The sequence below is a fragment of the Dermacentor variabilis genome, chromosome 5 (assembly GCF_050947875.1).
Source record: "Dermacentor variabilis isolate Ectoservices chromosome 5, ASM5094787v1, whole genome shotgun sequence".
Classification (NCBI taxonomy): Eukaryota; Metazoa; Arthropoda; class Arachnida; order Ixodida; family Ixodidae; genus Dermacentor; species Dermacentor variabilis.
The window spans coordinates 175,842,572-175,914,660 of record NC_134572.1 but is presented as its reverse complement, the minus strand read 5'-3'; the positions used below and the strand labels follow the sequence as shown (position 1 = coordinate 175,914,660).

Below are 72,089 nucleotides of genomic sequence, written 5' to 3'. Positions count from 1 at the left end.
CACCCTTCAAGGGATTCTTCGTGAAGGCCTTCGACGAGAAGAACCAGGAGATCGGACAGTTCGAGGCCAGTCCCGAAGCCAAGGCCGTCACCAAGTGCTCCGGCGTCACTCACACGGGCAATGCACCAAAGACCGCCGTCAAGGTCCTCTGGAAGGCGCCTGCGGGAGCCACCGGCAAGGTGCACTTCAGGCAAGTAAAGTGCGCTGCATGCTGCCCTGTATTATTAGCATTTGCCTTGTGTAAGCGACGTTATACATCTAATCAAATGTGATTTGGGCTCAAGCATTTTGCGGATACAAACAACCGTAATGCTGCGACGTCACGTCAGACAGGAGGGAGAGAGCGAAAAGAAGGAAGATAAGCTAGGGAGGCCAACCAGACGCACGTCCGGTTTGGTACCCTGTACGAAATGGGTTTAAAGAATATGTACGAAGTAATTCGCGTGATGCACCACTCGGCGTAACGATGTTGCGTTAGTTCGTGCAGAGCGATCGATGTTTCTAGCTCAAATGATAAGTGGACGAAATAGAGCAAGCTGACAAACTGAACGCCAACCCCGCATCTAACTTTATCTGCCAGAACTTGAAAAATCTTCTAGATATAACTTTGCGATAGCCGGCACGGGCTGCTTAGTTTCCTGCTCTCGCTGGATCTACGCGTCCAAATTGTTTACACCTGAGCACGCGGTTACAAAAAACGAACGTTTACCCCTGTAATACAAAACGTCCCTCTACAAACATTCCACTTCGGCCCAATAGAGTAAATGGTAGCGTCATTCTGTGACAAAAGCGGTCACTGTGCTCCGTTGACACTGCATGGCAGTTCTTGAAAAGCGACGCGTGTTCTTAAGTAGAGGGGCGGCTCTCCTTAACTTGCGTATGCTACAAACACTGGCAGGTTGCATAAGGCGGTCGTTCATATCATTACTCTGTATTGTGCAAAGCAATGAGGGATCATCTGGCCCCGTAATCACAAAACTTGTCTTTCGTAAGGGCCGTCTGCAATTGGTTATCGGCGTGCGAATTGTTTCAGAAACACGACGACCAATAGTGGCTTGCATCAGAGCGCCGATCAACGAAGAGTAGCTGTTTAAGTTTAGTAAACCTGGGAACATGTGCGTAATAAGCTTACAATTTATAAAGTTGCTGGGAAGTGCCATTACGCGCAATAAAATATAGCGGCTCTAAATCTGTGGTAGCAATAGCTTTTGGCGATTTCGTTGCTCTGAGTGAAGCACGGGAGTTTTTGACAAGGGTGACAGCCGCATGGTTTACAGCAGTATTTCTATATTGAGTAGTTTACTAAAACCAGAACTAACACAACCAGAACACCACATGGCAGTTTTCACTAACTGCACACTTTCTGCTTGGTTTGACGCAGGCATACAACACTCAATTCTATTATTGCAAGTTAAAAAAATTGTATTATGGCGTTTTACGTGCCGAAACCACTTTCAGATTATGAGGCACGCCGTAGTGAAGTACTCCGGAAATTTTGACCACCTGGGGCTCTTTGACGTGCACCTAAATCTAAGCACACGGGTGTTTTCGCATTTCGCCCCCCTCGAAATGCGGCCGCCATGACCGGGATTCGATCCCGCGACCTTGTGCTCGGCAGCCCGACACCATAGCGACTGAGCAACCCCGGCAGGTGTTTATTCTTACTAGTTGTGTCATGGTATTGTTTTAGGATACAGCAGCTTCGCAAGAACTTACGTCAAACACATTGTTCCGATATCCTGCCGTGGACAGTATTCGCTTATTTTCTAGCTACGTGCAAAATAATGAATATTCAACGCTAACAAGCTAAGTGGTAATTCACTGAATTATATAATAATGGTCCTGCCAACCATTACTGCCGAGCTGGCTTCACTTGAGAGAGTTCACCGAACAAGGAGGAAACGCTGTCAGCTAGACCTCCGTGCGGATTCTACGTGCGACTTCGCGAATCGGTTATAGATATTCTGCCAAATACAATATGAACAACCGACGCAGCTGCTAGAAAATTAGAGCTGCTGAATTTGGCACGAATACGACAGACGAGAGAATAATAAAAGAAGAACAGATGTTCGAAGAATGCGGTTATAAAACATTGTTCTTTTCATCACTTCAATAGTAATATACTTATGAAAGGGCTCTAATCTTTCTTCTTTGTGAACATCATGGTTTCCACTAAAACACGCTAAGGCAAGCTTTGAATGCACTTTGCGAAATCACGGCATGGCTTGTGCTGCGCCGTAGTCTTTCAGTATCACTACACCGCGGTTTCATGAAAGCCTTTCACTTCTTATCGTAAGCTTATAGATCCCTAAGAAAATAAATTTCGCATAGTCTCGAGTATAATGACAGCGAGCGCACCGCAGTAATCACGATGTGAAGAAAAATATAGGATCGCTAAACTTCTGACAGGCAAAAGTGTCCCCCGCGTTTGCTTCTCCGTGAACGAAAATCTGTGAATGCACAATGCTAAGCGAATAGCCAAGTGCAGCATAAAAGCACATAATCTCATAAAGGTAAGGACTTGAAACATTTCATATATACTGCTTTTCTTGTAGCCTTATTGCGTCTGTTTGAACAGCCTTTCATTTTGTTTCTATTTGTACTTTTCAGGGCGACTGTCGTCATCGACTACCACAAGCACGTCAGCGGTCTTCAGAGTACCGTGGCTTGAGGTTCATCCCAACAGTCATTTCAACCGCACCGTGCCATCGCGCTGACTCGTCATTAATAAGTGGACTCTTCGTGCGTCTCGTTATACACATAGCTTCTGCTGAGACACTATTGGTGAAATTGCAATAAAGTGAGATGTGACTGCACCGTGTCGTTGAATGACTCAGTTTGGGAGAGAGAAAAACCTCTCACTGCACTGGCACACTTTAAATGTGAACAAAGACGATGAATGCTCGCATTTAATTTGGCACATTGCTGGCTGCGTATGCTAGCGGCACAAAAACTATATGTCTTTGGAAGTGTTTCTGTTTTTCTTTACGAAACTAGATGAACGTACTGTTCCAGGGAGGCTTGCTATTACTTAGGTTTGCACGAGGTGTCTTGTTAAATAATTCATGATGATGCGCTTGGGTTCACACGAGATGCCTTTTTTGAATAATTCATTTCGACATGCATGTAGTCTCTTCTCGTTGGGACTTGACCAAGTGGTTTCAGAGACTTCTTTGGAAAGGGTGTACTTATGTACTTCAATTGCATTTAGCAGCCCGCTGTGTGCGTGCTTCGCTATGCGCAACCATTGTCGTTTCGTCACGCTGCAAACTCGCCCTAACCAAGTTATCACTGTCAGCGTCACTCTCACCATTTGATGCAGGACGAAGCTTTGCCTCCAGTGGGAACAGAACTAAGGAGATGGCAATCAATCTAAGCAACAGAACTAAGCAGAACGTAGGTGCTCTACTGAGCTTGGGTTACAGCATTCGCGATGCAGATTCGATTGATAGTGGCGTCGGTGCATTCATTTCGGAGGAAATAGAGGGTGGCATAAGCTCACGCAGTATAGCTGGTCCGCGATGCTGCCGTCATTAGGCTCCCCAATGATAATTCTCTGCAATTCTCAGCACTCTCCTTGCGAATATACGGGTCCACACTTTCTTAGATGTCAGTCGACGAAGTACCGTTGCCATGCCGAAGCCTTAGTCGTCGTTAACATCGTGTCATTACTATCTCAGTTGTCATCCTTGTTGCCATGCCACCGTCCGGTCGTTGTGGTTCTATATATCGATGGGGCATTGCACGTGAATCTTCACAGGGTCTGTAGCGCTAGGACATAATTCCTGGAAATAACAGCTGTTGTCATAAAGCAGTACAAAACTGAAGGAATCCGCTGAATTTGTCTTGTGATCAACACTTGCTCGTAGTCATTTTTACACCTATGGTTCTGAATAAATCATGTCGATTTATGGCTGTACTGAGAGTCTAGCTGGTCAAAAACCGTTGCGTTTTCCACGGTAGGCTCCAAATAAAAAACTATGGATGTGGATGTTCCACAACGCAAATGCTAAGCTCGTGTTGATCATTTAGCCCCACTTGACAATGATATATACTGCGTCAATGCTGCTAATAGCTCGAAGGAAACTACTACAACAGACCTGGGACCAAGAAGCCAGCCAACGTACATTACCGAAGCAGCAACGGCTCCTAGAGACAGTACCGCTTCATAAATCGTCAACGATACTAGACGGAGAGAGTGGTGCCGTGAGCACACGAGCTACATATTACTGACTTATATGCAGCAGCGAACGTATCATATCTCTGTGAGCATTACTTATGTTTTCGTATGGCTTGTCAAACCCCCGCCATCTAGCTGCACAGCATTAGGGTGCCAGAATAGCAGCGCTTCTCTCCGTCAGCAGAACTACTAACGAGGCACCTATAACCCATATGTATGCTACAGGGGGAAATCTACAGAAAACTCTGCACATCCTAACAGAGTGCGACAGTATTCAGCCAGTGAGACCCGTAGACAATGCCCACCTTCGGGTAGCGTCGGGATTAAAACCGGATAGACGCAACAGTCAAAATAAGCAATTAAGAGACGCTTAAAGTATTGGTGGGAAAAAAGCGGCTGATATCACCAGATCTGTTACAGGCACAGGCAACTGTATACAACAACAACAACAACAACAACAACAATAATAATAATAATAATAATAATAATAATAATAATAATAATAATAATACTTTATTGCACAAAGTTGCAAAGAACTCAGGGTACAAATCAGGCCTGCCAAAGCCAGATAGGGCTTGACCTGCAGTGCCTGGCGGGCAGCAGGAACCATTAGGAATTGTAAATGGCATACTTTTCACATTTTAAGATAGCCCACAGGAGCAGAAAGAAAGAAAGGAAAGAAGGACACAAAGGCAGAACTGTATCGAAAGTAAAGTACTGAAGGAAAAAGAAAAACGAGTAGTTCCCTGAGCCGACTAATTATCAATTTGCCTGAGTGTATTTTTAACTTCTATTTAGTTCTTCTGGCTTTAAACGGCTTTGTGACTTTGCAATGTGATAATATATAAGGAAGTACTGCGTTCATCATCATCATCACCATCATCATCATCGTCAGCCTATTTTATGTCCACTGCGGGACGAACGCCTCTCCCTGCGATCTCCACTTACCCCTGTCCTGCGCCAACCGATTCCAACTAGCATCCATGAGTTTCCTAATTTCATCACCCCACCTAGTCTTCTGCCATCCTCTACTGCCCTTCCCTTCTCTTGGTACCCATTCTGTAACCCTAATGGTCCAACAGTTATCTAACTTGCGCTTCACATGACTTACCCAGCGCCATTTTTTTCTCCTAATGTCAGTTAGAATATCGGCTATACCCGTTTGCTCTCTGATCCAAACCGCTCTCTTTCTGCGTTATAAATAATCAAAGAGACATTATTAAAATTGTCCGGCGGCAGGCTTCAAAAACAGGTCCTGTAGCACAGAATCCCGATATTGAAACTATTACAGCACGGATGCAAGGACAAGCAGAAGAACTGCAATTAGCAGCCATTTTGTGTGCTTACAGACTCTTATTACAATCTGTATTAAAATCAATATAGATTGCTTGGAAATTTAGCCCAATTTAGGCAAGATAAAGCCTTATACTCGGAACCAGAATAAATCCTGAAACCCATAGCAAGAAGACCAGACCACGGTAGCTGAACGATCACAGTGCCAGAGTCCTCTCTAGTAATTGTAGGATCCTCTATGTTTGGTGCTACCTAATAGATTTTATCAAAGTAATGCACAATTTAGATGAGCAGTGCAGGAGAGGATGTAGTTATCTTTTACAAATACTCGTGCAGTTTTCGCCCCAGCGATTTTCCTTCTTTCGAGTAATCGTGAGCCCAAAAGCTTGTTTAGCTCTGAGCGCAAGAGCGCATTGACAAACACTGCATATGTGCAGTATCCATGATCAGCTGTCGAAAGCCACGTCTTTCTCTGCTTTTCAAGTACAGCAACGCGCTTTGGCCTTGTGATGAATTGAACAGTGATGATCGATTGCTCAGAAAGTTTGATGGGCACCCTGTGGCACACTTAAACTTCGGTTTTGGAAACTGGTTCATTGATCGTTTGGCCATTGTGCTCTAGAATCTTGAACAAGCTTTCTTCTCATTAAACAGGGGCCCCATTCATTTCAATGTTCCTATTTCGAGAATACTGCTCCAACTGTATTTCATTTTCTTCATTTTTAAGTACGGCTCTTGATTTCTCTGCATTCAGCAGACCAGCGCAAAATTTCCCACTCCAATTTCTGCATTTTCTTTCTTGGTGGAACTCAGTTCGGACATAATGCCATCAAAGCCCTTGCTCAATAAGTATCAGCAATTTCGGACATCTCAGTTTTATTTTTGGAATTCTCTTTTAAGATATGCTCACATTTTTCTTAGTCCGTGGCCTATATATTTCAGCTCTTTCGCAACGTCTGTGCTCACGACAACAGGGCAAAAAGAGCAAAACGGCACTTCCAAAGTCAGCTGGGGTAGAATGCGCGATCGCTCCTTGTCAAACAGTTAACATTTCACAAAGCATATCGCTTACTAAAAGGCTACAGGTGTTTTTGACTTATCACCTTATTATCAGAAGGCATATCGATCGATGATGTTGAGAGTATCAAGGGTCGCTACGAACATTTTTTTCCTTTAACAGATTCGAGGTGGATGCCGGTTAAGACTACTTGATAGGGGGCTATCTGACTGATCTTTCTGTGATTACGGTCAGCTCGCGAAGACAATGGAGGAAGGACCTCAATATGAGCGGTAACAATGCAGCATTGTCCTAATCAATTTGGCTTCCTTTGTCTCTGCAGTCTGCCGACCCTACTCGTAGTGAGCGAAAGGTGTATTTTTTGCCCTACCAAGGTTACGTTCTTGGTATATCACCCTTCAATTCAGCACTACAAAAATAAAGCTAGATCAGTAAGGCTAGAATAACAAAAACATCAATTTCACACAATGGACACAATGCGAGGTCACAGTGCACAACGTTATCAGGTACAATCACTTTAGGCCTTGATAGTGCGATCACATCCCAGTCGTAGTCGCATGTGCTTTGGACGCAGAAGGATGAAGTAGAGCCCCTCTTCAATGGAACACCTACGACCGCATAACGAGTTTTTTGCAATACGAAATGGCAGCACGTTATGAAGCCAAGCAGTACTAGATTTTTGGTGGTAGCCGGCGTGAGAATACGCATCAAATTCATACATTTAGAAGATTCGTTAACTTGGTGTGTACCACAATTATCATAGTATTGGCACGTCGTGGTGACGTTCAAGAACACAGTAGCAATACTGTGAAAGGCAAAACTAACGTTTATTGGGGCAAACATGTGCCCGCAAAAACAGGCTACACTTATAGCACTACGATAGCGGCGAACACGGTCGGCGATCGTCGAAAAATCTGATCAACCGGTCAAGCGCGTCGGCTTTTATACAGCAGTCGTCGAATGTTCCAGACTAATCGCTGGGACCCGCGTGCCTTCCACAAAGTTCTACACCATTCGCGTCACGCGATGAAATCTGATAACAAAAGGTTCGGCGACAACAGAAATCCTGATGGAAGCATCGATGACTTTCCAGAAATTTCGGATACATGCAGGCGCGTCCCGCGCTGTGCGATAACATTTGTTAGGCGGCGAAACGTGGTCGCCCGATAAAGATAAGTACACGTGTCAATCCCCCCCTCCCTCTTAAATATCATCGACCCGATGTTGCATACAAACGAAAGTAATAAAGAAAAACACCCGTAGCAAAGAAAACAACACAATAAGGAAGTTCGTCAGCGTCCGTAAAAGGGTTTCAGACGCACCACGTGGACCACTTCAGATCGTGCACGGCGCCGCTGTGAATGCGAAATTCCGCCTGGCACGACCTCATAGTCCAGTGCGCCAATACGTCGAATGACCTTGTAGGTTCCGAAATAGCGGTGCAATAGTTTCTCACTCAGTCCTCGTCGGCGTATCGGGGTCAAAACCCAAACACGGTCGCCGGGCTGGTACTCGACGAAGCGTCGTCGGAGGTTGTAGTGTCAGCTGTCGGTCCCCTGTTGGTTCTTGATCCGTAGGCGGGCGAGCTGTCGGGCTTCTTCGGCGCGCTGGAGATAGCTAGCGACGTCAACATTCTCTTCGTCAGTTACGTGCGGCAGCATAGCGTCAAGCGTCGTCGTCGGGTTCCTGCCGTAAACCAGCTTAAACGGCGTGATCTGTGTTGTTTCTTGCACCGCCGTGTTGTACGCAAAGGTTACGTACGGCAGGACCGCGTCCCATGTCTTGTGTTCGACGTTGACGTAAATTGCTAGCATGTCGGCGAGGGTCTTGTTCAGGCGCTCCGTGAGACCATTCGTCTGCGGATGGTAGGCAGTTGTCCTCCTGTGGCTTGTCTGGCTGTACTGCAGAATGGCTTGGATGAGCTCTGCTGTAAAAGCTGTTCCTCTGTCGGTGATGGGGACTTTTGGAGCACCATGTTGCAGCAGGATGTTCTCGACGAAAAATTTCGCCACTTCGGCTGCGCTGCCTTTTGGTAGAGCTTTAGTTTCAGCAAAGCGGGAGAGATAGTGCGCCTCCACGACTATCCACTTATTCCCGGATGTTGACATCGGAAACGGCCCCAACAAATTCATCCCAATCTGCTGGAATGGTCGGCGCGGAGGTTCGATCGGCTGTAGTAATCCTGCTGGCCTTGTCGGGGGTGTCTTGCGTCTCTGACGTCTCGGCATGTCTTGACGTAACGGGCGACGTCGGCGTAATCTGCGTAACCAGATTGATTCAGGCATTCATCCTCAGTAAAGGGGTCTACGTAGCACTATTCCTGTCGCTCAAGAGCGACGAAAGAACGCAGACCAACAACATGGTTACAAAGCTATACAAACACGCTCCTAGGTGTACCCATAACAACACCTAGGCGCAAGGGGTGCACGAAAGGGGCGCAAGGGATGCAAATTCTAGGCGCAAGGCGTGCAAATACACTAGTCAAGCTAATCGGAGCCCTACGGGTCTCCCACTTGGAACGACTCACGAAAATCCAGACAGGAAGACACGTACTGAGATCCCTAAACATCAACACGAGGATAAAGTTGAACTCCTCCCGAAACACGAACGCACATGCACCTTTTCCCTTTACACAGGAACATGCACCCAGTTCATAACCAAGAGCGCAGACAATAAAGAGTCAAAGTCATCTACAAACGCTTTGCAAACGCCAAAGGTGCGATATACGTCGACGCCGCTGACTACTGGGACCGCACAGCCATGGCAGCAACGGCGATTAATCGATCCTGGTTTTACGTACAAAGACCACGATCTGATTACGAGGTACGCCACAGTAATTTTTACCACCTGGGGTTCCTTAACACGCGCCTAAATCTAAGTACACGGGTGTTTTCGCATTTCGCCCTCATCTAAATGCGGCCGCCGTGGCCGGTATTTGATCCCGCGACCTCGTGCATAGCAGCCCAACACCATAGCCGCTAAGCAACCACTGCGGGTCTCCACTGCTGTCCTGCGCGTTATTTTGCGCTTTACCTCAAGCAGTGCAGTACAATGTCCGCCGCAACAGCCAGCACGTTGTAAACTGTCATGTCGAACGGCGTCATTCCAGTGGCATCTGTGGCGTCATACAATCGTCATCCCCGTAGTCGTCGTGTTGTCGTCATGTTGTCGTCACACATGTGCTCATGTCAGACACACAACTGTTCGCCTTATACAAACACGTTGCTTCACAATGTAACGTTTTACAGAACCCGAATAATTCTAGGATAGCCCGCTAGACGTAAAATGCCTACTATACCATCGATTCCCACAGTGCGTGGGATCTGCATGTTTTATTTTATTTTCTGTTCTTTTCCCCCTTATTTACAGGCTGAAGGGCACCAACCTGGGAGGTTCACTGCCTGCGGCGTTTCGCTTTAAGAAAGAGGCCGCGAGTTACAACTGGGGCCGCATTGTTGCATTTCCGTGAAATCAGAATGCAGAAATTGTCCGCCTGAATGCCTGCGGAGACACCCGAGAACACTTTGTAAACACGACGAAGTTACATGTGTATCTATAACGCAAAAGCACTTACGTAACACACATTGGGCGTACGTTGAAGAACTCCTGGCTGTAAAAAATTATGCTGGACTCCGTCACTACGACGTGTCTGTTAATCATATTATGCTTTTGACACCTAAATACCACACTTTATTTATCACACACACCCATGCACGCACACGCACGCACACGCACGCACACGCACGCACACGCACAGAGTCAGGCGCACGTCTACTGCATTTATTATTCACATTTTCTACGCGGCTATAGTGTTACCCTTTACATACGGGTCCCATGCAATGTTGACATATTTTGGGACGCGACGCTTAAGTGACGTGTCCACGACCAACTTAGTTTTGCTCATGGCATGCTTCAGTCCGTGCTTTCAAATAACAGAATGTTTCTGATCTTACTAAATTTCTGCAACACCCACAAATTTGTGTTATCTATAGAGTGTACGGAATGTAGAATACGAGCGTCTGAGTTAAATGAGACGGAAGGTCAAGACGAAATGTTGAAGTTACATCCACAAGTAGACAATGGAAATTTCATGTGTCTGAATGTTGTCCATCGACACCTTTTGTTGCACCAATGCAACAAAAGATGCGCAGCAAAGCAGACAGAAGCGGAACCACTTATCCATACGAGGTACTTATCGGGCGGTTGCACATTGGACACCACATTTTTCACAGTGTTTAATTAAAAGAAACCTAACTAATGTATTAATTATGTCTAATCCATGTGACACACATTAACAATGTCTAATAATGCTTAAGTTCTGGCACGCTAGCGCTGGTTTTCGCTCGTCATGGCTTCGGCGTTAGTTGCGCCGTCATCGACCCGCAGCCCCCGCACGAGCCGCGGTGACAGCGACTGGAGTCGGGAATAAATGGGCTCGATATAAACGCGGCTGCGAAAGGAAAATATTCCGGTTTCGTATTTACAAAGAACTTTTAAGCTATATTGTTTCTAAGAGGAATTTTCAGCCAATTCTGATGCTGGCCATATCATTAGCGAAGATTGCCGACCAATGGCAAAAAGTGACCAACGCTTCTCCTACCGGAAAGTGGGGGTAAGCGAAGCTTCTCCTGTCCCACCCGTTTTCCGAGACTGAACTGAACGGAAACGAAGCCGGCGCAGCGCGCGCGAGACCCTTTTCTGCCCTTTGGCGGAAGCTAAACGGCTCTGTTTCGTTGCGTGCGCGGCATGAGCGCGCGCCTACGCAGGTGGAGTCCTTGCTAACGACGAAACCTTGCTAACGCCGGCGCAGCTATCAACTCAACAAACCGCCCTTCCCCGCAGCAACTCTGCTCTGGGAGCAACTGGATTTTCGTGTAACCACGACAACGGCACTTGTGAGCCAATACAAGCTTCGTTTGAAAGTCACTTACGAACGAAAAGCTATGAATTCGGCCCTTGGTTTATGCGTCGACAGCGTGCATCGTCATCTCGAATCCCTACTGTCGGCAATAAGGTAGCACCATTTGCAGAGCTATCATGAGGCATGCATAATGATAGGATCTACTATCGGCATTAGGAATGTCGTCATTTGCAGAGCTATAATGAGGCATGCACCATGATACTCGATCAAGTAAACAATATTCTTTTCTTTTGCAATAATGTTGGCGCTGCGCGAATATTGATTTCTGCTTGTTGACAAAAATGCTTCTAATATTTTTCGTTCTGCGTGTGCCCTTATGACTCGAAAGGTGCGTGCATTTGGGAAAGACGGAATATACAAACACTTAATTGTATGGGGGTAAAAAGATACAACAGTACTCGGGCCGTCCAAGTTTCATTACTTGCACTGCTGAATATACTCCTGTTGCTTTTGAGAAAGAAGCTCTAAGGCAGCGGTGCGGAGATCTTATTGTAAATAAAAGAGGTTGTAATTGTGGCACTAATCCGATTATCCACGCAAACAAACGCATATGATACGGACAGTGTCGTCCACAAGAAAGGCGTGAGACAACCCGCCGAGTTCAATGACCGCTTCGCGACAGACTGTATAATCGACTGCAGTCAGCAATGAACCCCCACTGATTACGGCATATAAGACAATATCTCGAAGTGCTACGTTGCTTAACAGTTCGTAACATTACTTAATGACGTATTCTTGCCTGAAACATCGACCGAAATTGTGTGTTCGACAATATTCTGTAATATTGCATAATGTGGCCCAGATTATATGCCCTATAAGATGCTGAAGGTTAAACCCATCTAAGCGCGGATATATATGAACTGTGTAACAATATCAAAGTGCCGCGTGTGGATGCAGCAGGAAAGCTCCGGCCTCTTGAACGCGAGCATACATTGGCCCAACGGTATCCGACAAACTTCAAAACCAGCGGCTTCGTTCCCGGAATGCCCATCTAAAGCTCTGCCTTCTGCACGGCTCACCACTACCTGTTGCAACTCTCATTCGCCATCTGGCTTGGAGTAGCGTTCACTACTGGTACCTCGTCGGAATGACCAGAAATCTCAAATGTTAGTTTTTCTTTTGTGTGTGTGTGTGTGTGTGTGTGTGTGTGCGTGCGTGCGTGCGTGCGTGTGCGTGTGTGCGTGTGTGCGTGTGTGCGTGTGTGTGTGTGTGCGTGTGTGCGTGCGTGTGTGTGTGTGTGTGTGTGTGTGTGTGTGTGTGTGTGTGTGTGTGTGTGTGTGTGTGTGTGTGTGTGTGTGTGTGTGTGTGTGTGTGTGTGTGTGTGTGTGTGTTTGTGTGTGTGTGTGTGTGTGCGTGCGTGTGTGTGTGTGTGCAAGGAGACAATCGTGCACCTTCCGCGTGCGTGTTCTGTTTTTTTAGGGAAATAAGAATTGTGCTCTCCACGACGCTCAACAAGCTTGAAAAGCACCCCCCCTCCCGCCCTTCCCCCGCGGAAAATAAAATTCTTGGGCCGTCGTCCCTCCTAACGTCAGCCTGAGTAGCTCTAAAAATCATAGTGTGCGTTTTAAAGCATATGGGCTGCTGGAAAAACAAAAAAGAACTTTAGTAGTTCGCTGCCTTCTTCGTTTGTGTAGGGACTGATTCTTTTAAAGCCTTCGTTTCTTTTCTGCTCACCTTTCCGTGACTTACACCGTTCCCGAGGGCAGAGTAGCCGTCTGGACAGTAAATCTGCTTAAGCTCCCTGTCTTGTAAGAGCGGAGCTGCTTAAGCTTTTAGTTTCACCGTGAAGCGTTACCTGAAAACTCAGCCCAGCTATGCGGCGCCTCGCGTTGCTTAGCAACCACATGCGAGAGCACAGAGCCACGTAAGCTCCTCGAACCCCACTCGCGGCGTTGTGATGTCACAGGCGAGTAAACGCTCGGAACAGCAGGCGCAGCGACACACCTTTCGCCTCGTCTACTCCGTGCGTACGTGCTGCTGCCATGGGAAGACCGAAGAAAGTCCGGACGCCGGAAGAAGAGGCGGCCTACCAGGAAGAGCGCCGTACTGCCAAGCGAGAAGCGATGCGTAGCCGCCGAGCTGATACGGAACACCGCACCGAAGCTGCGGCTGAGAAGAGGCGACGCCGAGTCGAGGACCCCGAGTTTCAGTCCAGGGAATGCGAGAGGTGGCGCCCGAACACGCGACGTCGCCGAGAAAGCGATCCCAGCCTGCGACTGCTCGAAAACTTCAGCATCAAGCCCGCCGACACAACATAGGAAAACCTAGTATAACCTCGCAACACCTAGAAATAACTTAGCCCCCCCCCAAGCCTACCATAATAACCTCGCAAAACCTAGAAACGACTTGGCCAAGCCTACCAAAAACTCAGCAAAGCCTCGCAACACCTGCAAAGAACTTAGAGAAGCCCCGTAAAAGCTAGGTGATCACAAGCTTCGTTGTTGACTCCAGCCTCGCACCACTAGTGCAAGCTGCGCACGTTTTTAATCTTTCGTTTTCTCTCTCTCCTCTTTAAGGTAACGCATGCGCCTGTTATACGCCTCTGTGCACAAGCGAATTTCAAGGATTTCGTAAACTGGCGCCAATCGGTCAGTGAGGTCTGTTGCTGAATTTTACTTGTATTGCGTATCCTCCGTTCCAGGGCGTTTTCTTTTCTTTTTTTCGTTGCTTCGTCATGAAAGGGAAACGCGCTAAGTAGCCCTATACCCCGTTTCCCCTTTGAGATTCTGCAGTAAAAATTATTCAAATTTCTATTATCACGCCCTCTGCAGAGTGGTCAGATAAAGTAGAATTTTATCATGTGAACAAACATGTGCCTTGCGTACTCGTGAAAACCGGTCTGCAGGTAATTTTCGATGCTCTGTGATAACGCTGGTGGCAGATATTCGCTCGTGTATTAAGGGAAGGTGCGGGACTAAAATCGTGATTTTCGCCAGAAGAACGCACTGTCTAATCTCGTTCATTTTGGATTCCAAGACGTATAGAGAAGCTCATCATCAAGTTTGGTTGCAATGTGCGCCGTAGAAAAGAAGAAAATGTATTCTCGTGACGGCGACGCGCCCTCGCCGTCAAGACCGACCGCGAGTCCGAGACTGAAGACGAGGCCGAAGAGCGGGCCAGAAACCGGACACCAAGGGAAGGCCCGCGTTGGAAAGGTTATTTTTCGCGTCTTTCAGAGACCTTCCATCCAGAATTGAGCAACTCGCAAAAAAAAAACTAAAAGAGAAAAGCATAATTCTGTTTTAAAACTTTGCGTGCGCGAACAAACAGGGCCGAAGAATAGGAGCAACACAAGTAGGAGCACCTTCTAACCTTTTAATAATAATATTTGGGGTTTTACGTGCCAAAACCACTTTCTGATTATGAGGCACGCCGTAGTGGAGGACTCCGGAAATTTTGACCACCTGGGGGTTCTTTAACGTGCACCTAAATCTAAGCACACGGGTGTTTTCGCATTTCGCCCCCATCGAAATGCGGCCGCCGTGGCCGGGATTCGATCCCGCGACCTCGTGCTCAGCAGCCCAACACCATAGCCACTGAGCAACCACGGCGGGTTTCTAACCTTTTAGATGAATCTGTTCCAACTATGCCGAGTCGCAGTTATGCTTCAGTGCATAATTCTGGCTGTTCTGGCCTTGTCTACGAGAGCCGACATGCATGTAGGACCATTAAAAAGCTGAAAAAGAAGCGAAGGCGACTTGGAACAATTGCTGCAGAGCAGGTTTGAATTGAAGAGGAGGGTCAAAGCTATGGAGCAGGGCACTTTGAATAACTATTTTTATTCTTAAAATAAATGTGCTCTTCTGAAATATTTGGGCTCATTTTTTCTCAGTTTGCACATTTTAGTTGAAAAAAACATTTAGGAAAACTATCATTCACAAAATCCTTCAACAAAAACTACTGTCAAAGTTTTGTGGCTGAAATTTTGTGAAGAACAAGATGACCTGCTTTTTATATTTATAAACCTTTATTAACATAAAAATATACATACCTGACATATTGTATGCCATACTGACCGCAAATAAAGATGGTGACAGCGGAAGAGAACATATAATTGACACGGGAGGTTATTTTTATGTCTTCTCTTCCGCTTTCCCCGTCTTTATTTGCGGTCAATATGATATGCAGGAAACACCAACTAGGCCAAACTGAAGTTCTGACATATTGTGACAACAAAAAGATTGCGCTTAGCCTCAGAGTGATGGCACTGTTACATAAATGTAAGGGGAAATAGGCGACTGACATTATCATTCACTATGACCGCCCTAGAAGGTATATCTAACAATAACAACCGATGTGCCTTCATTTTTTCTGAAAGGACAACTTCCCTAAAGTGACGTTAAATTGGTCCGTCTGAAAGACATATAGCTTCTGTTCTATTGGATGTGTATTAAAGAAACTAAGATTATGTGCTTAAACCAAGAACATACATAAACTTGCAAATTTGCATAAATATCCGTGCAACGGCTCTAAAGTTAACTTTCAGCTCGGCATCACCCCTGAAGAATGAAGCCACTTCAATATCCGGCGTTTCTCCCGTGTGCATGTTGTAATGGCGTCTTCGAGTTTAGCTTAGGGAAATCATGTGTCCCAATGCTACCCCAAGAAATCAAGGTCAACAATTTCGCCATGCATGCTTAGCTGTCTAAGCTTGACAGAGATTCGCCATGGACTCCGAAAATGGAAGGTTTCAAAGTCGAACGGCGCCTATAGCCGGTGATCACTAGAAAGTATGGCTTGTCGTCACGCCCGAGAAGATATGCGGAATGATATCTGTGGAACTGATAAAGTAACAAGCGTTCGCGTATGTGTCCGTTTGCTAAACCTAATCGCGTGCTTGGCGCACTTAGCGGAGATAAGACGTCCGATAGTGTTCAGTTGGCCACTCGTCCTCAGAGGCAAGCACTGAGATATATGCGACTGGATATATAGCAGCGATGTGTTGCACCTAAAGGCTTCCGTACGTGAAGGACGAAGTGAAACACGGATCTCATCGCCTGGAAAAGGAGCTACGAAACTGCGCCTCCGTCGAGATCTAACGCCAACTTAACACGGGTGAGTAACCTCGAGCGGTACGCGATCCTATCCCATCCTGACTCTTGTAAAGTTCCCAAATTCTAAATAATGCAATCTGATAGGTTTTGCAAAAGATAGTTGAGCAGTTAACTCAACGGCATTCTACTGCGTAAAACTGGAAAACTGAGAAACCTTATAACGCAAGGAGAGACAGGCAAACGAAAATAAATGGCAGTGGCTTAGCTCGGCTATGCCAGGACATACGTAGCGAAAGCTATAGGCATAGCATGGTTAGCCTTGGTTAATCTTAATTGCAAGTCCAGGTTAGTCTGGTTGTCTAGCTATGTTGCGGCGTTTAGCCAGTCGTTCGGCGCGCTGTTCGTGTGTTTCCTGGGCGATTCGTTTCCTCTTCATCTCATTCCGATGTCGATTCCAGGCCTGCTCCTGCTTATCAGAATTCTCGCCCTCCATACTGCCGTCTCAGCTGTGGTTGCGGCGCACGCGAGCTCTCCTTTTCAATCCTCCGACATGTTATCAAGCATGTGACGCAGCTGGCGAATCGAGCGGAGGCGAAAACAACGACGAGGAACGCGGTGTGACGTCATGTGCCTCCTCGGAGCACAGCCACGGCGAAATCGCAAGTTCGCGGCCAGTAAAGCTTTCGCTTTAAAATATATACAGTACAATTTCTGTGTTGCCGTTACTATGTCTGTCCCTATCCCCTGGGAGCCACTCGGTTTCCTGGCATAAGAGACCTAGCCGCCCGAATTACTACTCTGTAGGTGTAAGCTGTAAAAAAAAAGACGAAAAAGAACAGAAAATAGAGAAGAAAAGAAAAATATAAGATACAAAAAGACGTTCATGGTTGTTTCATTCAAGAAAAGATGAAACAATAAAAACATGTTATATTATCATATGGTACTACGATATCGATATAAAAAAACGCACCTGCCTTCCGCCATGCATGCACGCTATTCCTTGCAAAATCATTTGCTTTTAGATGCTTGAACCACCGTTAAGGTTCAACGCGCTGGATAAGGTTTTAGCAAGGTGTAAAACTGCGCGAATCGGGCGCTCCTAGTCGCCAACTATATTCGCAGCTGTCTTGCTTTGCATAGCAGCTTCACTTGATATGACATCTACAAACAAGAAAGGAAGAAAAATACAAACGCATGTTGCTGGGTAGGCAGGTTGCGCTTTGGAAGCTATCAGCAGGTTGAGCTTCCCGAGATTGAAATGAGAATGGAGTAGCGTATGAGCTGGAAATATTCGTGACTTATAGCGCTAAAATACGCACACGAGATAGAGGTAGGAACGACCCAGGGGGTTTCTCTGTCGTCCTCCACTACGGCTCCCTCCCCTTGGCGCCCATTGAGTAACTCAGCAAATCACCGCTTATCTGCCCTGCGTCCGACGTGGCTTTCCCATGTCAATTTCTTTCTCTTAAATTAACCTCTAATATCGATTATTCCCGTTTGCTCTCTAATCTACAGCGCTGTCTTCCTGTTCCTTATCATGATGTCTACTATTTAAGGCGAAAGCCTTAGATGGCTCATGGGTCGAAAAATCCGATGTCCGGCGTTATGGCGCCGAAATTGTGTCCCACCAAAATGTGGCACCAAAACTCGCGAGCATTGTCGGGAGTCGAACCCACGACTTTTCGTGTTAATAAATGCCAACGTAATTAAGGCACAGTTATTAGGGTTAATTCAGAGATTCGAAACCGCAGCCTGGGAATTGAATTCAAAACCATTGCTGTTAATCAGAACGCAGCTAGTTAAGGCACAAATAATTGCGTAGAGTTAATTTAAGCTCTCGTTCTTCGAAATTCAATGGCATCAAAATTCAATGGCACCAAAAGTGATTGAAGTCGAACTCACGGCTTTTGGTTGGAGTGTAACCCACGACAATAGGCGTTAAGTTATTTGTGGCAGTGTTAATTAAGACAGAGTTAATTAAGATTCTAATTATCAATAGGGGAGACGCTAAAGTACTGCGAAATAACAGGCCCATTAGCTTACTTTAAATAGTGTATTAGATATTCACCAAGATAATTTCCAATAGAATAAAGGCAACACTTCAGTCAAACAAGAGAACAGACTGGCTTCAGGAAGGGACACTCTCCAATGAATCACATTCATCTCATCAATCAGGTAATCGAGAAATTTGCAGAGTGCAGTCATCCTCTCTATATGGGTTTTATAAATTATGAATATGCATCCGATTCCGTAGAACTACCATCAGTCATAGAGACATTACGTAATCAAGGAGTACAGGAGGCATATGTTTATGCACATATGTTTATATACGTGGTCATTTACACATGAGGCTTGGTAGCTTGCCACTGAGCAAGAAATAATAAGTTTTCTCCACTTGAGGACTTTGTCGTTGTGAAAGTCACGAGTTTTCGTCCTCTAAAAAAATCTGACAATTTCGGCTTTTCACTTTTTGCATTGAATGAAGTTCGTCGGCCTAGGAACGATGAAAAATACCAGCAAACATTAGAGCGTGCAAGAGAATTTACTGCCCTAGCTGTTCTATCACGGTGTTCCGCATTTCCTGACCTGTAGGTGTCGTGATATAACGTCACCGAAATTGGTCTCGTGGGAGTAGCACCTCACGAGGTTTCCGAGTTCGCCCAGCTTGCTCGGTAGTCGAAATGTCGCGATGTCTTGCTAACACGTAATTCTTATGTGAAACGAAACAGAAACGGGCTCGTAGAGGAGAAGGCGGACGAGGAAAGACAGGGAGACGAGAGGAATTTAACCAGAAATGCGTTTGGTTGGAGAACCTACGCTGTGGGATGGGAGAGGGGAATGTGAAATTGAGAGAGAGCGAGAAAGGGAGGAAAGAATGACGCGGTGAGTTTGCACATGCACGCGGAGGGCACACCGAGGTCAAAGCAGTTCACAAAGGGAAGCCGCCCTCAAGCAACACAAGTGTTTTCACAGCCTCGTAGGCCGACGAACGAAGGAGGTGGCGTTCGATACGAGTAGCGCCTGCATGGACATCGGCCGATAGCCCAGGCGTCACAATGCGACCACAGATGGTGCTTGTCTTTGCGGCTGAAATCGAAGAGAGTAGCACAATGAATGCCCAAAGTTCTTTAAGTAAAGCTCTTATGGAAAATTACCTTGGATGGCTTGAAACTTGCCAGTATATTATGCAGGGTTTCTAGGTCGAATATTTTCCTTCAACAGATAAAATGAACTGTAGAAAATGTGTTAGTACTCCTTCAAAGACAGTCGAACTCACAAAGCAGCTTCTAAAGTCGAGTGTTCGGTGGCAGCTCGTTCAATCAGGACTAATTAACTCAAAGCTAAAAAAGAAAAACGACGACAACAAAAAACAGAAAATACAACAGGTTCGGCCTCTCATTCGGGAGCTTTGCTAACAAATGTGAAGCATGTATTTTTTGTTATTTGTGGTTAGTTTCTTCCCTTGTACATACGACTGCGAAGCAGCTGCCTATTAAATATTGGAAGAAGCGTGCTTGGAAGATGCATGCAAGCTATTAAACTGGGAAGGTTCAGGAGTAAGGATCAACGGCGCTTACATCAGCACCCTTCGGTTTGCCGACGACATTGTTATATTCAGCAACACTGCAGACGAGTTACAACAAATGATTGAGCACCTTAACAGGGAGAGTGTAAGAGTGGGGTTGAAGATTAATATGCAGAAAACAAAGATAATGAGGAACAACCGGGCAAGAGTACAAGATTGCAAGTCAGCCTCTAGAGTCCGTGAAGGAGTACGTTTACCTAGGTCAACTAACCACAGGGAACCCGGACCATGAGAAGGAAATTCACAGAAGAATAAAAATGGGTTGGATCGCCTACGGCAGACATCGTGAGCTCCTGACTGAAAGTTTAGTGTTATCATTGAAAAGGAAGGTATACAGTCGGTGCATTTTAGCTGTGCTGACATACGGGGCAGAGACTTGGAGACTGACAAAGAAGCTTTAGAACAAGTTAAGGACCGCGCAAGGAGCGATGGAGCAAAGAAGTCTAGGCATAATTTAAGAGACAGAAAGAGAGCAATTTGGATCAGAGAGCGAACGGGTATAGATGATATTCTGACATTAAGAGAAGGAAATGGCGCTGGGCAGGTAATGTAATGCGCAGATTAGATAACCGTTGGACCATTAGGGTGACAGAATGGGTACCAAGAGAAGGGAAGTGCGGTAGAGGACGGCAGAAGACTAGGTGGTGTGACGAAATTAGGAAATTTGCGGGTGATAGTTGGGATCGGTTGGCGCGGGACAGGGGTAATTGCAGATCGCAGGGAGAGGCCTTCGTCCTGCAGTGGACATAAAATAGGATGCTGATGATGATTATGATGATGATTATGATGATGATGATAGTGTTATAAATGGACTCAAACAAGAAAATATTTGCACGTAGTAATAGGACCGCCGTATTCAAAACCAATAATACCGCAATGCTAATTGTCTGCCATCGTCCAATTAATGGCACATCAATAAGGGTGGAATATTGAACTTCAAACAATAGTTCGGTGATTTAGTTTCCTAAGTTGCATTCTGACGGTGCGTACGATCGACTTTACCCGGTTACCCTGGAATGAAATGACTTACCGTATCGTGTGAAGCATATACTATCGTGTGTTCATATCGATTACCCTTATCTTGCTATCTTTCGACGTTGAAATATCAGCACATGACACTTTACAGGGCACCAACCTTTTTTCCATGAAAGCAGATAACAAATGGAAGCACATGATAAAACCGTAGCGGGCGATTGCCGCTCTGTAAGCACCGCCGAGCAATGCGAGATAATGGCGACATCGTAGGCATTCCTGAAGGCCATTTGCACCGAAGTCTGTCCGAATGCTTTGGACGAACTCATTTGCTAGCGGTGCGCGTAAAAAATATTGTCGGCAAATCTATGAATAACCTCCATGCTCTCAGCAGCCATGCTACCAATTAAATCAAATATTATTGAACTCTTTAAGCGCAATTAGAACTCACAAATAAGAACAGTTCCTTGCTACTCTTAGTCCTAACAACCATTAGCATAATGTAGAATATTTGGGCTGACTTTCTTGTTTGCTTTGGTACTGTCTATATTGTGAGCGTGCACGACGAATGGTCAGACTAAACAAAGAAACGAGCATTTAAACGAACAAAATTGTGAATTCTTAGTGTTTTTGTTTGGTTTGGACAACTGGTGCTCAAGAATATTGATATCAAATGCATTTTAATTTCATGTCAGCGACTGTGCGAAGCCACAGTGGGAGAGCATTGGAGTTCGCCTCATATGATGGCTTAATCAAATAAACATCAATCTTTAGAATTCGCCAGTATATTTGTGTTGGCCAAGTAACAACCTGCCGAAAAGGTTGCAACAAACGTAATTGGAATTTCGTATGTTTGAGCACCTCTCCATGCTGTTTGTCTGCTTCAAGAAGTGAGTGCCCAACTTTAAGTAAAAGTTTGTTCATGATCAAAATAATTCCCCTGAATGCCTATGTTATGAATAGTTTAGTATAATTCATCTAAACAGAAAAGCGGCGTCCCAAAAAGGACGACATATGTGGTCATTACATATACCTTGAATGTTTACTCGAATTGATTTTTGCAACCTCAGGCCGTAAGACAGAAGATATTTCCCTCCCCAAAAAGGTATAAATTCATAAAGGAACTTCTAATCTCTGCATTTCCCCGCAAGGGCGTCTGCGTCAGCTGGCGTTTGGTGTGTTGCGACACCACGTATCCGAGAACACGAGGGTACGTGGTGCACAAGGGCACGAGCCATGTCTTGGGAAAGGGGCATAATGGGGGTTGAGCCGATGCCGGGTGTCTGGACCTTTGAGGCAACACACCTCTTCGGCCTCCACTTCACATAGGCGGCACCTCCAGACTGACCCACCTGTCGAAAATCGGCAGTCACCTTTTCCTGTCCCACTCTCAAATATTTATCTTTCCCTCACATTATTCTCTTTCCTGTCTCCTATTTACTTTATTTCATTTCCAAGTTTCCAGGCGGCTAGGGTTAACCATGTGGGCATGGAGTTCCTTGGCCATGGTCATATGGTTATAGCAGTTACGTATGGCTAGTGGTTTTTAATGAACTCCCGTGTTGGGCTCAGTGGTGAGCGGCCAGCTTAGCTGCCTAACCTGTACGCATTTTCATGAATAAAGCCCTCTGTTCAGCAAAACCTGATCGGAGGCCGAAAAGGCACCGGACCAAGGCAATAAACTTCACTAAACCCAGTGATAGCTTTACAAAGTTTTTTGTCATCACATCTGAAACTTAACAAAAAATTCGAGTTTGTTCCGCTTCCTCATTGCCAAAGAACTAAACGAGTGTATTAATCAGACTTACAAAGCAAAAACAATTCATTCTGGAGGCATCCTGCTCGAAGTTATGACGGCTGAGCATAGCAGACAGATTACGAAACTTGAGAAAATCGGCGACAACATTGTGTATGTCTCCCCACATCGTAAACTGAACTACGCTAAGGGTGTAATCTCAGATACAGAACTCCTAAAATGCCCACAGCCATAATACATTGATAATACAATCTCACTATGGTGATGGTTTTGCACGGAACGAAACATTGATACGCTTCCCCTAACATCGACTGCACGCGCATATGATACAGTCTCGACCAGTCCTCGATCGCATATAGTTGCCGCACAGCTTCAATCTTCCGAAGTGCGCCCGCATGCAAGCCAACTGACGAAGCAAGTTTTGTGGTATGCGCATACACGCGTAGACTCGTCATTGCCATAAAGCAGGACATGCGTGTACGACTGTATTAAGCGTTTACAAACAAGGCCGGAATGAGCATAAGAGCACGACGCCTCAGCAACCAATCGTGACGTCTTCCCTTCTTCATTTCTGACTCACAATGCAAGTCCTCTAGCATCGATCCTTCATGAGGTTACAATTCATCGAATACCTGGGGTTTGATGTCACCTCATGCCTTCATAAACGTGTGCATGAGCTAATATGCGTCGCCTCGGCGACGCGTATGTTGCAGTACCAATCTAATCGCAACCGCCATATTGACGCCCCGTCAGTGCTATCTGCTAATCAGTCGTGCAAACAGCAATACTGACGGTGTCGGAAGGCTGCACGCAGGCATCCTATCGTTGCAAAGAGCATTGCTGTCGGTGACAGAAGGGAGGAAACAGGAATGCTGTTGTTGCAAACAGCACTGCTATCGGTGTCGGAAGGCTGCAAACAGGAATTCTAACGTTGCAAACAAGAATCTTGTCGTTGCACATAGAAATGCTGTCGTCCCGTCATAAACGTATTGACGGATTTTTTGACTGGGCAGGGTGTTCTTGCTGAAAGAAGAAAAAGATTTAGAAAAAAACAGGACAATGAAATTTCAGCCAAGCACGTTGTGCTGACCTTAAACGCTATAACGCTTCTAAATGCCGTTAAGGACGCTTTACCTGTACCTTAGAGTGAGACCGATATTTACCCGATCCCCACAGGTGCTCTCGGCGTCAAAAATACGGGCACGCATCCCAATCATGTCGCGGAAGAGCAACTTGTGCTAAATGCGGACAAACAGACTACGGTGATGAAACGTGCGCAAACGAGTTTTGCTGCGCAAACTGCGGGGTGTCAGCATGCGGCTTTTTTTCAGATCTTGTCCTGAGTGGAAGAAAGAAAAAGATCTGATTGCATTGAAGGTACGGGAGAACATATCATGCAGAGAAGCCAAAAGAGAGTCGCGTTTGTCGATAGAGGCACTTACGCACAGGCTGCCCGCAGAGGGCGCGCGCTGCCGAAGGTGTCAGTTCGAACCCAGGTGGAGCTGCTGGACCAGGTGTCAGCGCTCCGGCCTTCACCCAGACAAAAAACCAGATGCTCGTCGCACCCCTCTCCAAAGAGGCCCAGAGGCTAATTCTGGGGCTGGCGGCAGCCAGCACGCGGTAGAGGCCACAAAGGTCTCAACGTCGGTGCCGAAGGACCGTTTCTCTTTAAGGAAACGGCACCTTCACCGAGCACCAGCAACGATGAATGCCCGAAGGGCGATGATATGATGGAAGTGTCCGCAGGAGACGGATAAAAAGAAGAGCCTACATCTGGTAGGCAAACTAAAGATTCGGTCATTCCCCCTGGAAAACAGAAAGGGGGTAGACTTCCTGTCAATGCTCCTCCAAAGGGGACCTGGCCTGAAAGGGATTTTCGCAAGCTTTTCGCTCATTTACCATGTCATATTTGTGACTTTACATAGCATTTCTTCGTGAAGTACTTAATATTCCACATCATCAAATATGGCTACTATTGTGCAGTGGAACTGCCGTGGTTTAACAACTAATATTGATGACATTTATGATCTTTTCGAGGATGCTGAGGCTCCTGTTACGTGTTTGCAAGAAAGTGATTTGAAAGGTTCCCATAAACAACCTCTGCGTCCATATGACATCTTTCGCAAAGATAGGGAGCAGTCTTCAGTCTCATCTGGTGGAGTCGCTATAGTGTTTACTCAAGGTGTCGGAGTGCGCAAAATGATGCTTAACACCAATTTAGAAGCTGTTGCGGTAAAGGTTAATAACAGTATGTCCCCTGTACTTACCAGGTAAGAATATCACATGAAACGAGCTGGAAAATCTTGCAAAGGAACTTCCAGAACCTCTTTCTTTTATTCGGTGATTTTAACGCTTATAACAACATGCGGGGCAGTAGCCACACCGACGAGAGGGGGAAAATGGTAGAAGTTTTAGATAACTGCAATGTATACTTTTTAACGATGGAAAGCCAACATATTTTATTGCAAAAACACAATCTACTTCAAGCAATAACCTCTCTTGCATCACGCCGTCACTTGCTATGTTTTGTTCTTGGGACGTAATGGAAAACCCGCGTGGCAGTGACCACTACCGTATAGTACTTAAACCGACTGATGTGCCTCCAACAATGCCAAAAATGGAAGCTGGGTAAAGCAGACTGGCGTCCTTTCTTTTTCATTTTTGAAATCTCTGAAAGAGGGATTGAAGATGCCACCTATGTGATGTGATAACTAAACAAATTTTAGAAGCAGCTGAAAACTCCATACCGCTTTTACAATGGAAGCCTCCACGTAGATTAAAACCGTGGTGGGAGGACGTATGGGATAGAACTCGTAGGAAACAAAACTTTGCGTGGTCTCTACTGAACTGGACAGAAATTAGTCCGGGAAAAAGTGAAAAAACTGACGGTTTTCATACAGAATACACAGCCTATATTTGACGAGAAGACGGATCCTAAAGGAAAAGCAGATATACTTGGCGAGCACTTTGCTACAATTTCGAGTAATCCTCACTACACTCCTGAATTTCTAAAGGTAAAGTGCACTACAGAAAAGAAAAATCTTGGAATATCACTAAATAGTACTGAGCCATATAACTGTCCTTTTACAAAAACTGAACTCTTCGATGCGATCAGTTTAGGATCATTTCAGCAGGTCCGGACAACATGCGCTATGAAATGCTGCGATACCTACACACGACCACGCTTGACACAATCCTGCACCTCTTCTACAGGTTGTGGACTGAAGGCTATTCTCCAAAAGCATGGAAGAAGGTGATAGTTATACCCCTTCTAAAACCTGAAAAGGAATGTTCTGGCCCGAACAGTTATCGTCCGATTACTTTAACCAGCTGTTTAGGAAAAGCATTTAAAAAAATGGTTAACAAACGGCTTGTGCACTCTTGGAAAGTAACGGGCTACTTGATCAGTACCACTGTGGCTTTAGAGCCAATCGCCGTACAATCGACCAATTAGTCAGATTAGAAGCGAGAATCCGTGAATCTTTCGTCCAAAAGCAACATTGCGTCTGCGTTTTCTTTGACTTATCGAAAGCACATGATATGACGGGAACACATGGAGTGTTTATGGACTTGCACAGATACGTAATAAAAGGGCACATACTTGGTATAATCAAAAGCTATCTGGAGGACCGAATTTTTCAGGTGATGTTTGGAGCGACTTTGTCTGTTTTATACAGAATAATGGAGTGCCGCAAGGTAGAGTGTCAAGTATTGCGCTATGTTAGTTAAGCTCAACTCCATAATTTTAGTTATTCCGTCTTCCTTTATGTATTCTTCATATGTCGATGACTTACAGCTTTGTTACTCCTCTTGTAATACGGTTACCAGCGAGCGCCAACTCCAGCTGGGCGTAAACTCTATAGTGTGTTGGGCAAGTGAAACTGGTTTTAAATTTTGCCAGGAAAAAACAATATGCGTACCTTTCAGTCAATACCGAAGTCTCGCACCGGACCCAACATTACATATTAAAGGACAAAAAATCACAGTAAATAATGAACAGAAATTTCTTGATGTTCTCTTTGACTAGAAGCCCAACTTCAAAGCGCGCATCGCGTATGCAAAACAGAAATCTCTCAAACCCATAAATCTAATAAAGCTCCTATCCCAGCGATCATGGGGTTCAGATAGAATATGTCTGCTTGGCATATACAATGCAGTTGTCTGGTCACAACTGGACTACGGATTTTTGTATGGCTCAGCTCGAAAGTCTGCATTAGAAGTTCTTGGCCTAGTGCATCATCTTCCACTACGCCTGTGTTCTGGCCCGTTCCGTACGTCTCCCATACGAAGCTTGTATCCAGAAACCAACCAGTTGTCTTTGGAACACAGAGGCTACTTCTTGGAAACACGTACATGATGAGGGTACTACCCTGTTCAACGCATCCTTGTAGACTGCTATATACAACCACGCGCTTTCAGACACATTTTAGCGACAAACCGGCAGTCATTCCTTACGTTTTCACAGATACCGAAAACTCAATGCAGACCTGTGTTACGAGCTAGGTAAACAATTCTTGCAAGATGAACTATCTTTTGCTTCTCGGGGGATGAAGCATGCACAATGCGACTTCTTGTTAACAAAAAACAGAAAACAGTTTTCACCAAGAGAGCCTTTATTAAGAGAATATTTTGAAATAGCATCAGCATGAAATATCTTACAGATGGATCAAAAACTAATGCTAATGTGGCACTGCAGTCACATCAAATCAATTTACAAAACAATTGAGACTTCCAAGTCAGGCTACTCTGTTTACTGCAGAACTCTATGCCATCTCGTCAGCTCTTGAAGACATCCTGAATGAAGAAAATGACTCATCTGACGTATTTAGTGGCTCCTCGAGCTCTCTCCAAGCTCTCGCACCTAGAGTACCATCTAGAAATAGTCTACTAAGGAAAATACAAACTCAATACAAGAAATGTCACAAGAGAGCTTTAAACGTCCCTTTCTACTGGGTTCCGAGTCATGTAGGAATCCCCGGGAACGAAAAACCATATCTTATGGCAGCCGGCACCAAGGATCTGAAACTATTTGATGTTGGCGTACCTCGGAGATATTATTTATTTATTTATTTATTTAGTTATTTATTTAGCTATTTGAATACCCTAAAGTACCCTATTTGAGTACCTTATTATAGAGGCACATCAAAAACAGCAGTCGTAAAACATTGGCAGCAACTTTGGGATAAGCAAGAACGTAACAAGCTTGATTGCATGAAACCTTTTTTACAAGAATGGCGCAGCTGTCGCCACAGAGAAAAATTTTATGATGCGGCTTAACAATGGGTCCCACAAGGCTTACCTGATAAACAATAAACAAAATGCCAACACTGCGGTGAAGTTTTAAACGTGCTACACATTTTAGTAGCATGTCCCGGTTTAGAAAAATGGAGGCAAAGATATTTAAAAAGAAATTTTACGTACAGAAGAATCCCTTTCCATCCCATGCACTTATTGAGCAATGAACCACTTGTGTCATATGACGATACATTTAACTATTTTAAAGCCACAGGAACCCTGCAGGAATTGTAGCACATTTCATGCTCTTATATTTTTACTTGGCCATTTGCACCCGTTTGCCAACTTTTAACAAATAAACTACTTCGAGAAAATGTACTTGGTGCATTATAGCCGGCACGGCTGCTGCGCCATTAGAATCCTAAAACATCGTCATCCATCTCTGCATTTAAATTACATCGAATAAGTTCCCCTGACTTTTCCTGGTCTCGTTATTTTGGATAGCTTCATATGGTTCTGAGCAACAAAAAAACGAGCCCCTCCATTCCCTTCGACTTCTCGTTCGTATACCGGGTGTCCCAGCTAACTTGGACTAAGATATAAAAAAAGGAAAAGAACAAAGAGCTCTAAAGAAATCATACAAACTACATATTAGCGCTAGCGGTATGCACTTCCGACTGCAATTTTTTTAATCACTAAATAATAATTATTTAATTATTTGTATTTGGTCAACCTTTTAATTATTGCTTGAATCTCTGAATCTCTAACATGTCAATTATGAAGTTGCACAGCGCCTCAAATAACCTGAGATTCAAGCATTCTTTTCCCGTTAAACTTTGTCTGGTTGCTTTTGCCGAAAAAAAGAGAACAAAATGCCGCGAATACGAAAAGTCATGAGTCATTCCAGTCTGTGAAGGTGTATGACAAGCGAAGCTGTTTAGCGCACGACACAGAGGTGACATAGAATTTTGAACAAAGGTACTAACTTATTTATTGTCCTGATCGGTGGTCATCCTGACCGTAGGTACGCACACACATTCTCGTATAACCTCTGTTATTCGATGCGTCCATTACTTAAGACAATGCATGGCTAATACCCCCTTAAACAATGGTTCATGGCACATTAAATTAAAAGAATTAACGCGGCCTCCCAATTACGACGACATAAGAGAAATGAAATTCTGGTCTGGTATGATTTCGACGACACATCAGGGCGATATCGGCATGATAGCCTCACACGCTTGCAAGGCAAAGCATCACGTGTTGTGGCCGCGACTGGCCGAGACGTTGGGTTTCCAACCTCCTCGCGCTACTCGCCACTGGCCGCTTCGACAATCCCTGGATTTAGCGTTGAAATTCGATGATAAACATCTCGAATTTGGTGCGACTTTCAACTTTTTTTTAATGAGGGTGCATTGAAATGTTACGGTCTTCAATTTAGCCCTCTAAACAACCACCCCTAAGGCACCGAAAAAAAGTTATTTGACATTATTTTTCGCTAATAATTCTTCTGAAGCTCACGTTATTAATGTTGAATTCCAGTGGCGGAGTCGGAGCAAGTTTTTCTGCTAGTTTCGGAGCAAGTTTGTTCCAATGGCAGAATAAGGGCGGGAGTAAGGTGTTCCAATTAGAGAGTCGGAGGGGATTCAGAGCGGGAGTCACTTCGTCGAGCAGAAAAAGATGCTCCGCCAAAATCGACGAAGTGGACAGGAACTCTGCGTGACGTATTTCCTTTACCACGTTTGTCTGCTGGGAGGCGCCACCGGTCGCGACTCGCGAGGAAGCAAAAGCTGCTGCACGCTTGGCGAGATATCCATTCCGCACTTTTAAAAAAACAACAGGTGAACGGCGCTGAAGCGACAAGTGACCGGTGCGGCGGTGCTGGGAGCAAACAGCGGAAGTAAATGACAACACGCAAGGTATCCTGGGTAGCTCGGGAACAGAACTTCCGCTTCCGCCTTGCTCCGGCGGCGCAGGTTTTGTTCCACTCGCGGATCTGGAGGCGTTGCTCTACGCCAGAGTCGAGTGCTCACTCGCGGAGTCCATCGGCTGCTCCGACTCCGCCATTGGAATTCAACATAAGTACGTCCACCTCGCCTCGGCACTCCTCCGCCAAAACGTCTCGTTCGCTGCGTTTGCAACCTTCTTGTAAAAAATGTGTATTTTCTAAAAATACATATAGATATTATGATACCGAGACCCCGCACCTCCACCACTTTATAATACCGAGACCAACCAAATTGTCCAGCGCTGTTTATTCTCAAAAAAGGCGACGCCCCCGCTCATGCGCGAAGAAGTCTAAGAACAGGGAAGATGATGACGGTATATATAGATAAGATGAGATATGATGAAAATATATATATATATATATATATATATATATATATATATATATATATATATATATATATATATATATATATATATATATATATATATATATATATATATATACGTTCCGGCTGTTGGACCAGCCTTTCTCAAAGTAAGAAGTGCATGCATTCTGAATCGAATCCCTTTTTAACATGCTATACATAATAGTAATCACGCTGCTGACAACACTCAATGAAGTATGACGGTGTAAAATAGAGACAGCACATTGCAAGTTAATAAATGGTCACCCACGCACAATAAAAATCACAAAGAAAATATTGTGTAGTCATGCCCTTCCCGAAAGAATCTACTCATCAGGTATATTGATGATGGCATAAACACGGCCGATCAATTGAACCGATCCGACACTCTTAGAGGCAACAGCATGCCCGACAGACCTGTCTAGACTAACCTTGCGCTTACATACTCAGCATGTGCACCAAACGAGTTTTCTCTATTGAAACATCTCCATAATATTCTGACCCAAAGGCAACATCGCAGCAACATTTTCTGCGAAACAACCTCGCGTTGTGTACCGACGGTCTAAGGATCTCCGCGACATGCAGACATCGTAAAAAGTAAGTGATTCCAAGAGTGTGCTCCTAGAAGCAAAGCCCGTAGCAATGTGCACATTCATATGCAATCCACATAGAACGTCACCAGCACGTTTTTAGATTTCACCTTAAAAATTCACGGCTCATTCAGTTGTGATAATTGCAACGTAATATACATGCTCCGATGCCCTGTATGCAGAAAGCAATATATCGGCAAAACGGAAACATCGTTTAGAATATGCTTCAATAACCACAGATCACATGTTAGAACGCTTCCTAATCGTTCGTTATATTAAACATTTTCGCTTACCGAGACATTCCTTTGAAAAACTGAACTCGAATGTACTTGTATAGGGCTTTCTTTGTCGTCACGATCGCGAAGCCAGCGAGTCTTACCTAAGCTCCAAGTTTAACATGATTTTGGCTTCTAGCGTGAAGTGAAAAACGGACACAGAAAGGAGCATACAGGTTTTAATAATAAAAATTTAGTTAGTCCTGTCTGCTCCTTTCTGTGTCTGTGTTTCACTTCGTGCTAGAAGCCAAAATCATGTTACCGTACCAACTCGCCCAACTGTCTATCCTTTTGCCTCCAAGTTTAACACTTTGCCATCTGGTACAAACGAAAGCGCGGGTACCCCCACGAACGTAGCTACAAAGCAACCTGAGTTGTGGGCTAGCGTTTATTCGCTATATGTAACATTGTACGTCTCTTTGTATCGCTTTTTTTTTCTCTCATCTGGACAGTAACATTACTAGTGCGTGAAGCGTAATATTATTTGATGCTTTGATTGTACAGGTGAAAATAACAGCCTTCCGTCGCATATCCTGAACATTATCGCGGCAACCGAGCAATTTCTAGCACGTCCGATCCGACAACAATATTGGGCAGCACTTATAAAATATTTCAGATCGTCTATGTTTGGCCGCTTTGTTAACGTTGTGCAGCCTTGTGCACCAGTGTTCTATCTCGGTACTGCATGCAGGTGTGGACAGTGCATTGTTTCGCCGGGTTAATTACAGTTGATCCGTAGAGCACATGTCTGTTGCGGTTGCTTATCTATATGCACGAGCAACAGTTCGAGCATAGCGCTTGTCGAAAGAATATTCCTTTAAGTATTATTTTATGTGCATGTGTGAGTATTTCGTTAACTTTCGCAGTACTATCGCAATTTTTGCACTGGCATACTTGATTGTTCTCGAAAGTAGCGCGATTACTATCATGCATCATATATAACATGTTATAAAGGGATTGCGGATGCAATCCTTTTTTTCCACCTGCGGCCAGTTGTTTTTTTCATTCACTTTCATTTCCGTTAATTTATCATTTCTTTAATTGAATTAGTAAGTGCCAGTAATTTCCCCTATATTCTCCCTGGTGTCTGCTCATTGGCTGCTTATGATATGATTAATAAAAATCGGGCCCCTCGGTTCCCTTTCTTCGCGTTCATTACGTTACGAGGGTCTCGAGTCGTGCAACGTTGATGCGTTCAGGTAGCATATTTGGGTTTATTGACCAGTTTCCGTCACCCAAATCGATCAAGTAATCATGACGTCTGTGGCCGAAAGGATGTTCCACATACGCGGCGTAGGTTCGAGAGTGGTGTCGCTGAATACCACTCCCAGGGTTAGTTGGAGGGAGTAGTAGAATATAAATACCGCAGAAAGTGGATGGGAAAACGCCGCAGGCGGTAGCTTATTTGGCAAGAGCATCGCCCGCGTGATGCTTAGACGTGGGTTCGTATCCCACCTGCAGCCAGTTGTTTTTCCATCCACTTTCATTTCCATTAATTTGTGTGTGTGTTTAGGCGACAATGTAATTATATGCGTCCCATCTATGCGTGCTCGAAAATGTGTCCAACGAGCACAACAGGAGCCACGCACGTTGGCGAGGTCTCGACCCACGTTCTCTCGGCTCAGTTTCTTTCGGGGAGGATGTTTGGCCCTCGAGGCGACAGGCTAAGTAAGCATTAAATCACCGACGCTTGGCCTAGAAATTCTGAATATTTAAGGACACTCGAGAGAAGCGCTTTGTCGCATCTCTCAATTTGAATACATCGCACTGAACGGCTGCCAGCTTAAGCAATAGCTCCCTGCGCGAGACAACATTCGTTGTCCCGAAGCGCGCAATCCCGCTGGATCGGCTAGGAGAGAGGGGCCCTCACCGACTCGGTCAACAGCGCTCCAACGAGAGCACAATGCCTTCGCTCGGCACCGTGCAGGAAGCGGCGTTACCACGCGCACATGGCTCCGCCTATTTAATAATGCATCGAAGCCGGTCGTGAATTTTTCAGCTCCTGGCGAGCGGCAACGCGGCCCTCTCGGCGTCTCGCGCCGCGTTCCCCAAGGAGCCCAGCGACCGGCGGATCCGGCGGCTCCTTCTCCTCGTCCGGCCCTCTAGTTGCTGGCGGACCTCATTCGGTATTCTTGTATGCGTCTTCGGCGCAGTTTGGGCTCAGCCTGCGAAACTAATCGAGCTCGTTGACGCCCTTGGTCGTTGCTCAATTCCTTCCCGACAGTTTTCTCGTCCGCGCAGGTACAGGCGAGGCGGGAGCGTTAGCGACAGAACGTTTTTGGCAGACTCGATTCACTGGCACTGTTTGCTAAGGATGCTCCGAGGGAGCTGCCAGGCCAGCAGTGCTGCTTCGCTTACCCATTCTCGTGCGATCCATGAACTTCCTGTGTTCCGTTAGATTACGTTCGACGCCGCATCGCAATTCTCACTGCTTGAGCCCTTGGTTATCTGTGTGCCTTGAGAACTTTTTGCAGCGGTATTTTGTGTCGTTTAGTAGTGGTTTACGACCCGGCTGCTGGGCAAACCACAGCGCGAAAGAGTAGCCCGCAGCTAGCCGAGCCCCTGCTGGGCAACAGTTGGCTGCTCTGTAAAGGCTGGCCCATGTTCGCCATCGCCCTTGCCGTGGTTGTCCATAATGACCCCGTCGTCGCGATCTTGAAAATGCGACAAAAGCGCGGAACGCTTCTCTCGTCATTTACTCCGGTGCACCGTCGGTCTGATAAGTTTATCGTCGTCGCCGTGCCATTGGGCTCGGGTGCATATGTCATGAATTTATGGCTTTGTTGCCATCGCGTCGTCGTTAATGTTATGTTAAAAAAATTTCTTTTGTAGCAAATAGCTTAAAGATGCTAAATGTCTAATAGAGTTCTTTTTGTCATAACGATCAACTATAATTATGCCTCCCCTTTGCTTGACATTCGGCTCCACGCCTTTCATTTTCTTTTTCAGCGCTGAGCAGCATAGTTGTTACACCAATGACGAGATAGAGGCACCTTTGACACCAAGAGCTTTATCGAGGCTGACCGCGATAGAAATTGAAAGTATTTGCCGCTGTAGTGTAGTATAGATCATTAGAAAAAGCAGAGCGGTGGCACAGCTTGGACCCCGAAGTCATAGACAGAGAACAACTTCGTTGGAACGCTGTCTCTTCATTTCTGCTCGATTTGAATATTATTGGTTTTGGTCGGACGAAAGGCATGACGACATCACCTATTGTGCACAGGGTGTGTTCGTTTAATGAATATATGTTTTTTCTTAAGGATGTTCGTGTGCTTCGTGTTCTAGGTTCTAATTTGCATCCCCAACTTGCCGCAGGTGGGGAACGATCACACAACCTTCGCAACCACAACCTCAGTTGTGGGCTTGCGTTTACTCGCTATCGAAGGTTGAAGGATCGTCCACCATCTGCGGCAAGTTGTTTTTTCATATACTTTCATTTCCATTAATTTATCGTTTCTTTATTTCATTCATTAAGCACAAGTAATTTCCCCTTTGTTCTCCTTGGTGTAAGTGTTTGTTGGAGTTTTTCATTTAGTGCTTCTTACTCTTCTGGATGGACTATGATAAGTGTTGCAAGAATCTATAACAAAATAAATTTGCAGCTGAACGCTTGAGTGCTCTTATTTGCCGTCTTTGGCAACAGCGTCGCGTTTCGCTTGTAAAGTATTCGGCATAGCGCTTTTTTTTTCAGGATATTGTTATTCAGGTGTCTCTTTGTGGAATTTTAGCCTTACTCACGCAACCGTGCTAGCGTGACGATACATAAAAGAATTCGACTAAAACTGTGCAATCAGTAGCCAGAAATCAGGCGCAGTGTGTCTCGCATCACAAATGAAAGTAGCGACAACGTGATTATTAGGTTCTTGGATTTACACTGCGTTGCCAAACTTATAGACATGAAAACTACGATGGAGCATATTTATGCTGGACATCATAAAGTGTAGTGGAGCATATCTCTTCGACATTATTATGCGGTTATGCTGCAAGTACGCTTGCAGCATAACTGCATAATAAGGTTATTGCCTCAACAATTATCTTCTTGAGCGTACTTTCATTGTTTATTACTGTGCCCTCGGTACATACCTGTCGAGAACGCTGCTCAACTGAATGTACCAATGGTTAACGGAGCCCTGACGTCAAATTTCCTTCCTTTAATTCCTTTGTTTGTTTGTTTTTCATTGGAGGCCCTGGACTTCAAAACCTTAGAAAATATGCTCGAAATCTTCAAAGTGAGCTAGATGGTTTGCTATTACAGTTTTTTCGCGTATCAGTTTCGATTCCATTCGCCAAGACGTGCTGGTCATGACGTCATGACGGTGATAGAGGTCACGCGCTAGCAATGCATCGTGATGTTTTCGCAACCACTCCGGCTAGCTCGATCATCTGTTATGGGGGGAAGTCGAGTAGCGTAACGAGTTGCGCGACCATATGTAGCAGTAACTGAAGATGTAGCAGAAAGGTAGTGCAACAAATTGCGCTTAGAATGCAAAAAAAGGTAACAGAAGCAGTGTGCTTACCGATGTTATAAATTCTTTCCGTCTTTTCTACAAGAAAATTACGCATTACATTGACCACAGCTCACACATCATCAAGTTTTGCTCAAGAGTGTTCGTATCACTATCACATATAACATTAATCAAATCAGGCTTGGCACCCATATAACAAATGCTACCAGCGTGAAAGAGTGCTGTCTGAAGGACATCACACTAGTCCAATATCTCTCTAGCTAGTTTAGTTCACCGGATGCCCTAAATGATCAGTACAACTATTACCCAAACTAAAAAAAAAAGATTTTCACGATAAACCTCGAGGGAGACATTTAACGGAGCAAACACAGTGTATTGCTTGCGGCGGCCTGTTAATAGGAGCTGTATCCATACTAAGGAGAAGCGTACGTTGATATGTCTGGTTGAACACTTGATGCGTCTTGACATTCATTCATACGGCCAGACACGTCGTTTAATCTGTGTCAGACTATTATTCCATGTTTCTTCAGAGATTTGGGAAAGAATAATTTCAAAGTTCAATTTAGCATTGTCAAATATGCACCCCGTAACGTCAGACAGAAATATTAAAACAATGTTATGTGCATTGCACTTGCAGGTCTGTGAATGCAAATCAGCATGCGCCTACGAGAGGTATGGTGGACTACAGCACTATTGTTGCTGACGTCTGTACTTAGTGCGACTTTAGCTTACCCGGACGGAGCCCCGGAAGTCACGTGTGATGACATGATGCCGTTCCACAACGGAGCCAGGCAGCTCAACGGCAGTGACTCCCCCTATCGGCTGGTGCAGGAGAAGGCGACGTTCAAAGCTAACGAATCCTTCGCAGGTGAGGACTGAAGGATACCCGAAGGACAGCCTTTATAATACTCAGAATGAAGCACCGACTATGTTCCATTTGGAGCCGTATTCACATATTTTCTTTTACCAAATATGATGCACGACATGCGACCACTTCGTACCACTTGAAATAATAATGGTGAAAGCATTACCGCGTTTCTTTTTGGCTTGTTAGAGCAAGCTACTGGCTCCATGGGTACTCTAAATTAAAGGCTAAATAACGTAAGCTAGTTCGCAAGATTAGCTATTGAGAAGGCAGAACAGCTCCTTGTTACCATGTGTGCCAGTTTGGTATAGGCGGGAAGCGGATGCCGCAACGAAAGACAATTGCCGACGCCGCATTAGACTTTCTTCAATGGCCCTTTGTAACGTCATGCATTTTGACAGCCTCTGCTCACAGCTAGTTCAGAAAAACCTGTGAGAAAAAGTTACACTAGCTTTGAAACGGACGAAAAGGAAATCCAACGAAGATGCCGAGGAACAAAAGTTGGAGTGGTGTCTTAGACGTCAAGCAAGAACACCGAGGAATAGAACCATTAGCAAAAATCGTCCACCTTTTACTCTTGTGTTTTTCCTTACCGCCGAAGACATACCGCCGTGGGTGCTTAGTGGCTATGGTGCTGGGCTGCTAAAGAGGAGGTCGCGGAATTGCATCCCGGCCACGGCTGTCGCATTTCGATGTGAACTAAATGCGAAAACACCTGCGTTCTTAAATTTAGGTACACGTTAGGCAGCCCCAGGTGGTCGAGTTTCCGGAGTCCAGCAGTACCCCATGCATCGTAATCATATCCTGGTTTTGGCACGTAAAACCACACATTTTTTGGGGCCGCCGAAGATAACAGAACAACCAAGGAACCTTTGAAAAATCACTAACTATAAAAAAATTCGGAAGAGCTAAGGCTACCCTGACATCAGTCAAATCACGATCGTGTCATTGGTTCTATGTTTTAGATGGAATAGTCGCAAATAAAGTTTTCGCCTTCACTTGGCCCAGTAACAGACAACCTCCTTCCCTAAAGAGCTGCGAATGCAGTTTTCGATTAATATTCCACAAAACGAAACCAATTTGACGCTTATTTTTGTCACCTTGTTACGTAGTAGCTAAACAGCAGAAATGCAGGCGCCTCGGTATCTGAAGAACAAAACACTGTTTAAAAACTGACTTGCACGTTACATGAAACCAGAAATTTCAGCATCAGTATCTTAAATGGCTCATTCTACGTCAGTGTTTGATAGCTTGTACACTCCTACAGCTCAGGTGTGTTATGAATATTTAGTGGCCTTTAAACTTAACACTATAAACTTCTTTCTTCATATAGGACGTAGTACAGAAACAAATTATCAACCTAGATGTTTGCATGTACATTCTAGCATGCAGTTTGAAGAAGGTGTAAATGAAGAGCACGGTGCGCTGATACTTAGATTGGGTTGCTGTATCTGTAGTTTATACGTCCTCGTGATAAAAAAAGCTTTTATATATTTTAGTTGCCACTTATAGGACCAGCAGTACAAAATTCTAGCATCAAGGAATTCCCAAAAAAAGAAAAACTTCATTTTTCAAGCTCAGTACTTATCTGCCTCGTAATGATACTACGTGCTAAATTTCCTTTTACAAAAGACGTTCACCAATACAAAGTCAATAATGGCAGCGTTGACGAAACAAGTGAGGTGGCCTGTTTTTAGACAGCAAATTAGCTTTTCAATGATCGTAGTAAAAATTTTCTGGTGGCACACATCAGAATACAATAATTTTTTTCTTGAACCAAGTAAACTTCTTTTTCTTTTATGAAACTAAAAATTAGACATTCGTGCATTACGTCTAGATACGTTCATTAATATTTGCCACAATGCATCTGCATGGCTAAGGCAAAATGAGGCATCTTACTATTCCAAAGATCAAGAGTTGTGCGTTGTATTCCTTACCAATGAGAGATCAAGTTGTGTCATAGCCCTTAAAACAGAATAGTGCCTTTCTTGATCACTCTATCTTGTTTAGCGAAAGCTCATTCGCTAGGTTTATTAGAGCTGTCGTCGTGATATCACGTAGGCCTATTTCTGCCGAGCAGTTTTGCGAGAACCCACTAAGTGGAGGAAGATTTATTAACGAGAAAGATTATCATTCACCCAGCCACTTAATTCCACATAAAATGTACAGCATTAGAAGATAGTAGAAAAAAACTGGCATAAAAAGGCCTCAGAGAACAAAGCAAGAAAACTAGTCATGTGACATGATTACGCAAGAGTTAATTAATATATTAGCTAAAACAGCTTATTGCACTTTTTGATATGTGGATTCAGAATGGATTCGAGCACTCGTCCTATCATTAGCACTGGTACTGAAGTGTTTTAAATAACGGTTTGCATAAGGCTGTCATTAGAAATAATGTTGCCTAGGAGTAGGTGTCCCCGGTGTCCCCTAGAACTAAAAGTTAGGCAATAATGAAAAGAAGCGCCATTGTTTCATAAATTACAAGGACACAGACATTTGGCATGCTTCAGAGCTTAGCGTTAAACAAAAATTAACAAAGAACATTTCAAAAGTTTTTAATGTACCGGATATGAGTAATTGCGATTATGAAATTAATTACGTAACAGAAGGCAAACAAAGGCTTCATGTATGGGGAGCGTGAAACCAACACAGCTTTATTTTTATTATTACCGCAGCATTACGAAGAGAAAGGGAGTATTCAACGTACTGGCTGCCTCAACCTTTCCACAGTGACTCCTGTTAAAATAAACGAAACAGTCTGAACAAAAAAGTGTCCCAATATCATCAACCTGCGTGTCTATACGCTCAACCAGTTGAGTGTTACGCAAGCGAAAGACATAGAAGGTTAATGAAAACATGCATGAAAGCATAAACTTTGCTAACGTAAAAGAGAGTGCAGAACGAAATTAGAGATTGTAAACTAATTCATTGTAAAGGCAAAAAATTGGAGGACGTTTAAGCTTCGCCTTTAAAACTGGATTGCCGATAGCATTCAAAGATCCCTGTCTGCTTCTCACGCTTCCGGGCAACTGCAGCTTATGTAACCGTAATGTTTACTGGGAAACGCTGGCGGCCAACGCTATGCACGAAGGCGAGCGTTCTGGTAGAAACGCAGCCTCTTGCGTGGGCCGATCCCAGAGGCTGTGCACAGCCGCGCCAAACTTCAAACGGCAGCCGGAAAATAGGTTTGTGTTTGAGCTTCCGCGTAACAGAATTATGTTTTCTCGTTTATTGAAATTGTAATCCAACGCTATCATGTCTGTTGGTTGGTCGTACTTTGCTAATTTTCTGACGCATTTTACTTTGAGAAAGTCAATTAGTTCAGTAACGCCTATGTGCCACTCTAAGGTACTGCGTGGTCGGGATGATTTTTCGCTAACGGACGGTGCCGCCAACGCCAACACCAGATTTTCTGCGGCAAGGTAGCCTTAACGATGTCTCCTTAAATTACGCGAGAACAGCACGGAGCTTGCATGGTTAAAGTTAGAGAGGCTTCGCTCCTACTGAGCCAATGTTAATTGAACCGATTAACCAAAGAACTGTCATTGCGCTCGTAAGTACAACTTCTCCACTGCACAGTTGATAAATAAACTGCCGAGCCATACTAATCTCTGAGTTCTGTAATAGATACACATTGGTATAAAATTATCGATTAAGGACCGGGCTTTCTTGGAGATAACCGGCACTGTTTCATTTGGTAAAAAATACCGGGACGTTAATGCAGGAGCGATTATTGCAATCTGATCAATGCTGGTAAAGTCAAAGATCTTATTTGCTGTTAATGTTCAGCAATCAGATATCGATCACAGCTGCACAGATGAACCTGACAGCTATTGCTTCTTTCACGAACGCTGCAGTAACCCTTTTCGCCAAGAGCTCGCACTTCAAGGGCTTCTTGGTGAAAGCTTTGGACGAGCAGGGTAACGACGTTGGCCGCTTCCTGCCCGGCGCGAACTACAAGCCGATGCACGATTGCTCCGGGGCCACGCACAAGAGCAAGAAGAAAAAGCGTGCCGTCAACTTGCTGTGGCAAGCCCCCGTCGACAAGACCGGAAGCGTGCGCTTCAAGTAAGTAATCGCTACACTCAAGTAAGTCGAGAGAGTGTTTGCTTTTTTCGTGTTAATCAGGAGAAGCGCAGCCTAAAGTTTCCTGCAATAATTATTAGAGGTAATTCTGGCCCTGCAGTCGTTCAGCCACCATGGGAATGATGGAAAGTACATGGATTTGTCTGATCCTAGAGCTTGTGGATTTACACATTCTTGCAGCTTTATTTATTACGCTTTATATGCCTTCATTGTCGTAAATTTCAGGGCAATCTATACTTTTCGAAATGCAGAAGATACTGCGAACGCGCACAATCGCTACAGATATCGTAATACATTTAGCCATTCTGTGTACTCCTTATGTAGCAGTTAGACATTCTCGAGGATTGGTAATGAATGGGCCCATTCCCGTTAGCACGTGCTGCGCGCCACAGTTGACCCAAGAATGGAATTGTCCAAACATAACACATTAAAAAATTCAAGGCAGCAGTTGCATATCCTGAGTTACTCCGTGAAAAGATTCCATGAATTGCTTAAGAAATGCATATCAGATAACGTTATATCCTGAGGTCTTGCAGTTTATGAAATGATTGACTTGGATTTTTTAGAGTACAGTTGCAGGTAATGGCGCTATTTTGTCGGTCAATAGTAAACCACAGTATTCGGCACTCCGTGCACGAAACCCAGTCGTAAATCCCCATAACGCTTCGCATTAAGAATGGTGACCAAATAAAATCTAAAGTTGCCTTGAGACTTGACATCCCGCCGTCGGCATTCTCGAGGACATTGAAAAAGAGGTACGGCCATGAAATTTGGACCGATTTGAGGAGCCTTTCCTGCCATTAAAAGCGCATACGTGTCTACTGGTGCGGAGCGACAAGCGGTAGCTTGACTAATTTCAGGCATTTCATGCAATTTTTCACGAGACGTTCGCCGGACAAGGTGCCGCCATCATCCCTTGACATCAAGGACACCAAAGACCAAAATGCAAAGGAGCGGCCATCTACAACCTGTACCAAGGCGGACGTAAAAACTGATTGGCGACTTTTCATGCCCAAGAAGTAATGCGAAATTGAAGAAGTGTGAGATTCCAGAAAGACCACATCCGTACAGTTTCTTCTGGAACACACTTATGGAATGAAGCATCATTAAGACTACTAAAATGTCATACCACGAGAGCATGCTGCAAGCGTTTCTCGTAGCCTGAAACGAGAAAAAAATTTTGAGCATTGCTTTGCAGAAAACCATACATCTCAAAACCAGACATCGCACATTCTACTGGTCTCGTTAGAGCGCTCCAAAGTGTGTTTACATTCAGCTGGTCGAAATCGATCGCTCTGAACACATTTGCCTTGTTAACTCAGAGCAACCCACCCCAGTTCAGAGTGTTCAGAGGCGCTCCCACCTTCAACCTGGAAGCGCGGCCGAGATCTGACAGAAACTGGATCACGTGCTTACTACGATTGCTCCGGGACCAGCTAGTACCTTCGGCTGGTGCAGTCATTCTCTTTCTGAACTCTCGAGAGGGCTCCGCATCGCTGTACAGCGAGTTGGGGTGCGGTGGGAACCAGTCAGATGCACCAATAGTCAAACGATAAAGAAAACCGTACGCCAAACATTACTAACAGCTTCGTGGAATCAGCGTTTTGTTGAGTACATGTCCGAGAGCCATCGGATGGACGGCGCACCTCCGACAAGCTGTAGGAGTGCGTACACAAGGTTGTCAGCGTGAACCCCGAAGGCAATTTTCTGTTGTGCACCCTTACCGAAGGTATCGCTCTTGCCGCGGACGGGGGAAATGTCCGTATTGTATTCGGTGACCGTGGTTAACAAAACAATCTAGCAGAAGAGCAATTTCGCGAACTACCTTCGACCTATAGACGCGAGTTCACTATTAATTCTTTTTGGCAATATGAAGGGCAAACACATCCCATAAAACACAACACACAGAAACACATTGTGTATGTCCTACTCTCTCTTTGGTGCGTGCTTTACATGGCGATTTAAAAATGTACGCAAAACACACCGCATTTGCCCAGAAACAACTCCCTTTGAGAGACACTAGTTATTTTTCGCTTGCCTAAAAACATAGTGCAGTGTAGTGGCAGCAGAACAAAACTGTTCTGAACTGCGCGAAATGTTTCTGAGGTTGCCTGCTGCTTCATGGCCCAAACGTACTCTGAAGGCTAACCGCGGTTTTCTTGCTCCAAATTAAAATGCTGCCATTTCATCCTTATCGAACACGCTTATTTATTCTAAATTTTTTAAAATCTCTTGTATTGCCCACGCTGTTGTAGTGCAATGGTTGCATTACTGTGGTAGATTTAAGGCCTCTGCGCTTAACGGGAGGCCGTTTATAACAAGGTTTATTTTTGTCCCCGTGCATGGCTTCGTTAAAAGGGAGGCTTACTGAAATTGATAGCTCTGCACTGTAAGAAAAAGCAGCACTGCCTTTGAATATAAATGCCTAAATGAAACAAATTTATTATTTCGAAATGAACTAGTTCGACTTTATCGCTTGCTGTAGAGCTGTGTGTTTTAAAGCAATGTTATGTTTCTGAATACCAGTGCACTGAAGACGACACAAGAAAATAGCAATGATGATGCTAAGCAAATTATATGTTAAATCATGATGTCTACTAACCTACATACCAGCGCAGGAGGCGACAATGGTGGGGAAGCGTTGTTTGCAGCAGTGACAAGAATGCAGGATTCGAGTTTTAAGCACACGATCATGAGAAACTCAAGTATAACGCACCCCTTGGCGATTATTATCTACTTCAAGGCGATAAGCATTTTTGTGGTGGCGCATATGTAACTTAGTGATGGAAAATTGCCTGTTGCCAGGAGTTTCAATGAATATGATTGCGTTAGGCAATTATAGAACGTAACTTCTCTGCTCAGGTACATATTCAACTATTCATACCCAGTGACCCACGTTGACTACTATAGATAAGACAGCTGCCAGCACATACCTAGTGGGTCTAGCTGGTACATAGCTTGGACCTATCGGGATGGACGGACGGACGGACGGACGGACGGATGGATGGATGGACGGATGGATGGATGGATGGACGGACGTACGGACGGACGGATGAATGGATGGATGGACGGACGGACGGACGGACGGACGGACGGACGGACGGACGGACGGACGGACGGACGGACGGACGGACGGATGGACGGACGGACGGACGGATGGATGGATGGATGGATGGATGGATGGATGGATGGATGGATGCATGGATGGATGGATGGATGGATGGATGGATGGATGCTGAAGTAGGCTACAAATGGTAATCGCATAAATACTATTGCACACTGTTTGTGCTCTTTTTGGCTCTACGGAAGCTCTCTTTATTGCGTTCATTAGGAGGAAGTTGGGTCCAACGAAGCTTCCCCTCAAGTCTAAATATTTTAAGGCAGTTTGTCGTGTGCGTATCATGGCCACGCATGCTTATATCGCCTTTCCGTTTCTCTACCACGGTTGCGCTTTAAAACCACGGCGCTGCAAGTTTGCTTTCCTTTCCTTCCCTCTTCTCCGCCCTTAAACTGGCTCTCTTAACTACTACACGCAGAGACAAAGAAACAGCACGCGCATGCGATCGCATAGATGAGATGAATACATATATATAGAAAAGCATCAGTCATAGCTCTCGAAGTATAATATAATATAATATAGAATAGCTCTCGAAGATAACTATTCCGGCGGCTAGCTTCCCACGCTATGCGTGCCGTCCTCGCACCTGTTAAAGCTTTTCCTAGACGCTAGAACTATACTATTCCTGCGCAACCTTGAGCCATCGGAAAGCGCGTTTTCCACGCCTGACCGGCGGAGAGGGGAGGCTTCGTTCCGGCCGCGAAGCTCTCCACATCCCCGTAAGGAGCCTGGTGGTGGTCTCGTGCTGACGATGCCCTCTCGGTGAGCGCATATTTCCCCCCTAATCTTTTAAGAGATTCAATACATACAAGCATTTGTCTCGCAAACCAGATTTATTTCAAGGGAATTTTCCACGTCTCAATTATTTCTCTCGTCGTATTCGAGTGCTGATTGCCGTGTTATAGTTTGTTAACGAAGCTTCCCCTCAAGTCTAAATATTGTAAGGCAGTTTGTCGTGTGCGTATCATGGCCACGCATGCTTATATCGCCTTTCCGTTTCTCTACCACGGTTGCGCCTTAAAACCACGGCGCTGCAAGTTTGCTTTCTTTTCCTTCCCTCTTCTCCGCCCTTAAACTGGCTCTCTTAACTACAACACGCAGAGGCAAGAAACAGCGCGCGCTTTAGATCATATAGATGAGATGAATATTTACAATTATTATTAGGGTTATAATTGTATTCGAGTGCTGATTGCCGTGTTATATTTTGTTAACGAAGCTTCCCCTCAAGTCTGAATTTTTTAAGGCAGTTTTCCTAGTCTATAAAGTCGCTCGAGTTAACGCTGCTCCTCTGGCGGCCATTTTTCCAAGAAATTATGCCTTCCAACCAGCAAAAATCGACTGTCGCGGACAACACCAGCCCCTTTCCACATAAGTATGTGGCTCGGAGCAGGAGCTACGGCGCTTGAAAGTAACCGCTGGCTTGACGAACCAACCGACTGAGCTACCTTTCCGGGCAACATTGAAGGATCACGAGTTCAAATCACAAGTTATGTTCCTTTTTTTTCCCCTTTTTTTCTTCTTTTATTTAATGTCTTTTCCTTCATTTTATCACTGTACGGAAACCCTCCTAAAAGAAAAAATTATATATCCTCAATTATGTGTGGCCACACATGTGCAGGTCATAAATACCAGGTTCTCTAGCCGAGTGCCATCCATGCGGTATAACCGAGCTCACATTGGCCCACCTTGACTGATCAAATTGGGCACCACTGTAGGTTAAATGAGGCGTACAACTCCTGCGGGACCCGCCGTGGTTGCTCAGTGGTCATGGTGTTAGACTGCTGAGCACGACGTCGCGGGATCGGACCCCGGCCACGGCGGCCGCATTTCGATGGGGGCGAAATGCGAAAACACCCGTGTACTTAGAATTTGGTGCACGTTAAAGAACCCCAGGTGGTCGAAATTTTCGGAGTCCTCCACTAAGGCGTGCATAATCAGAAAGTGGTTTTGTCACGCAAAATCCCATTCTCCAATTTTTAATTTAACTCCTGCGGGGACGGTAGAGTATCCGTCTCCAGTGCAAAAGGACCGTGATTCAAATCCCGGTGCAGCGCAATTCTCCACCGGAAAATACAAAAAAAAACGTGTGTTGAGAAAATTGCACAAACAGGCCTGGAGTGCGGCCTGATCCCGGTGACCAGAACCGGTAACGCACTCTCTCACCAGAGCAGGATTGGCCACCCTGGTGCAGTACTGGGCCACAACCTCCTATATGAATACAACAATCAAACCCCGGCCCTCAGTCCCCAGCAGCCGCGAAGCAACTGACCACGGCGGCGGTCAGATCTGTGACGCTGCAGAGGGTGCTAAGAATACCTGGCTCCGGACAGGCCGCCATTGGAATCTGAACCTGGCAACGTTTAACGTTAGAACGCTATCTAGCGAGGCGAGTCTAGCAGTGTTATTGGAGGAATTAGAGGGTAGTAAATGGGATATAATAGGGCTCAGTGAGGTTAGGAGGACAAAAGAAGCATATACAGTGCTAAAAAGCGGGCATGTACTGTGTTACCGGGGCTTAGCAGAGAGACGAGAACTAGGAGTCGGATTCCTGATTAATAAGGAAATAGCTGGTAACATACAGGAATTCTATAGCATTAACGAGAGGGTGGCAGGTCTTGTTGTGAAGCTTAATAAGAGGTACAAATTGAAGGTGGTACAAGTCTATGCCCCCACATGCAGTCATGATGACCAGGAAGTCGAAAGCTTTTATGAAGACGTGGAATCGGCGATGGGTAAAGTCAAAACAAAATACACTATACTGATGGGCGACTTCAATGCCAGGGTAGGCAAGAAGCAGGCTGGAGACAAGTCAGTGGGGGAATATGGCATAGGCTCTAGGAATAGCAGAGGAGAATTATTAGTAGAGTTTGCAGAACAGAATAATATGCGGATAATGAACACCTTTTTCCGCAAGCGGGTTAGTCGAAAGTGGACGTGGAGGAGCCCGAATGGTGAGACTAGAAATGAAATCGACTTCATACTCTGCGCGAACCCTGGCATCATGCAAGATGTAGACGTGCTCGGCAAGGTACGCTGCAGTGACCATAGAATGGTAAGAACTCGAATTAGCCTAGACTTGAGGAGGGAACGGAAGAAACTGGTACACAAGAAGCCAATCAATGAGTTAGCGGTAAGAGGGAAACTAGAGGAATTCCGGATCAAGCTACAGAACAGGTGCTCGGCTTTAACTCAGGAAGAGGACCTTAGTGTTGCAGAAATGCACGACAATCTCATGGGCATCATTAAGGAGTGCGCAATAGAAGTCGGTGGTAACGCCGTTATACAGGAAACCAGTAAGCTATCGCAGGAGACGAAAGATCTGATCAAGAAACGCCAATGTATGAAAGCCTCTAACCCTACAGCTAGAATAGAACTGGCAGAACTTTCTAAGTTAATCAACAAGCGTAAGATAGCGGACATCAGAAACTATAATATGGATAGAATTGAACAGGCTCTCAGGAACGGAGGAAGCCTAAAAACAGTGAAGAAGAAACTAGGAATAGGCAAGAATCAGACGTGTGCGTTAAGAGACAAAGCCGGCAATATCGTTACCAATATGGATGAGATAGTTCAAGTGGCTGAGGAGTTCTATAGAGATTTATACAGTACCAGTGGTACCCACGACGATAGTGGAAGAGAGAATAGCCTAGAGGAATTCGAAATCCCACAGGTAACGCCAGAAGAAGTAAAGAAAGCCTTAGGAGCTATGCAAAGGGGGAAGGCAGCTGGGGAGGATCAGGTAACAGCAGATTTGTTGACGGATGGTGGTCAGATTGTTCTAGAGAAACTGGCCACCCTGTATACGCAATGCCTCATAACCTCGAGCGTACCGGAATCTTGGAAGAACGCTAACATAATCCTAATCCATAAGAAAGGGGACGCCAAAGACTTGAAAAATTATAGACCGATCAGCTTACTGTGCGTTGCTTACAAAGTATTTACTAAGGTAATCGCAAATAGAATCAGGAACACCTTAGACTTCTGTCAACCAAAGGACCAGGCAGGATTCCGTAAAGGCTACTCAACAATAGACCATATTCACACTGTCAATCAAGTGATAGAGAAATGTGCAGAATATAACCAACCCTTATATATAGCTTTCATTGATTACGAGAAAGCGTTTGATTCAGTCGAAACCTCAGCAGTCATGGAGGCATTACGGAATCAGGGTGTAGATGAGCCATATGTAAAAATACTGGAAGATATCTATAGCGGCTCCACAGCCACCGTAGTCCTCCACAAAGAAAGTAACAAAATCCCTATAAAGAAAGGCGTCAGACAGGGAGATACGATATCACCAATGCTATTCACAGCATGTTTACAGGAGGTATTCAGAGGCCTGGAGTGGGAAGAATTGGGGATAAAAGTTGATGGAGAATACCTTAGCAACTTGCGATTCGCTGATGATATTGCCTTGCTTAGTAACTCAGGAGACCAATTGCAATGCATGCTCACTGACCTGGAGAGGCAAAGCAGAAGGGTGGGTCTGAAAATTAATTCGCAGAAAACTAAAGTATTGTTTAACAGTCTCGGAAGAGAACAGCAGTTTACGATAGGTAGCGAAGCACTGGAAGTGGTAAGGGAATACATCTACTTAGGGCAGGTAGTGACCACGGATCCGGATCATGAGACTGAAATAACCAGAAGAATAAGAATGGGCTGGAGTTCGTTTGGCAGGCATTCTCAAATCATGAACAGCAGGTTGCCACTATCCCTCAAAATGAAAGTGTATAACAGCTGTGTGTTACCAGTACTCACATATGAGGCAGAAACGTGGAGGCTTACGAAAAGGGTTCTGCTGAAATTGAGGACGACGCAACGAGCTATGGAAAGAAGAATGATGGGTGTAACGTTAAGGGATAAGAAAAGAGCAGATTGGGTGAGGCAACAAACGCGGGTAAACGTCATCTTAGTTGAAATCAAGAAAAAGAAATGGGCATGGGCAGGACATGTAATGAGGAGGGAAGATAACCGATGGTCATTAAGGGTTACGGACTGGATTCCAAGGGAAGGGAAGCGTAGCAGGGGGCGGCAGAAAGTTAGGAGGGCGGATGAAATTAAGATGTTTGCAGGGACAACATGGCCACAATTAGTACATGACCGGGGTAGTTGGAGAAGTATGGGAGAGGCCTTTGCCCTGCAGTGGGCGTAACTAGGATGATGATGATGATGATGATGATGATGATGATGATGATGATGATGATGATGATGATGATGATGATGATGATGATGATGATGATGATGATGATGATGATGATGATGATGATGGGTCCAGCTCAGCCAGGTCTACGCTGGCACCCAGACGGCCAACCGATAGGCCACGATTCCTGTGTTTGCTTTCCCACAAGGCAACTCGCTTATAATTATATTCTTCGTATATTTACACATGCGTCCCTTCTGATGCATTTCATGTGGTTTCTCCTTGAGGTGGTCGACACGCTCTCATTTCAAATGTTTTTTTACGAGCGACGTGAGTTGGTACATGCTGCATAATTAATCTGAGACTAAAACGCACACCGTCTCAAATATTTGAGCAAGAAAATAATTATTTTTGCCCAACACTGACCTACACGTAGCTGCTTACCCTCAAGAAATTAGGCTTTCATGCTTTACAGTAGGTATCAGATGCTGAGATGTTGCGTTTCAGATGCTTGAGATGAGGGTTTGAGATGCTGTGCTTGGCGGTTCGGTAAGCCAATGAAATTGCAGCATGAGTTTCGCAGTTTTATTGGCCTTTAGTTTATGGTTCGCATAAGCAGTTCTAATAAAAAACGAAAACTGGCGAGGCTTCTGCAAACTACATGTGCGCTAATTTCGCAGCACTGGTCTGCATATTTTAACACGCAAGATATTGATGAGCCCGAATATTAATCGTTAAGCTTCATTTTATGTGTTACCGGAGTGCCTTAAAACTGATCATTCGTTTCGAAAACAAACCAGCAGACAAGCAACAACAGGTCCACAGTATTTTATTCATTTGTGTGCGCGCCAATCTGAATGTGTGGTGACTTATACTTTTTTAATGTCTCTGTACTCTGCTGCATACTTACCATCCCTAATAAAATCATTCGCAGCGCATCTCAGTCACATGAAAAGCGCCGCCTTCAAGTTTGCTCTTTATTTTTTGCAGGGCGACTGTGGTCCACGATTACCACCTATTCTACACTGATCTGTGGAGCACAGTTAAGCTGCGGAAACTTCGGCCTGCTCGCTTTTCTCTTGCATTCAATAAACTTCCGTAAAGTAGTCTGTGTGCTCTCATGTGTTTGAGGGTATCGGACGGTTCCGGGGAAGACCTTTTGGGAACGGTGTGGGCAGAGAGCAGGCTTCAGTCTTGGCCAGCTACGCCCAAAAGCACCCAGCCGCCACTCGCGCTCCCACTTGCACGCGCCTCTTCCACCCGCCGTGGTGCCTAGTGGCTACGGCAATGCGCCGCTAAGCACGAGAGTGCGGCATGAGACCCCTGACACGGCGGCCGCGTTTGGATGACGGTGAAATGCAAAGCGCCCGTGTATACTGTGAATTCGTTGCGCTATAAAGAGCCACAAGCAGTAAAAATTATTTCGATGTCCCGACGACGGTGTGTGTCATAATCATATCCTGGTTTTGGCACGTAAATTAGCAGATTCACTTTAATTTTTTCTGTTCTTCTCATCCAACAATCACTCCGCAGTCACGGATCATTTGCGGCGTTACCGTTATCTTACATGAATTCAAGATTTTGTTGATTACTATCGTGCGCAGTAACGAATTCTGCCGCCTTTGTTCTGCCGGTTTGTTTAACGCGGTTCGCGATGAAATCGTTGATGCATGCACAAATAAAGCTCTTTCCTGTCATTTCTTTGCCGCGAGTAAACTTGATCGTAGTTGCGACAGGCTATGCGTTAACTGCATGAAATAAGCTTTACTAGCTACCATTGTGAAATGTCCATGTCATGTATTTCGGTGCGCAGTAGGTGGCCAGTATTGTTATGCTGATGCGAACTAAGGTTTCTCACGAATCGTAAGTGTAGGTAATGCCGCCAAGTTCAAAAAAAATTTTTGAGAAAGAGAATAAACGTTACTGTTTATTTCATATAGCCCATCTTCTTTTCTAGGCAAATTGAAATGTTGTATAACGTACAAAAAATTTTAATATTGTTGTTTTCAAGAATTGTTAACTATTTTGATTATCATGCCAGTAATTGCAACTCTATCTTGGTTCACCACAACAAAACATTTTTTGTTGTGGCAAACCAAAACGAAGGCGACCTTAGGAGTCCTGAGAGTTACTTAGTTATTCGAGTTTAATGCCTCAAAAACAACTGAGGCCATGCTGCGCCAGTCACATGTCCTGAGTGCGTAAGGAGGAAATAACAAAAAAAAAGGTTTTATGATTGGTATATGCCTTGCTGTAAAATGGATACATATCAAAAGCTGCCGCATGATTTTGTTTTGCAAGTTTGCACAGCCAATTATGCAAGAAGAAAGTGTGCTAAGGAGCGGGGAAAAGATCTTTATTAAAAATTAGCTATACGTATTGGTGTATGAAAGAAATGAGAAAAAGATGGTTCCAAGAAAATCCAACAAAGAAAAACAAAACACCCTGCAGCGCTCACAAAAGACATTCAGGAGAGCTAAACTTCACCAAATTGCCATTTCGTCTGCTCCTGAGTCTTGTTATTCTCCACTGATGTACCCATGTAATAACCCATATTAACTTTTCTAGCTTATTCTTAAGCAACAGCATGGTAGCGGGAGTGTTGTTATGTCCTAGCCGGCTTTAACATATCAAGTGTGCCTTTCTTGAAATCGCTGGAATGAGAGCTTCAATTGATTCAATTGATTCAACGAAGCTTCAATTGACGAAAGCCGAATGTCACATTACGAATTGAGTGAAAAATTACCTCGCTAACCGAACTCAATTCGTAGAAGCCAACAATGAACGATCGCCAAGAACAAATACGGTGTTCCCAAGCGGGTGTTCTAATCACTGTTCTGTTCCGAATCTGCATTAATGGCCTCCTTAAATACGTAAGTACTAGCTAGCACCATTTGCTTACAACTGTGTATTATATGAATTCACTCACCCACGGATAGTGAAACTCTAAATTATACCTTCGAATCATTAGCTGCATGGTGTAACAACTGACAAATGAGACTCATTTTCAGCAAATCAACCCTATTAACCCTATTGTGTAATAGTAGGAAGCAGCAAGACTCAAATTTTTCGCACACTGTTTATAGCACTCTTGTAATGGTAGTTATGGAACATAAATATCTCGGTCTTACAATATCTCCCAATCTCAAATGGGACACTCACCTGGTTCATGGAAACTGGAACGCATTAAAACGATTTTTTCTTTTTTGAAGGCGGCTCCGACAGGAAACACCAGATGTCAAATTGTTGACGTACATCTGCTTCGTTAGATCCATTTTTGAAACGCCAGTGTCTCATTGCTTCCATTTAAAAAAAACATATAACAAATGAGAGAGAGTTCAGAGAAAAGCGTCAAAGTTTGCCTACAAGAAACCTGAACTAACTCAACCAACATCAGAACTAATCAGCCGAAGCAGATTACTACCCTAACAGAACCGCGCCAAACTGGAATACCAGAAATTTATTTACCATATAATACATCACATACTTAATACCAAAAGCTCCAGCTACATACGAAAACCAGCGCAAGACGAATGCCCTATAAGCATTCCTTAAAACACAAAAATTAACAATTGAACAATGACTGTTCTATATTTTCGCTTCTTTCCGCTAGCTATAATAGAAAGAAAGGACTTACCTGCAAGTGTACTTAATGGTCCATCATTAGAGTCAGTTTTGCAGTGATATGAAATATACGTTGTTCAAAGTGACTTTTAAAACACTTCCTTCACCAAGGGTTTGTTTAACCTGTATACGTCCAGAAATTACTGCTGATATGCTCCTGTGTACCATCCTCCTAATTTGATGGCAATATCTTAAACACATTTTCAAGCAGTTTTCTTACATATTGTATAATGACAGTGACTACTGGGTCTTGTTAGTTTGTAAATGCACTTATGGTATGTCTTCATGTACTTATTGAAATATCAGTTTGCATCTCGTATAAAAATGTAGTCTGCTTGGTAACTACATGTATATCCTGAATGTATTTTGTTAATTTATTGCATTTAATGTGTTTCCTCAAACATGAACTAAATTTTATATTACCTACACCTTCATTTTCAACATTGGTCTGGTCGTTTGATTTAATAAGTACATTGTATTTATATTTCTGCCCCTCCTGCTATAATCCCCATTGGTATTGACACATGCCTAAATAAATAAATACACAAATAAATAAGCTCCTCTACTCTGATATGGTTCTGCGCTATATACGGCTACTGAATGGCGACATTACAGTCCCTCCCGGTTGGCGGAGTGTGGGCTATAGTGGAACCGTCACAGCATGAAATTTTCACAGCATGAAACTCTCGCAAAATTTTTCCTCTCGTACTTTCTCGCTGGAGCTGAGGCGGGGAGGGGGGCACTTAAAGGGAGGAATGCAGTTTGTGGACGAAAGCCGACTATCTTGGTCGCCGATCCCATCAAGTACCGGAAGTGATAAGCTCGTGGTGTCTCAGGAAGCCACAACGGTTACATGGAGAGCAACGATGCCCCAAATTGTGCACTTAACAGAAGTGCGGCAACACGCAGTTTTGTTATCGACGCGGTGCGGCTAACGGTTAAACGTGGTCCGGCACGCGAGAGAGACGCCTAGGCGTAGAGTTTCTCACTATATGACCTACAGTGTAAAATAATTTACACCCTATAAAGTGAAAAAGGGTGTAAATGTGTCTATAACTCACACTCTTAGGGTGTCCGTTATATAGATAACACCCTAAGGGTGTGTGTTATAGACACATTTACACCCTTTCTCACTTTCTAGGGTGCAAATTATTTTACAGTGTAGAAGGAAATCTGGCACTGCTGCGCTGTGGTATCCATGGGAATGCCGGTATGTCGTGACTTCGGATTGGCATCGTTCTCGGAGAGCCAGGCAAGCCCCTTTTTCCGTCTGTCACAATGATCCATTTTCTACTAAAAGAGCACGTAAAAAGCTGTTTTAGTTTTATTATTTCACAAAAACATGTTTTGTTGAACTATGAAAACTTTGTTATTGCATGTACAATTATATGATACGTAAAAAGTACCAGTGGGCCGCTAAAGTTGGAGGACAGACGACAAGATTCGCGCTCGCTTTGAAACAGTTTGTCGTCTGTTCTTGCTTTTCTTCCCTCCATCATGCATTGCAGGTGAGTAAAGATGCAATTTTCGCGAACGGAAGCATTTAATGAAGATTTTAATTTAAGAACGCCTTATTTGCGTAGCCATATCCACGTTTTAGACGAAGCCTCTTACAACACCAGGCAGCACAAGCCTTGCAGACACATGTACCGTCATTCCCATGACGGCACGGCGCCCCTTAAGGAACTCCCATAGACGGGGATGCCAGATTTCCCTCTACGTGTTATAGTGAGAAACTCTATGTGCCTAGGGCACGGAGTGGCCTCGGGCTACTCAATGTCCTCCACGTCCACCGCTCCGAGCGAGGCGCAACGGGACAGGACGTGCGGGCACCCTACACACTATCTCGCAAGCCAGTTCCAGCAATGCAGAAAGTACCAGGCATACACAGGTGACATCCTTGTGGAGCGGATTGTAGTTGCTGTCGTAAATGTCTGGTTATTGGTGGGATTGGGGGGACAGCTGACATAAGGAAGTATAATATGGATAGAATTGAACATGCTCTCAGGAACGGAGGAAGCCTAAAAGCAGTGAAGAGCAAACTAGGAATTGGCAAGAATCAGATGCATGCGTTAAGAGACAAAGCCGGCAATATCATTACTAATATGGATGAGATAGTTCAAGTGGCTGAGGAGTTCTATAGAGATTTATACAGTACCAGTGGCACCCACGACGATAATGGAAGAGAGAATAGTCTAGAGGAATTCGAAATCCCTCAGGTAACGCCGGAAGAAGTAAAGAAAGCCTTGGGAACTATGCAAAGGGGGAAGGCAGCTGGGGAGGATTAAGTAACAGCAGATTTGTTGAAGGATGGTGGGCAGATTGTTCTAGAGAAACTGGCCACCCTGTATACGCAATGCCTCATGACTTCGAGCGTACCGGAATCTTAGAAAAACGCTAACATAATCCTAATCCATAAGAAAGGAGACGCCAAAGACTTGAAAAATTATACACCTATCAGCTTACTGTCCGTTGCCTACAAAGTATTTACTAAGGTAATTGCAAACAGAATCAGGAACACCTTAGATTTCCGTCAACCAAAGGACCAGGCAGGATTCCGTAAAAGCTACTCAACAATAGACCATATTCACACTATCAATCAGGTGATAGAAAAATGTGCGGAATATAACCAACCTTTATATATAGCTTTCATTGATTACGAGATAGCGTTTGATTCTGTCGAAACCTCAGCAGTCATGGAGGCATTGCGGAATCAGGGTGTGGACGAGTCGTATGTAAAAATACTGAAAGATATCTATAGCGGCTCCACAGCCACCGTAGTCCTCCATAAAGAAAGCAACAAAATCCCAATAAAGAAAGGCGTCAGGCAGGGAGATACGATCTCTGCAATGCTATTCAGAGCGTGGTTACATGAGGTATTCAGAGACCTGGATTGGGATGAATTGGGGAAAAGAGTTAATGGAGAATACCTTAGTAACTTGCGATTCGCTGATGATATTGCCTTGCTTAGTAACTCAGGGGACCAACTGCAATGCATGCTCACTGACCTGGAGAGCCAAAGCCGGAGGGTGGGTCTAAAAATTAATTAAGTAATGTTTAACAGTCTCGGAAGAGAACAGCTTATGATAGGTAACGAGGCACTGGAAGTGGTAAGGGAATACATCTGCTTAGGACAGGTAGTGACCACGGATCTAGATCATGAGACTGAAATAATCGGTAGAATAAGAATGGCCGGGGGTGCGTTTGGCAGGCATTCTCAGATCATGAACAGCAGGTTGACATTATCCCTCAAGATAAAAAGTGTATAAAAGCTGTGTCTTACCAGTACTCATGTACGGGGCAGAAACCTGGAGGCTTACGAAAAGCGTTCTACCTAAATTGAGGACGACGCAACGAGCTATGGAAAGAAGAATGAAGGTGTAACGTCAAGGAATAAGAAAAGAGCAGATTGGGTGATGGAACAAACGCGGGTAAATGACATCTTAGTTGAAATCAAGAAAAAGAAATGGGCATGGGCCGGACATGTAATGAGGACGGAAGATAGTCGATGGTCATTAAGGGCTACGGACTGGATTCTAAGGGAAGAGAAGCGTAGCAGGGGGCGGCAGAAAGTTAGGTGGGCGGATGAGATTAAGAAGTTTGCAGGGACAACATGGCCACAATTAGTACATGACCGGGGCAGTTGGAGAAGTATGGGAGAGGCCTTTGCCCTGCAGTGGGCGTAACCAGGCTGATGATGATGACGATGATGATGATGATGATGATGATGATGATGATGATGATGATGATGATGATGATGATGATGATGATGATGATGGGTGGGATTCGGCAGGTTTCATTTTGCTTGGTACATCATACGTTACAGAAATGCGCGGCATGTTAAGAGAAAATTGCATGCACGCATAAACGTCGTACAATGCGTATGTGTTGCTATGGCGGTGAGTAGATGAACCAGTGTGAATGAACAAAATCTCGAAGACCATTAATTTTGACTTTCCTGTTGGCTAAGGAGTCCTGCAGTTTCCACGCGGCTGCAAAGGACTTTTCAAATGCAGTATAGGTGAGACCGAGACGGTCTGCTGCTACAGACAAGGCACCTTGCTTTCTTGAAACACCTCGGTAATGAAAGCACTTCCCATAGCTCTTAAACAGGAGATTATCCGTGTTGACAAACACGATCTCAACACAGGCGGTGGGGAGGGCGGAGGGGGGGACAATATAGGAGGAGCCCCTGATAGACCGAAACCTCCACACCAGTCTGTCACCGGCGTCAGGAATTATTTTTCTGTCCAAACCATGGTGCACGAAGGAAGGCGCCCCGACGGTGCGCCGCCACGATGAGGAGCAGATGCCAAATAACATATCGCCGCTGCTGTGGGGTAGCATCTGTCTTGGTGGCCTGTCGTTTCTTTCGTTTCGCTGGCGTTTCAATGGGAAACGGAAATGCGTCTGACAATAACGAGCTTGAAAATATGCGTTACGAGCCTTTATCTTCGCAAGGCTCATTTTGCGAGCTTCTACGGGACCTGTTGCTGATGTGATTTGTCATTTGTTTTCCTTCGTCGCCAGCTATTTCTTCCACCGCGGCGGCTTGTGTCGTCTGCTCAAGCGGACAGTGCGCATACCTCTCGTGGGAACGCTCGTCTTGCCGCTATTCTTAACTTCCTCAGGTCTACTGAAATACTCCTTCGTTAAATGTTCCAGGTATTGCTTATAGGTGGCCTGCATTGCGGTCTGGTATGTTGCTTACACCTTTTTATCACATTTGTGAGGTTTCTCGTTTTCTGATCTCTCCTTGCATGTCTGCGCTGGTTTGAATGAACATGATGCGACTCCGTTTCTCGTGAGGAAGTGCTGCGCGGAGTAATTAAAGTGTCGCTTTTCCCTCATTGAGAAAGCGTCAAGAAGGACCGGGCGGTTACTTAGTACGCCCGTCAAGACATTCTATGTCTGAGGCGTATTCGCATCAATCAGCACAGCAAATAAGTGCTTCACTTCAAAGTGTCACAGCAGCAGCTACGCGTCCTGCGATAAATGTGTAAATTTTCAGTGCCTCGGAGCAGGAAGAAAAACTGACTGCACCCCCCCTCCACCCTCAAATGTGGAAAACAGGCCCTATTTCAACCATAAAACTACGTCTGCAAAAAGCGGTTCCGTCCTCGTTTGTTTACCTAGACGTGGACTGCTGAGCACGGTGGCGAACGTTGTGCTGACAGCTAAAATTTAGTGAGTATGTATTACAGAAAATGCGTTGTGACGATTTTTGTTACCTACTCAAGTTGCCCTTCAAAGCAAGCTGCGACCGGAGAACTAATGACATACCTCGGAAACAACCTAACTCAAGCGAGGCCTCCGCAGTCGTCTCCTGTTCCAGTTAGATGTGTTACACATGATCGCAAACAACGTGCTTGAACGTTCACGAGCCAGCACGGATGGTGCTCCTGGTCTGTCGTGAATGATGATATTAAACATAAGAGTTCTAAATTCGCTTTTTCAAAGTCGATCTCTTGTTGGTTTGTCCTCGTTCACCAATACAGTACACACTCGCTGACAATAATTAAAGAATACAAAGTGCTGGCAGTTGGAAGTTTCCACAAAATCAAGCAGTTTAGAAAGCATCAAACGATCACTTGAAGTGGCGCTTGGCCGAAACCCCAGCTGAAAACTTAAAGATCAATACGAAACGTAGCCTGCACCAGCGCGAACGAGACCAAAGCAGAACTTTCCTAGGGCGAAATTCATGTTGCCACTTACCAAATAGCAAAGGACGCTAGCATTATAGCCCTAGCAAGAATGGCGCAATGACCGGCAACCAAGACATGTGCTGCCCCTTGCGGCGGGGGCTTGTCGTAACTGAACACTTATTGGACCGGCGACCCGGGCGTCCAACAGATGGTACAACAACCACCGCAGTCCGACGCTTCAGGGCCTCGCCACACGTGCCCATGGGCAGCGAGGGATTAATTATAGGAGGAGCACGCATCACGGCGCCACCGGTGCAATCTCAAGAGGCAATGCAATCTCGGAGGCAGACATCGCGCGCGGGCAACCAGGTGAATTAATATGTCCAGATGGAAGCGTAGAGTGGCGCCCGGCTATAGTACGCGGTCGTCTCGAGACTGCATCTGCCAAAATCTTTTGTGTGTGTGTGTGTGTGCGTAGGAATACTTAGAATGTGAATCCTACGTATGTATAAGTACAGTGTTCTTTCACATTCATATTTGGGATGACTATGTTCATTGCTGGTGAAGCCTTTGTTCCTTTCCGAGCAGGCTTCTCAAGCATGTTTTTTATGCCCCAGAATGGTTTCCCAAAAGTACGTTGTAATAGCTACTACAAACATGGGCGAATGACTGCTTTATTACATGCACCCCTGTGAATGCACAACTAATCCGCCCTGAACACTGTCACTATTGGAAATTGTGCTGTATAAAGGTGGAATCAGTGCGGAAAGAAAAAGAAAATGCCTCGAGCAGCGACCCATCTGACTCCTCTAGAATATCATATGCGCAAAGAATACGCAGCCGGTCAAACACTTTTTCGTGGATAGCTCTGGAACTCAACGACGTTCATCGCGCGGACACTTTGCGCCCCCTACAAGACAGCGATCGTCGTTACGTCTTGAGCGAGTGGCATCATCTACGTCAGTGGAGCTCTACGGCATTGTGGATGCCCTTGTTCATGTATTTCTACACCAGCCGTCAAAGAACTGGGTGATGTTCGCGGATTCGAAAGCACGCTACGAAGTATGTCGAACAGACACAAGTGATGTGAGGCCTGTCACCTTGCCTATTCTTAGCACAGGGCCGACACTTCTGGGCATTGCTTCACCTTTCAGCGGATACCAGGCCGTGCTGGTATTTAGCAAAACGAAAAAGCGGATCAATGAGCCCGAAATGAGCTTCAATACCGAAATTTTAGTAAAATAGATTTAAGAGAAATGGGCACTTTGGTCATGACAAGAAATACCTATGGAGGAAAAGGTCGCTTCTTCAATCTGCCGCTTCACCAAAATGACATTGTGCGATCGATTGACCGTGGAGTGAGGTCAATAATTCCATGACCACTTCCTTCCCACGTAGCGACATTGTACCATTGGCTGCGACTGAACCGATGATACACGAACATTCAAGAACATTTTCGAATTTTGTCGTATAATCGAATATGGCATTTATACGAACTGTATCTGTATCGCATAGGGCGTGCCACAACTGCCTACTGCAATAACTTTGGCAGCTTAGAGATAGTGGAGCGCGTATTTTCTAACTGACCCACGTACCATGATGCAAGCCATTCTTTTGAGCGCCAAATGAACATCATTTGTGACGATCGGCCAACGTGCCCTAGCATCTTCGTTTCAATGCCCACCCCGTCAAAACAGTGGCGGGTCTTGGGTTCGTTGTTCAAATAACTATCAGAAATCCATCTTCTCGGAAAGGCTTAGAGATTCGTTAGAGAATACAGAAATGCCTGAATTAACACACCCTCTAACCTGTAAATATAATCATCAGGTTCACTAGTGCATTTCATATTTATTTTTGATGGCCTTTCTTTTTTCTGCTCTCCTCAGCTACCCTATAATCCCCTTTCCCCTACGTATAAAGAGCAGCATGTCAGCGGTTGTATACATGCCAGAAAAGAAAATTGTTTTCTAACAAAGACCCTCTCTCTCTCTCTCTCATTCTCCCGATCTCAAAGTTTGCAGTTCTTGTCTTTTATGTGCACGGTTATATTCATAACCTTAAGCAGGACATTCATTCGACGAAACTATTTGCTCCGTTTGTTTCATGACTAGTTTTTATTTATAAAAAATTGATACTCCTGTTTATCGTCCTGTCGATACAAAATAAAGACTTAAATCTGCGCTTTTGATGTGAAGTCGTTCTGAAGTGTGAGTTACTGAAGTGTGAGTGTACTCGCTTCTTTGCACATATTGAAAATAAATAAATATAATTAGTCGTTAGCTACAGAAGAAATTGCCCGCTCATGCAATTAAGCCATGAGGATTAAACTGTGCATTGCTTCTCGAAACGAGAGGACGGAGTTGTCGCGGCCGGCCATCACCCCCAGTGTCACTGACCCTAGTTACGTCATATGTCTGTTACGTAATGACTCTTACACAAATCCTCTGAAAAAGGCACGTGCAATGCTTCTTTAAGCGGGTTTTCTTTTAAGTCATTTAGCAGATCACTTTGGTAAAATTGCCATGTTAGCGATATTTGATCCTGCGCTGAGGCACGGTGGCAGCCAGAATGCGAAATGAGGAAAGTATATCGATCCTTAGCGAAAATAGCCTTTTATCCTTCGTAATCTTTTTGAGTGCCGAATGACACCATTCTTGCAAGAAACTTAAAAAGGACTGTAAACAAAGAGAGGCATTTATTACAAATGAAAAGCTTAGAAGTTGGTCTTAATCAATTTTCTGACCTGCTGATCAGCGTTTGGAAAAGAAAAATGGGCGTGAAAGCATAACGATAGCAAAGTCTTGATAATGAGGCTGAAAGTGGTGTTGAACGAACTTGAATTGCGAAGACTTATCAAAATCTTAAATCCAGACCACTCTCTTGCCAGAATTTGAAGCTAGCTTTTTGAACAACACGCCCACGAAAATGGTCCGGCCAAGGTTTCAATAGAATATTTTCACACGAAGGTTGAGGGATGGGCTTAGACAAATGTTTTGACAACAATTGCCTTTGCACAAGCAACTAGACTGCCGTGATAGTTCCCAACAATGATTTCTTTCTTTTCGAGGTAAACGCTGCATGAATGTAAGGATTTCCTCATTGTATTTTTGCAGCACATTCTTATCCGAGTGTTTGAGTCGCAGATCGCGATATGTTGGTGCAAGTGGTTTATTTTCCACGATAGGTGCCACTTCCCCCTAAAAAATCAGTGAGCGCAGCTGTTTTCCTTCACGCTTACTTTTATTGCGAGAAAGCGCTTTCTCCGACGGCCTGTGTTGTAGTGCGAAGACCTCCGCGCATACGGTGGCTGTGCTACGCGACGGCTTCCGTTTGAGAATTTACGATCGAAGGAAAGTAGACGACCGGGTCGCAAGCGTGTTCGGGGTTTGTTTGCTCGCCCCGAAAGAAGATTTCAGTCCTTCAGGCACCGCGTTCTATGCGAGATGCGAAAATTGCGCTCCGACGCGTTCTTCGCAACGAAACGTCTTTACTGGACTTCCATCATATTTGGTAAGATGAGAACAAAAGATAAGCACATTTTGTAAGGCGGAAAGTAAGAATAGCGACAAAGCAAATGTGGTACTCCATATACCGAAGCATGCTTTTTGACAGTGCCGCTTCAGAATATGAACAACGCACGGGAACTGAAGCAAAAGTTTTTTTTTAACTTTTCTCCCACGTGGAAGAAAGGCAGAAGTGTGGCGGTGCCTGGTGGCGCCGCATTTCATAGCCTCGTCATTCAGCCCTCGTATACGCCATCTTTGGCACCTGCAGACAAAATTAGATTCCTCCCCAGTCTTCCTTGCGAAAGTGACGATCTTCTGCCGGTAGTAATTAATTCTCCCTTTCCAAATAAACTCGGACACTGCCAAATGGAAAGCGAAGACACGCGAAAAAAAAGTGTAAAAGACACTTTTGTACGAGGTCCCGCGGCGTTCGTTATACGGAACGCCTAAGAGGGGCACATGGAACGCAGTCTTGTAATCCTCGTTAATGAGCGAGTATTACAAGCAGAACGGTCCGCAAAGGCAGAGAAAGACAATGACGAATCGAGAGAAGCAAGGCAGAGTGTGCGGTAATTAATGCTTGGCGAACAACGCCTTCTTCATGTAGTCCCATTCGCCGGTGCCTCGCATGGCGCCACGGACTCTATGTATATACAGCGCTCGCGAAAAGAAGAAACGCCACATCGGCTTTCTTTTGGTGCACACACGCCTGATCGCCTACGAGGTAAAATCCCTCTGCCCCCTAAACTTCATCTCCTTACCAGGCACAAAGCATAATTGTGTTTGTAAGGCAGCCCCGAAATCGGAGTTCCACGGTGCTTTTTTTTTTGTGCCGCAATTACTAATCGATCGAACACCGACGCACGCTCCGGCCCGAAGCCCGCTGTCCCATCGGTGCGACGTACCAGTAAGTACACAATTACAGCTTCTCGCCGTCTGATTCGGTCGGGGAGCTTTCCCGGTAGGGCGCCAAGAGCAGCCCGGATGCCCCACGTGTTCTCTTCGATCGCCGCTAACAAGGACGGGACAGGTCGCTTTCGCTCGGTGACGAGCGGACGAGCGAAGACCCCGAAGTGGCCCTCGCATTAACCCTGTTTTCCAGACCGAAAAATACGGACGACTGATTGCATTTAGTCCAGTACTAATACGAAAATGACCGTCCAGCGTGCACTTGTTTGTTACAATTGTGCAGCGCAGGGTAGCGATTATGGTTACAAAAGCAGCATTATCTAAACGTATTTAGTACCTTATTTATGTAACTTATGTAACAATGCGAAAAAATTTGAGGAAGGGACGCCCATAGAGACAGAGTAAGAAGAGCGCTGACTTGGCTGTTGTCGTGATGATGTCGCTGACTGATGTTGTTTGCGAAAAGCTTTGATGCGATAGGTCTTCAATATATTCTACATATTTGAAGGAACAAGTAGGCGAGGGGCCTCCCGCGGATAGGAGGGGAGGGGGGAGGAGTGCCTGCTCGTTTCTTGCACTGGAATACGTTTATCAGGCGTTCACCAATGAAACGAAAATCCTGAATTTTAAGAAATTTTTTGAAACTTAAATATTACAGCAAGACAAAAACAGCAGGTACACACGCAAAAAAGAAGGCCTGCTTTCACTATCTACTGAAGCTCTATTTCTTCAAGACAGAAGATATAAGCAGTCGAACAAGGTTATGACAACGAGTTTTATGCGCTATATATAGTTCAATATATTGGGTTCAGTATACTCAAGCTCATCTATGACCCAACTGACAAGCTATTGTGCTCATTAGTCATATAAAGAAATCGTTTACACCAGTGGAGAAATAAAGCCAGAGGAGATTCATTGTATTACAAAAAAATTAGGCCTAGAGGCATTACTTTTGCTCAGTGCCCTGACTCTCTGTCAGTGTCGCTGAGACGCTGCGAAACAACTGGTGCCTCGATGCGCGAGGTTCTGTAGCGCTGCTGCAGTCCACTTTCTTAAATATCGGTTCAGAAACGCCGCCAGTTATCCAGTGCAGAAAAGAGAGTGCGCGCGGTGACGAGGTTTATTAGAATCGTCCAGCGATAAGCGGAAAAAAACAGCGGCAGCAACGATAGCTCAGCTCGACAGGCGAACTGGCCACGTGACACGTGATGGCGACGGCGCTTCCTAGTGCCGTTCTTCTTTATTTATTTATTTATTTATTTATTTATTTATTTATTTATTTATTTATTTATTTACAGATACTGCTGTCTCAATACATCAGACGTAGCAGGAGTGGATACACCAGAGATTAGATCAGAACAACATACATTGAATTTGAAACGTAATTACAAAATGTGGTTAGACAATACTGTCAAAAACTCTTCATTAGGTTTTTCCGGCAAGGAACCAGCGAAGTTGTTCCAAATTTCAACAGTGCTCGGAAAAAACAAATACTTAAAACAATTTACAAAAGACTGGAAAGGAACAATATTAAGTGAGTGTGAACGGCGCGTGGCACGCCCAATGGGATGACTGAAGGAAATCGGGGCACCAGTGCAACTTTGGCCGTGTACAATCTTGTGTAGCAAAGTGATACGTTGAAGTGTGCGTCGATGAGCCAAGGGTTCTATTGATAATGCGCATGCGTGAGATGAGGGAGAAAAGTTGTGGTCATATCGGCGAAAAATGAACCGTATTGCTTTCTTTTGTATGGCTTCAAGCTTATTAATGTCAAGTGCAGTGTATGGTGCCCATACCACTGAGGCGTACTCTAGTAATGGTCTGACGAGGGATTTAAATGCTGTTAATTTGCAGACCTTAGTTGAGCATTTTAGGGTTTGCTTTAAATATCTCAGTTTCCTAAGTGCCCTAGCGCAAATTGTTTCGATATGAAGATGCCATTTTATGTTTTGAGTGAAGGTAACTCCAAGATATTTGAAGGTATTCACAGAATTTAGGTAGTGCCCATTGCAGCTATAACTGAAATTGAACGGCTGCTTTTTATTAGTGAAAGTCATTTGTACAGTTTTTTGGTAATTAATACTCATTTGCCAGGCATTGCTCCAACCACAAAAGCAAAAGGACGAAAATACATTGTTAAGAACCTCTTGATCTTGTCTGTTAGTTATTCTGGTATAGAGCACGCAGTCATCAGCGTACAATCGCAGTTTCACACAGGTCCCTAATGACCTGTGTGACCTCATTAATATAAATAATGAACAGCAGGGGTCTAAGGACTGAGCCCTGTGGTACCCCGGAAGTGACTGTGGCCGACGATGACTGCGCGTGAATAAAAGTACCATACTGAGATCTTAAATGTAGCCAATCAGCTATCTAGCCGAGTATTTTGTCATGGTTAATAATTTTACTGAGCCTAAGAAGAAGTTGTCTGTGGCACACCATATCAAACGCTTTGCTATAATTTATGAATATGGCATCAACCTGACCTCGATTATTTAGAGCCGAAGCGATGTCATGAGTGAATTCAATGAGCTGAGTTCTTGTAGAAAAACCAGAGCGGAAACCGTGTTGATTCTGCGATAGTATATTATTAGTAGTCAAATACTGCAGGATATGTTTGTGAATTATCTGCTCCTTACAATCTCACCCCGAATTAAATAAGAGCCATCCTAGAGACATACGACGACGCCGAAACGATGGGCTGGCCATAATGCTCCAGCCTGGCTGCGGGAACAATTTCACGTCCCCGGCGACAATGGTCACTTGGCGACGTCAGTGGCTCGGCGACGTACTTGACGGGTGAGGTTTTGTCAATGACGCGATAATCACCATAAAATTTCGGAACCAGTTTGGAAGAGAGACCAGGGCTCATAGGTGGGACCCAGAGCCGTGCGAAGATATTCAGGCGGGTAGGTAGGAGCCGGTCGGCCACTGTCACGTCGAAGCTTCTGGCGAGATTGGTCTGCGGTAGTGAACGAGTGGGCGAGCCGCCGACACTTATCGACAGGCTTAGCGGCGGTGGAAACCCGAGTGAACTTTGAAGCATCTGGATGATATAAAAAAATTGTTCCGATGCTACAGAAAGGCTCACGCAAAACCATCTTCGTTTTTCCAGAGAAGGAAAAACGAAGATAATCCGGTTGTGGCTTGTATGGCGGTGTTGTATGCGTATGTTGCGAACGGTAGAACTGGGTCCCAGTTCGAATGGTCCGAGGAGACACACAGGGACAGCACGTCGCCGAGAGTACGGCTGAACCGTTCTGTCAGGCCATTTGTCTGGGGGTAATAGGGGGTGGTGCTGTGGTGTATGATGTTGCATTGATGAAGGGGAGACTTTACTACTTCAGAAGGAAACACGCGCCCTCGTTCACTCAAGAGTTCACGAGGAGCGCCACGGTGTAGAATGAGGTGATGGAGGGTGAAAGAAGCGACATCTTGTGCTGTGGCTAATGGGAGGCCAGCGGTTTCCGCATGTCGCCTCAGGTGATTGACGGCGACTATGGTCCAAAGGCTGCCAGCAGCCCTAAATAGAGAGGACTATATAGATATATCCGTAATATCCGTTGACGTAATGATACATGCCGCGAAAGTAATCTCGAAGTCCAAGACGCCTGTAGTTATTGTACACAACGTCATGTCCACACTGCAGGTCCACCTGAAATGAAGCACAGACATCGTAATAGTAATTTCGGTGGTAGAAACGTCCATCTAAAACTGCGAAATATGATGATTGACGGCGGAGCGCATGAGACACCCGTGGTTCGACGGGATTCTTTAGTAACTTAAGAGTGGTTATTTGTCAAACATTGAGGTGTTCTTATTGGCACTCTCCAGAACGGAGTGGATGGTGTGGCAACAAACACACTCCGCGTACACTTATGGATGGTCCGATTGCTGACTGGCGATAAAGTCCACGCCTGATTGACCATAGACCAGAGGCATGAGACGGGAGGGGACGTAAAAATCAGCACACAGTGTAATAAAATCACGCCAGTGACACGATAAAAAAAAAGAATCAACAAACTACAAGTACACGGTGCGACGCTTCTCTGCAGGCGTGCGGGTCACTCAGAACACAAACTCTGACGCAACGCGTGACACAAACCCGACCACGTGCGAAATTACAACACTCGCGAAATTATTAAACAGTACCTCACAGAAAGGGAAAATACACACGACAATAAACACGGCAAAAACTACACTAAGAGAACACAAAAAGATGAACGCGCGATTAATGAATAAGTGAATGATATAACTGGATTAAAAAACGAGTCCGGTGGAAGGTTCTGGGAGCAGATTGGAACATGAGGCTTATCTGTGGCGTGCTCGCTGTGATCAGGGTCTCAAGAAGCGTCGAGCTGCTGGTACCGGGGCTGCCGAAGATCTTGACGGACTTATACCGCGTGTCGATCTCCCGGCAAAGACTTTGGCCTGGGGGTTTCAGCCTGCCGACCACATCTTCAGCTGTCTCTCGGTGCACGAGCACGCCGCTCCGTCTTCCAAACCACTCTGCCCGCTCGTCGAGGCTGCCTCGTACGAATCCGTCTGGCGAGCTCAGAGAAAATAGGGAGCTTCCCTCCCTACCAGCCTATCAGCGGCGCTGTGACTGTGGTGGCAATGGCGGCCATGTCGAAATGAAGCTGAAATGGGCAGGTATTCTGTAAAAGTCCACCGAGTGGACTGTCAATTTCGGCCGTTACTGATTGGCTAGGGTCGCTCGTATACTCCTCGCTCAGCTGCATCCTATCAGCAGCAGCCGAAAGGGACAGTCCACTAGGTGGACTCTTACAGAATACCCCTCATGCACTTTGTAACATTATTTTGGGTCTTTTTGCTGCTCTGAAGCTAAGTCGGTGATGTGCAAAGGTAAAAGAATAAAGGTCAGAGACAAAACGCTGTCGGCTTCGGATGGGAGTGGGCGAGCGTGCTAAAGCATCAGCGTCAAAATTTTTGCGCCAGGAGCGGCAGACTACCCTGATGTTGCATTCCTGTAGACGCAGAGCCCAATGACCGAGGCGAGCTTACGGGTCTTTGAGTGACGAGAATCAGCAAAACGCATGGGGGTCTGTCACGATGTCAAAAGGTCGACCGTAAAGGTAAGGCCGAAATGTAAAAATAATCCACACAATGGCTAAGCATTTTTTTTCAGCGACAGAGCAATTCGCTTCAGTCTTGGTGACAGCTCGGCTGGCGATGGCTACGACGTACATGCCAAAGCCAGTTTTTTGCGCTAGCACTGCGCCAAGAAAGACGGCACTCGCGTCAGTGCAAATGGCCGTAGGAACATTCGGATCGAAGTGACGTGAAATTGGTAGCGAGGTAAGTAGACCTTCCCCCCCCCCCCCGCCGCGCCCAAGGTGGTAGATACAGTCACACTCTTCTGGCCGGGTAGAAAGGTCACTGGTACTGACAAGAAGCTGTGTCCGGGGTACAATGATGGCAGCGAAATTTCGCACAAAATGGTGAACATAGAAGCAGAGGTCTACGAAACTACGCAGTGCCTTAGGTGCTGCTGGCTTAGGAAATTCGGCCACGACGTGATGCTTAGCCGGGAAGGATCGGGAAGGACGCCATGTTTCTGGCACTCGTGGCATAACAAATGAAGCGGGAGCGAAGTTAGGATAGAAACACACATGCAATGGCACCAAAACGGAAATCAAGCACAGATAATGGCAGAGGAACCAATTGATTGCCTTGCCCCGAAAGAACGCTTATTTAAGTTGAGCTGCAGGCCAACTTGCGCAAGTCATGTCAAAACTTGTTTCAAGCCTTGGAGATGTGTCTGGAAGTCAGGCGCAAACACTACGCCTTCCTAATAACAGAGGCAAGTTGCCACTTCAAGCCGTGCGAAATAGTGTCCATAATCCGTTCAAATATGGCCGGCGCATTACAAAGGCAGAACGGCATGACAATAGAGAGAGAGAGAAGGGAAGAAGGAAAGGTTTCATACAAGCCGTCCACTGTGAGAAATGCTGTTGTTACAGCGATCAGCGTCGGCCATGGGCACCTGCCAGTATCCAGGACGAAGTTATAAGGAAGAAAGAAATTAGGCGCCTCGTAAACAGTCAAGTGCGCCGTCTATACACGGCAAAGGATAGACATCCCTTCGCGTGATCTTTGCTCATTGCGCTGCGTCGGAGTAACGTTACGGTCGATGGATGCGGTAAAGGAGTGTGGTAAAAAACTCGAAAGCACCGGGTTTACAACGGTGATGTAAGCAGCAGATTCTGTAAGCAGTAGCCTAACGTCTCCGTGCATGTTGAAAAGTAAGTGCACCGGCTAAGCACGACAGAGGCCCTGATGGCATAACAAACAAGCGGGCGCGACCTTCGGTTAAAACACACATGAGAGTTGCACCAGCACGGAAATTAGGCACACCGAATGGCAAAGTAACCATTCGGTGACGGGCAACTAGGTCAATAGGTATAAAAAGGACACCACCGCCACACAGGGAGTCACACGACAAGGGGACGATCACAGACGACCACGGTGGTATGTCGATGTCCTCAGTGACGACAATTTTGGCAGGACGCTGCTCTTCAGATAACGTGTCGCATAGAAGTAGGAACGCAACCTCAGCGCGAGCGCAGTCAATAACGGCATGATGGCTTGAAAGAAAATCCCATCCCAAGATGACGTCGTGCGAACAAGAGGCGAGCCCCAAAAATTCAATAATACACAAAGCTCCTCTTCAATAACGAATCGGGTTGTGCAGGCTCCTAATTGCTCAATGCGTTTCGTGCTATCTGTACATCATCATCATCATCATCATCATCAGCCTGGTTACGCCCACTGCAGGGCAAAGGCCTCTCCCAGGTCCCAGCGGGACCTGAAAGCAATGTGATCACATGATGATGATGATGATGATGATGGTGATGATGATGATGATGATCTCGCCCATATCCGTTTTGCGCGATGATGTTTGTCGACGCACAGAGATGACGCCGGCGTCTCAAATATTCCATCAGGTCAGAATCAGTATAAGGCAAAGGTGCGTTTTAGATTTGGCCAACGTTGTGCGAATAAGACTATGGAAGATTTGCCCTTATGGTACCAGATATTCGTTGCAAGTAGCCAGCTCACTGCTTCTGGTGAGGCGGCCATTGCAATGACGCCTACATTCTTTGTCATGCGTGCGTCCAGAAGCTTCTCCTCGGTTGTTACTGCGGGTACTTCTGCTGCTAATACGTTTGATTGACCTAATGGACTAGCAGCATTTCGAGACTGGACCAACGGTAACTGGAATACCTTGTCTGTCATAATTCTAGTAGCTGACCATGGTGAAAATATCCGCGCCTGGCAAGTCAGCCAGCCTGCTCCCCCTCAGCCTGCTCTCCCCTCTTCAGGGTACCGCTGCTGTCTTCTATCTAGTCCCTGAAGCGTCGCTTTCGTTGACGAAACGATAAAGGAAATTAGATAGCCGATTGATGAAAGCGATAACGCACGCTCTTCTAGCTGACAGTGAAAGCCACATTTTTATGCCCGAAAAATACGCCTGTGCAATCTCGCCGTATTTGTTACGGAGCCAGATATAGTGAACACCAATTCTATAGTGGCAGCGGCACGAAACCGACTGCGGTTGGGAGGCCCCGTTTAGTGAAGCTTTCCTTGTGGCGTTAGGAGGGTTAGATGCTGTAGTCAGTGGTGGCGCTGTGGCAGGTGGATGTAATGATGCCATTAGCATTCTTTAGCCTACTTCGTCCACCGCATATTGTAAAGAAGAGATCCCTTCAGCAATACGGTGAGTTTGTAGAATGCTTGAATGCTAATCGCACTAATGTCAACAGTCATCGTGAGATGGGTTCTGCTATAACTTTTTCGCATAGTACAGTTTTCCATGCCAAGAGCATAAGGTCACACGACATGTTTCACCAGTACACGTGGTTGTAAGAAGAAGCAAAGAATTGCAACTCCTTTGGAATCTGGAAGCCAAGTCAACGCTCAACAGCACCACACTCTGAAGTGGCATAACGTGTATTTTTGTCCGCGTGCGACGTACATCAGAATGCATGTCATGAGCAGTAGGGTATACAAGTCATGTTTTCACACGGGAGTGGACTGAAGCGCAGGAAACTTGACATTAAGGTACGCCTCTAAATCTTAAGTTCGAAGAAAAATAACCGTGTCTAGAGTGAAAAATAAACGAGTGCGTAAACAAATTTGTGCACTAGCATTGCACGCTTTATTTACATGTTTAGACTTAGCAATACACAAAATAAACTTAATTTGTTGTTCCGTATAACCATTCTCTGTTTTAGGTATGAATAAATTATGACCATATTTGGTATCTTCACAGCAATCAAAAACATTTTATTTCATTCGCCAAAAAAAAAGCTGTTGCAAAAGGTCCACCAACTGAAAGTTACTGGTTGTCAGTCATCGCAAAACTTTACATATATTGCTCGACGACTAGAAATCTGTCGATATCACTATCAATGACAGACTTTATCAAAATACCGCATCGGACCGTTAGTTTGGTACTACCAGCCGGATTGCACTCGTATGAAATTTCGTGCGATTGATTCCAGATGGTAGTGATGAGTGAATACTCAAGACACAAGGCAACTATATAAGTTGCATATTAAATACTATTTCATTCCTATTAGAATGCCCTGCATTCAAACATACATTGTGGTTTCCTTTAGGCATTATTTCTTTGTTTCTTTTTTTTTAAATTGCACAGTCTACTCGCCTCGCAACGTCCTTTTCCCTGCACCCGCCGTTGTTGCTCAGTAGCTATGGCGTTAAGCTGCTGAGCACGAGGTCGCGGGATCGAATCCCGGCCACGGCGGCCGCATTTCGATGGGGGCGAAATGCGAAAACACCCGTGTACTTAGATTGAGGTGCACGTTGAAGACCCCAGGTTGTCGAAATTTCCGGAGTCCTCCACTACGGCGTGCCTCATAATCAGAAAGTGATTTTGGCACGTAAAACCCCATAATTAATTTTCACTGCAGTGTCTTTTTTGTCTTTTCTTGCCTAGTTTTGTCTATAACACTAAGCACTGCCGCATTTCATTGTAGGGATTGCGATCACAAAATAAATTAATAGCGTTTAGAGATATAAGTATGTAGCGTAAAATCTGCGCAATACTTTGTATAACACCAGCGACGACAGATAAAGTAAGCTTTCCTATATATTTATTATTATTCTCTTCAATGTTAAAGTTGGCAGAGGTAGTACTTCATGCTATAATTCTGTAATTGTTGAACAGTATATTTTGCGCAGAGCAAGTCCGTGAGGCGGCGAAGAGACACGATCTTCGGACCTCCTCGGGGCGGCCTAGGCCCAGGCTTCGAATTTGCCGGATTTTCAATAAAGTTGCCACCACCAAGCGAGTGACAACGTAATTTCCCTAATGTGAACCTACAGCCAAATAAATCAATCATTCTGTAGGACTCGAGAGAGAGAGATAAACAACTTCATTTAGTCGCCTGCAGAACGACACCATGACTAAATGGTGCCGTGACGCGGGACCTGACGCGTGTTACTCCCGCGGTCAGTCGCCCTGAGGGGCAACGTTTCGTCGGTTTCGCTCGGCCTTTCTCTTTCG

At 45.1% G+C, this 72,089-nt stretch overlaps 2 protein-coding genes across 3 annotated transcripts in view; both read left to right on the top strand.

Moving 5' to 3' along the window:
• The window catches only part of LOC142583356 (defense protein l(2)34Fc-like), an 11,691-nt gene extending 8,875 nt beyond the window's left edge, over positions 1–2,816 (top strand). Inside the window, exons 3-4 of the mRNA XM_075693782.1 lie at positions 1–190; positions 2,611–2,816. The exon at positions 1–190 is cut by the window's left edge and continues 21 nt beyond it. Of these exons, the coding sequence (XP_075549897.1) occupies positions 1–190; positions 2,611–2,671 (251 nt within the window). The 3' untranslated portion in view covers positions 2,672–2,816. The remainder of the gene's footprint in view (positions 191–2,610) is intronic.
• A 13,475-nt stretch (positions 2,817–16,291) lies between these two features.
• Positions 16,292–49,958, top strand: LOC142582040 (putative defense protein 2). 2 transcript variants are annotated; one of them, XM_075691459.1, is made up of 5 exons: positions 16,292–16,467; positions 34,490–34,584; positions 36,278–36,508; positions 40,366–40,576; positions 49,843–49,958. In XM_075691459.1, exons 3-5 carry the CDS (start codon positions 36,286–36,288, stop codon positions 49,952–49,954), a joined length of 546 nt encoding a protein of 181 aa, XP_075547574.1. In that variant the 5' UTR covers positions 16,292–16,467; positions 34,490–34,584; positions 36,278–36,285; the 3' UTR covers positions 49,955–49,958. The 2 variants fall into 2 exon arrangements, with proteins under 2 accessions (XP_075547574.1, XP_075547573.1); XM_075691458.1 differs by lacking the exon at positions 34,490–34,584.
• Positions 49,959–72,089: the final 22,131 nt, after the last annotated feature.

Coding starts and splice junctions, on each gene's coding strand:
- LOC142582040 (XM_075691458.1), top strand. CDS start 36,286: ATGCAAATCAGCATGCGCCTACGAGAGGTATGGTGGACTACAGCACTA. Junction 36,509..40,365: donor AGCTAACGAATCCTTCGCAG/GTGAGGACTGAA, acceptor CGAACGCTGCAG/TAACCCTTTTCGCCAAGAGC. Junction 40,577..49,842: donor ACCGGAAGCGTGCGCTTCAA/GTAAGTAATCGC, acceptor TATTTTTTGCAG/GGCGACTGTGGTCCACGATT.